The sequence below is a fragment of the Primulina tabacum genome, chromosome 13 (assembly GCF_025594145.1).
Source record: "Primulina tabacum isolate GXHZ01 chromosome 13, ASM2559414v2, whole genome shotgun sequence".
Lineage (NCBI taxonomy): Eukaryota > Viridiplantae > Streptophyta > Magnoliopsida > Lamiales > Gesneriaceae > Primulina > Primulina tabacum.
In genome coordinates, this window is record NC_134562.1 from 15,205,493 (window position 1) to 15,277,581 (window position 72,089).

The following is a 72,089-nucleotide window of genomic DNA, read 5'->3' on the forward strand; positions in this document are numbered from 1 at the left end:
ATTGTTGGAGAAAACACTTACTTCTCAACGAAAAACCCTCCTATTTTTCTAGTGCAAAATATGAGAGGATCTTCCTAGTTGGTGGTGGGCTTGATTTTTGAACAAGGAGTATTCAAAGGGAGGCTTGTAGATTGTCATCCTTGAAGAGCTTAGTTGTTTATCAACTAAGTTGGAGCCATCATCAATCTTGAGAGATTGATAGGTAAAATTTCTAAACACCCTATGTATGACATATTGTGTTTTTGTATTTGCTACACACCTAGTAAATGTGGTGCTCGAATTTCTCTTGCAAAAACCGAAATTTTGAGCTTCCCTTGCCTTTTGAGCACTTAAAACCGATCCCCTTTCAAGTGGTATCCGAGCTATGGTTACTATTTTGGAGCAGACCCTTGAGGAGTTGGTGAATATGCTTGTGACTTTTGAGTCCCCTATCAAGAAAGAGAAGCCGGTTCTTTTTGTGGGCTCTTCATCTGGTACGAAAACCGGTCCACCTGGGAAGGGAAAGAAGCGTTCTTTCCAATATCCCAAGAGAACGTGCCCTTGAAGAGGCAGACTCCGGGTCCCGTTGTGGCAGCCACACCAGTGAAGGCTGACAAGACTATTGACATCTGTCATCACTGCAAGAAGCCTGGACATTGGAGGCTTAACTGCAGGGAATATCTTGCCCAGAAGAGTTCTGGAAACGGTATGTTCTATATTGAAGTAAACATTTCAATTAACTCTACTTCTTGGGTATTGGATACCGGCTGTGGCTCACATCTCTGTAATGATTTGCAGGTGATGGGAAGAAGTAGGAGGCTCAGGGAAGGTGAGACCTTCTTGAGGATGGGCAATGGAGCAAGGGTTGCTGCCAAGGCCGTAGGAGATGTTTATTTGCATTTGAACAATAATTTTAAGTTTGTTTTGAGAGATGTTTTGTTTGTACCAGACTTGGTGAAAAACATTATTTCCATTTCTATGCTTGATAAAGATGGATTTTCTTGTTTATTTAGCAAAGGTGTTTGCAACATTTACAAGAACGAATGTTTAATTGGTACCGGAGAACTTGAAAACGATCTCTACACCTTAAAATTGAAAGATATTCCACTAAACAATGTCCAAGCTATAACAACAACAAACAAGCGCAAACAAGATACTCTAAATTCGGCACAGTTATGGCATGCTCGATTAGGACATATTTCCCTAAGAAGGATGAACAAGCTAGTGGGAGTAGGCATTTTGATATGTCTGATATTAATGCTCTCACGACTTGTGAATCCTGTCTAAAAGGAAAGATGAACAAAATTCCCTTTAAGGGCCATGTGGAGCGAGCCAAAGGGTTATTGGATTTGATCCATACCGATGTGTGCGGTCCGCTTAGCATCACCACTAAGCATGGATATGCTTACTTCATCACCTTTACCGATGACTTTTCGAGGTATGGGTATGTGTATTTGATGAAATACAAGTCTGAAGCCTTTGAAAGGTTCAAAGAATTCAGAAGTGAAGTAGAGAAACAGTTGGGACGAAGCATCAAGACACTTCGATCGGATCGAAGTGGTGAGTACTTGAGTGCCGAGTTCCAAGAGTATCTTAAGGAGAATGGGATTCTCTCGCAGTGGACTCCGCCAGCTACACCACAGTTGAATGGTGTTTCAGAGCGTCGTAACCGGACTTTGATGGACATGGTTCGGTCTATGATGGGGTTCACGTAGTTGCCGCCATCCTTTTGGGGATATGCGCTTGATACTGCGGCACTGTTGTTGAACAATGTCCATTCAAAGGCAGTTGATAAGACACCATATGAGATATGGATGGGTAAACCACCCAAATATTCTTATCTTAGAATATGGGGGTGCCCTGCTTATGTGAAGCAGGTAGTGGGAGATAAATTGGATAGTCGATCCATTTTATGTTACTTTGTGGGATATCCAAAGAATTTGGTTGGAAGTACTTCTATCATCCCCAAGAAACAAAAGTGTTTGTTTCTAGGAATGCAACTTTTTTGGAAAAGGAATTTTTATTGGATAGAAAAGGGGAGATGATAGAACTCGAAGAGGTTCGAGAGATACCCACAATTATAGAACCCACACCCGAAGAGCCAAGAGAGGAGATACAAGCTCCTAGAAGATCCAAGAGAGTCTCGAGACCACTTATGAGGTATGGTCTGCTTCTTGAAGAGGGCCATGATGAGCCTAACCATGGATGTGATCCAAGGACCTTCAAGAAAGCATTATCTGATGCCGATTCATCCAAGTGGCTTGAAGCAATGGAATCTGAGATGAATTCCATGCATTCGAACCAAGTGTGAAATCTCGTGGATCCACCTGAGGGAATTGTTCCTATAGGGTGTAAATTGATTTACAAGAGGAAACTTGGGGCGGATGGGAAGGTATTGACCTTCAAAGCGCGATTGGTAGCAAAAAGATATACTCAAAGACAAGGAGTTGACTTTGAGGAAACCTTTTCTCCAGTTGCAATGTTCAAGTCCATAAGGATATTGCTAGCCATAGCTGCATGGTATGACTATGAGATACGGCAGATGGATGTCAAGACAGCCTTTCTTAATGGGGATATTAAGGAAGGGATTTACATGTCTCAACCTGAAGGGTTTACATCTATCGGAAGTGAGCATATGGTATGCAAAATTCAAAGATCTATTTATGGTCTAAAGCAGGCATCTAGGAGTTGGAACCTTAGATTCGACAGTACAATCAAAGAGTTTGGTTTTACTAAGAATCCTGAGGATCCCTGTGTGTATAAGAAGGTCAGTGGGAGTGCTGTGACATTCCTGGTGCTTTATGTTGATGACATTCTACTCATTGAAAATGATGTAGGAATGTTGCAATCAACTAAGATATGGTTAGCGAGTAAGTTCTCGATGCAGGACTTGGGTGAAGCATCTTTTGTATTGGGAATACAGATCTATAGAGATAGATCAAGAAGATTGCTTGGTTTCACCCAGTCCACATACATTGATATCATCATGAAGAGGTTCTCGATGGATGAGTCCAAGAGAGGACATCTACCAATGTGTCATGGCGTGTCCCTATCCAAGTCTATGTCTCCCAAGACTGATGCAGAGATAGAGGCGATGACACGCATTCCGTATACATCTGCGATTGGTAGCATCATGTATGGGATGATATCTACACGTCCTGACGTGTCTTTCGCGCTAAGTGTAGTGAGTAGATATCAATCGAACCCCGGTCTTCCCCATTGGAAAGCTGTTAAAGACATCCTCAAGTATTTGACAAGGACCAATAAGTTGTTCTTGGTCTATGGGGGTGGGGAACTGAAATTAAAAGGCTATACCGACTCTAGCTTCCAAAGCGATATCGATGACTCGAAGTCAACCTCTGGATTCATATTCATGCTCAATGGTGCTACTGTCTCTTGGAAGAGTTCCAAGCAAAACAGTACAGCGGATTCCACCACTGAGGCAGAATATATTGCTGCATCAGCTGCAGCAAAGGAGGCTGTTTGGATAAGAAATTTTGTCCAAGAGTTGGGCGTCATTCCTAATGGAGTTGCTCATGTCCCGATGTTTTGTGACAACACGGGAGCCATTGCTCAAGCAAAGGAGCCGAGGTCTCATCAGAAGTCCAAACACGTATTGAGAAAGTACCACATCCTCCGAGAGATCGTGGAAAGAGGAGACGTCACGATTGACAAAGTCAGCTCCGCAGATAATGTTGCTGATCCGCTAACTAAGCCTTTACTTGGACCATTATTCGAGAAGCATCGCGAATCGATGGGTTTGAAGCATATGGGTAGTTGGATCTAGTGCAAGTGGGAGATTGTTAGAGTAGGTGCTCGTCGAGCCAAGTGTTGGCCGAGTGTTCACAATGAAACTCTATGTATAAACAATCTTTATTTTAATAATATTTGAATTTATTATTTTGGCACTTCTTTATCTGTATACCCATGCTAGTTGCATAGATAAAGTTCTTGAATATACAAATAATAGAAAGAATATGAGATTCTCATATGATGAGTATCATGAAACTCATATTTGGAATACTGTATATTCTAAACAGTTCCTAGTCGATTCTGCCGCCGCTAAGAAGGATATAGGCCGCTTGAGTTCGAGACTAGTATCTGCGATGTGAGTACCATGTTTCATTAGTAGGGGACATTGTAATGTCCGAGCATGCAGATAGGTGCTCCTTGTAGATTGCACTGAACAACCCTCGATAAAGGACTTTCCAAGTGGTTCTCACTTATCGAGTGGAAAAGTCCTAGTTTATGGTTTTACACCATTAGTCCTTATGACCCAGGACAACATTGGGACTCTATGTGCTAGAATTACACTTTGACTTGTTTACCGACTCTCATGGGGTTTATCAGGTGGCAAGGTTGGGTGTTCTGTCGAAACATATAGGAGTCGATGCATTGTAGTCGGGGATTCACCGCTTACCTTCGGGTATGGATATCCTATGTGTTCTCATGTATGTGTAGTATGAAATCTCTGATCAGAATATGGTGGTAATTATGAAAGGGGTTTCATAGATTACACCATCGATGCAACTACGACATGACACATAGTATCGATTCATTGACAACTCTCGATATACCAATGGTTGTCGAATCGGTCGGGATATATGAGTTGAAGGGACCGTACTGTACGCTAACCATAATTGAATGGTTCTTGCAGGCACTATCATTTGATACCTAGGGAACCATGTAAGCGATGCTGCTAGGCGTTTAACATGATTGGTTGGGTACTATCAGACTTGAGTTCTGACGTTCTTATTATCACGGAGTTGATAATTAAGAATGGAGCAATTAGGGTATGCTCGTATAAGGATATGTTTAGTCCGAATCACATGGAGATGTGAACCCACGACTAGTTGTATCAATGAACCATTGAGGGTCACACAAGTACTAGCTTTCTAGATCCCGTTGAGAAGTAAAATATAGTTCAATGTGTTGAACGGCTTATAAATGAGTTTATAAGCGTAAGAAAAAATAGAAGTATGACTTCTATGAGGGAAATGTAAATTTTAATTTATGTGTTCCTAAATTAAATGTTGGCCAAATAAATAATGTATTTGGAAATTGTGATTTTCATAAACATTATTATGGACTAAATTAAATTAATTCAAGTGTTGAATTAATTTAACACTAGTGGGCCTAGTAGAGTCCAAATAATTAAATTAATTCAAGTGTTGAATTAATTAAACTACATTGGGCCTTGTAGAGCCCAATTAGAAATAATTATTAAACTAGTGGGCTTGGGTAAAATCAAGTAAACTTTAAATGGGCTCAAATATGTTTGGGACATTTAAATAAAAGTCCATGGGCCTTGTAATTGTTACAAGCCCAAGTCAAAAGCATGCTTGGGAGGTGAAGGGTTGGGGTACTTTTTATTAAAAAATTGCATGGCATGCAAAAGGTTGTCTCTACTTTTTCACACACCAAGGCAACTCATCCTTCTCTCCTCCCCACCCCTTTGGCCGAAATTTCATGTTCATTTTCTCCTAATTTTTGTTCTTCAATTGTTGGAGAAAACACTTACTTCTTAAAGAAAAATCCTCCTATTTTTCTAGTGCAAAATAGGAGGGGATCTTCCTAGTTGGTGGTGGGCTTGATTTTTGAACAAGGAGTGTTCAAAGGGAGGCTTGTAGATTGTCATCCTTGAAGAGCTTAGTTTTTTATCAACTAAGTTGGAGCCATCATCAATCTTGAGAGATTGATAGGTAAAATTTCTAAACACCCTATGTATGACATATTGTGTTTTTGTATTTGCTGCACACCTAGTACATGTTGTGCTCGAATTTCTCTTGTAAAAACCGAAATTTTTAGCTTCCGTTGCCTTTCGAGCACCTAAAACCGATCCCCTTTCAAAACCCCACCCCAAACCCCATATGTTTCACGCCACTTTCATATTTTACTCTAAAATCTCCTCAAAGTTCACGGCACACACACACTACAATTTGAAGAAAAGTTCGAAGACTTCAAGGAGCTTCAAGCTTAGGTTCTTGTCTCCGTTCTTCGCAATCGTCAACGAATAATCGTGCATTAAATACGCAAAGGCACGCATATTTCTTTCCTTCAAAACATCATCACACCATAATATGTTTTTTGCATGAAAAGTATGGAAAAAAAGTGTCACATTGAATTATTTTCGGATTTATGGTATATGTCAAACTTTTGGCTTGTATTTTCCTTCAAAAATCATGTTTTTTATGGTTTAATGACTGCCATGATTTAGGTTATGATTAAGCATGGTTTGACACATGTTATAAGACCCTAGACACACACCACACACGCTGGTAGAACAAAGGAAACAAACTGGAAGCAAGTTGTTGTCATGGTGATCATAGGTTTCGTTTTTATGGGCATGGTGGCTGGGCTTGGGTTAGGTTGGGACCAAGGCATGGCTAGGGTCTGTTATGGGTCAAGGGAAGAGTCCTAGCCATGCTAGGACTCGAAAACCAGGGGTTGGGATGAGTCGTAGCCAACAAGGACTCCACCCGAGAGAAAGCAAGGGGTTGCACAGGTTTCAGAAGCTTGTGCAGGGAGGAGGGGCTTGGCCAAGGGGCTTGGGCTGGGCTAGGTTAGGTCCTTAGGGTCCTAGAATGGTGCTAGAGGGGTTGGTTCAGGGCCTGGTTTAGTTGGATAGGTCCTAGAAACAGAAACAAGAGTCCATGTTCATATGGGTTTTCTCGGCCATGACTAGTTGCTGAGATGTGGCTTCGGTTTTGGAGCTTGAAGTTGGTTTGAGCTTGGCCTGGACGTGGTCCAGGGTTGTTAGGGTCATGAGGGGTCAAGTGGTTAAGGGCTGGAAGTGTCCTAGTTGGGCTAGGAGTCCTACTATTTCTAGGATACACACGCACACCACATGCAGATTTTTGGGTTCGGTTCCAGCAAAGGTTGAGCGAGCCAGAGCTAGGTTTAGGGGCTTGGGCTTGGTCAGTAGGGTCCCTAGATGGGTTGATTTTGGTTTGGCTCGGGCGTGGCTCGAGTATTTTGGGAGATGGCTCGGTGTGTTCGTCTAGGTGTCAAAAACGAAAATAATAAAGCTAAAATTGAATTCATGGGTCCACGGGTGTTGCTCATGACTTGAAAGGGTAGAATAAATAATAAAAATGCAATGTTTAAAATTTGGGATCAAAATAATGAGTTTTGGATTTATTCGGGATTTAATCGCATCACGAAACGTTAATTAAAGAATTAATTGAAACGCTAGATTTAAGTTTAATAAAATTACGAAAAATCATATTTAAGCTTGAATAATTATTAAAAGTCTAATTTTGTAATTTGGGAATTTTATATGAAAGTTTGGTTTAATTCGGGATTAAAACGCAGTAATACGTCTTATTTAAAGATTAAATTAAAAGTCCTCGATTTAAGCCAAATAAAAATATGGGAAAATTCGTGTAAGCTTAAATAATTATTTGGGACATACTAGAGTCAATGAAATTTTTTTAAAAAAAAGTCAAAAATGTGAAATTTTACGTCTAGGGGTAAAACGGTCATTTTATATCTAAAAATTAGTAAACGTCATGGCAGTGTCTTAAATGCTGTTTTATATGATAATATGATTATTTTCAATGATTTTGAATGTTAAGAATTTTTATATTTTAAATTATGATTTTTTTTAATTTTCTATGGAATTTTTATGATTTAATGTTGACACTTAAAAGACATGTATGCTTGGTTTAAAAGAAAAACGATATTATTATGGATGTTTTTATAAACTGATTGAAATACGAAATTTTGAAGGACGTGAAGGGAATGTGACTAAATACGATGATATGTTGGAAATATCGTGAGGGTTATGGTCCCAGTGGGAGCCCGACGATCGTGTTTTTGTTGATACGAATACGAATACGTTAATATGTTGATACGTTGTCCAAGGCTCAGTTGATCGGTGAGAGTGTTTCTCGCCGCCCATAACTGTGGTTTTATGTAGATGGATCCATCGCCCAATATGATTAAGAATACGAGTCACAATCACGATCGGAATTCAACAAACATGAATATGATTATGAATATGAATACGAATATGGATATGAATATGTTAAATGAATATGAATATGTTGATATGAATATGTTGATATGAAAATGTTTATGTTCAAGTTTATGCATTATTATGAAAATGTTATTTTAAGTACAAGTATTTTTCACTGTTGTATGTGATCTGTATATGTAGTACTAGTTATCAAGATTGTGGTGTGTTGAGTCTTTAGACTCAATAGGTGTGATTGATGCAGGTGATTATGATAATAATGTTAAAGGAGGTCTTGATGGTTGATCTAACTGGACTGAAGGTACACATAACCCGAGGACCGATGCTAGTTTTTCGCACTAGTTATGATTTATGATTTTAAGTTATGTTAAAGATATTCTATGATTTTATTTATGTTATGAGAGATTTTAGAGAGGTTATAGTATGGGTTATACTTTTCAAATAATTTTTTTAGGTTGGTAAAATGTTTGACAATTTTATGATTCAAACTATTTTCCTTTGATTTTCAAATATTAGTTGGTTGTTTTATTTTAAAAATGGTGTCAAGGTATTTTAAAGTATATATATGTATATTTTAAATTAAAGAGATTAAGGAGGAAAAAAAAAATTTCTAGCACGATTTAAGAAAACGAATAGCAGACGTTTCACAATGCTAGCATACAGAGTCTCAATGTTGTCTCGGGTCATAGGGACTAATGGTGTACAACCATAAACTAGGACGTTTCCACTCGATAAGTGAGAACCACTTGGAAAGTCTTTTATGGAGGGTTGTTCAGTGCACTCTACAAGGAGCACCTATCTGCATGCTCGAACATCACAATTTCCACTACCAATGAAACATTGTACTCACATCGCAGATACTAGTCTCAAACTCGAGCGGCCTTTATCATTCTTAACGGCGGCTGAATCGACTAGGAACTGTTTAGAATATATAGTATTGCAAATATGAGTTTCATGATACTCATCATATGAGCATCTCATATTCTTTCTACTATTTATATATTCAAAGACTTTATCTATGCAACAAGCATGGGTATACAGATAAAGATGTGTCAAAACAATAATTATAAATATTATTAAAATAAAAATTGTTTATACATAGAGTTTCAACATGAACCCTCGGCCAACACTTGGCTCGACGGGCACCTACTCTAACAAAACAAGTGTGTAGCCCCTAAATCTAGCAGCGAGTGGGTGGCTACACCTGAGATATATATCTTCCCTGCCACAAAAAATAACATCAAATCTAATCGTGTTGAAACTTAAGTAATTTCCTACCGGCGATTATCCCAAAATCCTCGAAAAATTACTGAATTAACCCATGGATTCCTCAAAATTTAGAAAATTGCAGTTTATCCTAAAAGTTTCAGAAATTTGCAAAAAGGCCCCTTAAAATTTTCGAATACTAACCCCAAAACAATTGTATAAGTCCCAAAAAGTTTAGAATTAAATCTCTCAAAAATCCAAAATCTTCAAAAATAGTGCTCTGAACTCTCGATTTTTGCAATTAGGTCCTCAAATTATCGGTTATTGCACTTGAGGCCATAAAATTCTCAAATCAAACAATTAAATTCTTAATTCCAAATAGGTAGAGCATGCATCCTAATTCATTCTACATTATCAATCCCAAAAATTAATCCTTATGCAAACATAAAATCCATGCAATCATGCGATAAGTAAAATCTTAAATACGAGGGTTACCAGTAATCAATGTCGAGTCTGGCTCTGCCTCGACCTCCTCGGAACACATCACATAAGCTCGGCCGGTAGTGGGGCCCATGTTCTTAGGGAATTCCGCTGCTTTGTGCCCTCCTGCCCACAAACGAAACATCTGTAGGTCCCTCATAGGCACTTGCCAATGTGAAACTTGTTGCACTGCAGGCATGGTTGCCTGTCATCTGGCGCCTGAGGGGGTCTCTACGGCCGCGGCCTCCTAAACTGACCCTGGGGCTTCTTCTGCCCCTGGTGTCTCTGTTGCCCTAAGAACTATTTCTTCTGAGGCTGGGATCTGGACTGAGTCTGATGCCGCTTCTTCTGCATCTCGAAGTCTATGTCTCGCAGCGCCTGCTCCGCCTGAAAAGCACAAGCGGTGGCCTCATCATAACCTGCCAACCTCATCAGCATGACGTCCCGACGAAGGGTGGGTCTCAGTCCATCTAAGAAATGCCTCAGCTTCTGGGCGGAATCTCTCGCTATCATGGGCACAAAATGACAGCCCATGTCGAACTTGCGGATAAACTCCGCCATAGATGAATCCCCTGGCGGAGACTCATAAACTCCCTCGTCAGGCGGCCCCTGACGTCAGCTGGAAAATATTTTCCATAGAACAACTCCTTGAACCTGTCCCAGGTGAGGGTAGCCAAGTCCACTGCATGAGCGGCTCCCTCCCTCCAAAGGGATGCATCATCTCTCAGCATATAAATGACGCACCTGGCCCGATCGTCATCTCTTACCTGAGGTTAACGAAGTTTTTAGAAGTAGTACCAGACGAGGATGAACTGGTGATAATTTCAGACAGGCATCAGGGAATCATTAATGCGGTTTCTACTGTCTATAGAAATGCGGATCATGGTCATTGTACGTGGCATTTATCCCAAAACATGAAAACTAGATGCAAAAAGAAGGGTGCAACCGAAATGTTTTTTCACATTGCAAAAATTTATAAGCCTTTCGAGTTTTATATTGCATATAATGATTTTAGGAATGGATATCCTGAGGCAGCGCAATATTTGGACGAGAGAGACTCACTTGATAGATGGACTCGAGCATATTGTCCGAAGACCCGTTGCAATATTATGACGAAAAATGGGGTTGAGTCGATCAATACTAGACTACTTGAAGAGAGGAAGCTGTCAATCATTGCACTCTTAGATTCTTTGCAGAAACTGGCCTCATCTTGGTTTGCCTGATATCGCCACGCATCAATTGCAAGTAACACTAATCTGACCCCTACCATCGAGGGGATTCTTCGCAGCAGGTTCACTGATGCCCAGGGAATGCAAGTTTTTGAATTAGGACGTTTGGAGTTTGATGTTAGGAGTCGTGGAAATTCGGCCATAGTGGACCTGGAATCAAAAAGATGCACATGTCGAGTTTTTGATATTGATAGAATCCCATGTGCTCATGCCATCGCAGTCAGTTGGTTAGCAAATATTTATTTATATGATCAATTTCATGGTGCATAGCTTACTCAGAGACTGTGTAACTCGTTCCGGAAGAAAATGAATGGCAATGCAACATTAATTTTCCATTGGTGTTGCCTCCTTTGTTAGAGAAGAGAGTTGGCAGAAGAAAACAAAACAGAATTCTTTCAATCGGTGAATTAAGCAAAAGATAGAATCATAGGCTGGAAGTTATGGTCGACTTGTAACTTCTGGGTCGACCCAAAGGTGGAACTGATGGTCGACCATTTGCTTGAGGGTAGATCAAAGTTCCAGCCTTTTGGGTCGACCCAAATGTTACAAGTACTTGTTGGGTACATAAATTTTGTTTTCGGCCCAAATTGCTAGTTTGCTAAAGTTAAATATATTCTTTTTTATTTTTAAATTGATATTATTAATTGTCGAAAAAATATAACATAATTGTGAAATTATAACGTATCAGATTAATTAATGTGAAAGTAGGATTATGTGATTATGATTCTGTGATTCAAATGTTAAAACATATAACTTAATTGTGAAATTACGTTTCATATTTTTTAAAATGTAACATAATTGTGAGATTGTGATTCTATGATTCATATGTCAATTAAAACATAAAACATAATTGTGAAATTAGGATTCAATTTTTTAAAATATAACATAATTGTGAGATTGTGATTCTATGATTCATATGTAAATTAAAACATATAACATAATTGTGAAATTACGATTCATATTTTTTAAAATGTAACATAATTGTGAGATTGTGATTCTGTTATTCACATGTTAAAACATATAACATAATTGTGAAATTACGATTCATATTTTTAAAAATATAACAAAATAGTGAGATTGTGATTCTGTTATTCATATGTAAATTAAAACATATAACATAATTGTGAAATTACGATTCATATTTTTTAAAATGTAACATAATTGTGATTCAATGATTCATTTGTAAATTAAAACATATAACATAATTGTGAAATTACGATTTATATTTTTAAAAATATAACAAAATTGTGAGGTTATGATTCTGTGATTCACATGTTAAAACATATAATATAATTGTGAAATTACGATTCATATTTTTTAAAATGTAACATAATTGTGAGATTGTGACATATGTCAATTAAAACATATAACATAATTGTGAAATTATGATTCATATTTTTTAAAAATATAACAAAATTGTGAGATTGTAATTCTTATGTATTCACATGTTAAAATATATAACATAATTGTGAATCGACCCAGAAACCTTAAACCCTAAACCCTAAACCCTAAAACATAAACCCCTAACCCCAAAGCAACATGGGTCGACCCAGAAACCTCAAAGGCACAGTGGTCAACCAAAAATCTACTAGGGAATTACATAAAAAACAATGTCCAATAATTACATAAAATTGTCCGATACATCACAACAATGACCAATCATTAAGAAATATATTACAAGCTAAAAAAAATCTAAACTCAGATACTATTCTATCATCTAAAGTTAGTGGTAATTGCTCACTCTTCCTAGACAAAGCATATCCAGCAACAGCTTTTGAAAAAGAAAAAAAATGAGAAGTTTTAAATTTACTGTACAATTAAAAAAAAGAATAATAAAGTTATTATATTTTAAATAGAAAGATGACAACTTGGTGTTTAATCTTGGCACTGAATTCATCATGTAGCTTTACATTCCATGGCCTCTCGGGGTTTGGGTTGTTCCCAACAATGGATAACAGACGAGCAGCGTTTATAAGTATAGGCTCTATTTCCCCATTCAGATCTTTGAAGTTGGGATTGTGCCTTCGCTGCAAGCCAAATATAATGCACTTATTCACCCCTGTAACGAGTTTTACCAAAAACCAGCGCCTATCTCTGTCGACAGGCACTACAAGAAAAATGATTTTCCGCAGCACGTCATCAACATCGTGCATTAAAAGCACGCTGCAAATAGTACTTTTAACGGCGTGCACCCATATGTGCGCTGTTAATATTATTGCACTTGACAGCAATAACGGCGTGCATTAAAAGCACGCTGCGGATAGTAATATCCGCAGCATGCATTTATGTGTGCTGTTAATAACCCATGCAATTTTCGCAGCGCACAATAAAGGCACGCCGTTAATAGTATTATTAACGGCGTGCATTAAAAGCATACTGCGGATAGTAATATCCGCAACATTCATTTATGTGTGCTGTTAATAATCCATGCAATTTTCGCAGCGTACAATAAAGGCACGCCGTTAATAGTATTATTAACAGCGTGCATGTTTATGTGCGCTGTTAAAAGTAAATCATTTTTTTTAAAAAAAAATCGTGTTTAGACAATAACGGCGTACATTAATTGCACGCCGTCAATAGTAATATTCACGGCACGCATATTATTAGCAGCTGCGGAAAAAGGATGCGAATTTTTAAATTAGCGACGATTTTGGTTAAACCATCGCTAATTTAAAAATTGAGACTGTTTACAATAAACCGTCGCCGATTTTAAATCGGCGATGATATAACAAAACACCGTCGCTTTTAGCGACGGGTGTATATACACCCGTCGTTAAGAGCGACGGTTTAATGGAAAACTGTCGCTAAGAGTCGCAAATTGTTAATAAATATTCGATTTCTGTTCTACTTTCCTCCACACTACTTTTCACAACACTTAAATTTTTTTTCTCTTATACGATTTTAATTTCGATTTAGGTATGTTTTTTGTTTCAATTTTTGGTTAATTTTTTAAATGTTAGTTAAGATTATAAGTTAATTTATCATAGATGTATTGTAGTTTTTTTTAAAAATTTTTAAATTATAAAAATAAATTTTTTTTTATTTTTGCGCAAAATTTAGCGACGATTTTTGGACCGCCGCAAAATTTAGCAACGGTTTTTAACCGTCGCTAAATTTAAAACCGTTGCTAATTAGCGACGAATTTTTAACTGTCGCTAATTTGACGACAGCTTTTTTTGGTTTTAAACCGTCGCCAATTAGCGACGGTATTATCAAAAATCGTCGCTAATATTTAGATATTTTATGAATATTAATGGCGTACATTGCACGCTGCGGATAGTTGTATTAACGACGTACATATGCACGCCGTTGATAATAGTATTAACAGCGTGCACATGTACGCCACGGATACTCTTGAACTTTCAACAGCTTGCAACTTCGCACCGTGCAATGTGCGCCGCGGAAAGTGAATTTGCGCGCTGCGAAAAGCCATTTTTGTTGTAGTGAGGTATGAGAATTATTCGTGCCTTTTCCCACGAGAGACACGGTCATTCTGGATCACTACCTTTCACTATCCCCACCAGATTTGTGTTGAAAACTTTATCTTTATCTTCGGCCAGTACTGACATCGAAGTGTAGAAATGTCTGTCCATCAACGACACATCTGGCGGCATCACTTCAGGATGTCAGATCTGCATCTCAAGCAATCCACAGAGAGCTTCGCCGATGTGATGAATTCAACAGAAGAAACGATTTTCAATGTTTTAAAATAAGTGCTCTACAAATTTACAAGATTTGTAAATGCTTACAGAGATAGTGACATGCGAGTTTGCGATCGCCATGGGCCCGTAGAACGACTTCTCATATTCGGCATAAAAACCTCGAATCCTACTCGGCGAACAGTCGAGCATCGATGCCCTAACTCGCGCCAGCGAGTTGTTTACCTTCAGTAGTCACGGTCTCCGCAAGTGGCCTCACACCTTCATCTATAATTGCCCCAAACTGACGGTTCGCTGCGTAAATTGATAAATTATAACAACTTTAATGCAAATATGAATATATAAGGTGTAGTGTAATAACCTCTCGACGTGGTCGCCTCGCCACCTGACATACGCGCATTCGGAGTCACTTGAATATTTAAAACCAAAATGTTTATTGTTTAATATACTATACATAAATATAAAATCAAAAAATTGCATTACCTCACCTTCTGAGGACTCCTCTGTAATGACTGGAAGGTTAGGCTCAAATATCTGTTGTGTTTGGCTATACTGTCAATTTCTCTAGCCAGATTACCATCCACGCCTAACATCGTACATTAATCAAATTAAAATAATAATGACAATTCTACAAAATCAATCTATTACATAAACATAAATATAATTAATAAAATTAACTCACCAAAATCTGCCTCGGATAATTTCCTCTTCCGCATCTGCTATAGGCTATGCTATAATCTTTGTCATGATGCACTGGCATGTTAGATCTCATCTCAGCAAAACCAGCTCTAATCTGTTCAGTCAAACTCGATCTCAACTCATCGAGACCAAGATTACAAACTCGATTTCAAGTCATCTAAAGCCAGATTTATATTCCTGATACACGCCCTGGTCTCAATAAATCATGCCGTCATCTTAACATGGATAGACGTAACGGAATCTTCCAAGGCAGTCAACCGCCTTTCGAAACGATGCTCCAAGGGTGATGGGTGACGAGAAGGATTGAGTCCAAAGTGGACTCTAGGACCCGTACGCATAGGAGAACTGTTGCTAGAGCTGGATCTTTTGAGATCACCAGAATGGGTGCCGGAAACGTCCGGAGATGAATGTGCAGAAGGCGTGCGCTGGACTGATCTATTGAGATCACCATAAACGGTGCCGGAAACATCCGGAGTTGAATGTGCAGAAGGCGTGCTGAACTGAGGGAGACTCCAAAGGGTGCTCGCTATATATGACTGTTTGACCTTGCCTCAAGAGCTCGAGTACCCGAAAGATGACCGCATCGGGCGCAGAATCAACAAAAAGCCCGGTCGTATAATACGGTGAAACTAGCTCCTCAAGAATAGGAGTAAAAAATCCAAGACAATCCTGCATATAATTAATAACAGATCAGATTAATAAAAATTAATGTCCAAAGTTATTATATCAAATCAATTCATATTCCTTACATCTATAGCACAATCACCAAATGCTGCAGTGTTAGTCACCACTGAAACATCCTGGGCAACATCAAACTGTCCATATCTCTTCTCCTTGCAAACTTTTGTGTCACGTTCGGATAACATTCATAAGCGAGGATCTGTAACATAAATTTCAAACAATGTTACTAGTAGAAATAAAGATAACAAATCCACTTTAACATTCAAAAAATAATATACCTGCAGAGGCAGAACAAACCACCGACAAGGATGCTACCGTCAACTTCTTTCCGACCATGTGCCTCGGTGAGGTAATTATATCGCCCTAAAAGGTCCTTATTCAAACATCGGACCGCATCCCGATAGGCTACTCTACCCCATGGATAATTGTTGAACCTATCCAAATCATCTACAAGCCTCAAGTATTTAGGGTCGATCTTCGTCGTCTTTTTCCTAGTCGCCTCACCGTATACGGCACAACAGAAGTATAGACTAGCCATCTTTATCTTCTCCATGTCTATATCAGTCTCATTCTGCTCTTGGAGACTAATCTTTCCTTCCAAATCACTCAAAACAATCTCAGACTTACCAGCAAAGTGTGTGGTGCCAAATACACCTCTATCTGGTAAATCTTTTGGCTCTATAGCGCAATTGAGACCCGTTATTAAACAATACTCTAACAAAGAAAATATAACCGGCCTCTTGCGCACCACCATCCACAAATCATCACTACTACTATCAACTATCTGATTACTCATTAAATACCATAGAATTTGACTATAAATGTTAAAATCTCTATAATACCTAACCAAATTACCAAAAGGCGACTGCTCGAAAAAAGGGTTCTCTCATCGTTGTTCAAATAACGATGAATCTTCTTAGCAATCTCTTTATATCTCGATTGAATTGTCAATTTGCATTGAAAAATTGCATCTCTGCCTAGTTTTCTCGGCAAATAGACATGTGATAAAAAATAAATACGTTAGTAAAGTTAGGAAAATCAATGGAGAATTTCGAAGCTTGAGTTTAGTCGACCAAAAAAAGTGATCGACCAAAAAGATTGTGGTCGACCAAATTGTTGTCGACCAAACCAAAAAAGTTGGTCGACCAACTTTTGTGGTCGACCATAGCGACCATGCTTGTGTCCACTAGGTCGACAGAAGCTTCTTCAACACGACGCACACGCAGCAAACATAAATCGACAAAAACGCAGAAGAAACAAATCGAAATAAACGTGAAAATTATCACATTTTTGTTTGTCATTCCTTCGATTGAGTTTGCGTCGCCTCGAGGGAAAGATATTTCCGGAAACGGAGGGTTTAGGGTGAGGGGGTTCTCTGTTGACAATTTTGCAAAGATTTAACTTCTCTGTTGATTTAATCGTATATTTAAAGAATTTAAATTTAAAACATAGGGACGTAAACATAAATTTACTTATGGATTTTTTTAAAAAACAATTACATTAGAGTCCCTTCTCCTTAAATTTCCGCCGTTAAGGAAGCTGCAATTCCAGCGTTCTTTTCTTTTGGTTTAAAAATAAAAATAGAATTTCAACGTTCGACCGATTAATTAGGTTTTAGCCTAGTCTGGGGGCCAGCGGAAAGTTCCGAGATAGGAAGATTGATTGAAGACGAGCCTGAATAGAAATTTTGGGCCGATAGACCCGTTCTTTTGGTCTGTAGTCACCCTTTTTCAGTTTTGCTGGCACCACCGGCATCTTTCGCCGCCGCTGCGGTTGTCGACAACCCGTTTCACCATCTTCCAATTTTCCCTGATGCTATGGACGAACAGATGGCGGTTAGTATTTCTGCTGACCTGAAAACTACAAAGATCGAATTTCTATTTTATGGGTGCATGCTTGTTCTCTAGAAATACGTCATTCAGTTTAAGATCTGGAATATTTCATAAGTTGGGTTTGTGTAGTAGGTGGATAACTGCTAAAAACAACTGCTTTTGCTATACGTTCAGTAGTGTCTCTGGAGTTTCATTGTTGGAAGACACTGATTATTCCAGTTCAAATTGTGAAAGCAATTGGGAGAATGAAAGTGATGTTCCGAGACAAAGTATTGATCATGGTAAAAGAATTAAGTTGTTTTCTCGTGTTGCTAGAATAGCTAAGTCTCTAAACTGGTCCGTTGCAAGAAAAATACGGTTTACAGGAGCTGTGAAGAAGTATGGCTTTGACAATGCGATTATGGGTTTTAAGATTATTCTACACATATATTCTCGTGCGGAAATGGAGCTGGAAGTGTGTGCCTTGCTGAGGGATCTGATTTGTTATTATCGAGAAGCTGGGCTGGATTTGTTTGGTATGTTCTACACTGTATTTAATTGTCCTCATGAAGTAGAAGGATCAGTTGTTCTAGCAGATGCGCTTATCAAAGTTTTTGCTTCAAGTATCATGCTTGAAAATGCTGTTGATGCTTTCACCCAGGCGAAGAAAATTGGGGTTCAACCAGGCATTCGTGCAAGCAATTTTTTGCTTAAATGTTTGGTGGAATCCAATGAAAAGGAGTTCATTGTGACTTTATTCGAAGAAATGAAAAACCATGGACCAGTGCCTACTGTTTACACCTACACAATTATGATGAACTTTTACTGCAATAGGCATTGTGGCCAAGATGGAGTGCGTATGGAGCAAGCAACCGATATTCTGGAAGAAATGGAGGCTGCTGGTATTAACCCTTCTATTGTGACATATGGTACATACATTCTTGGACTTTGTAGAGTTGGACTTATTGAGGATGCTTTGAACTTTATTCACGAGTTACGAAGAAATGGCCAGCCGCTCAACTGTTATTGCTACAATAGCGTTATTAGTGCTTTTGTCAATAGAGGAGAACCATATAAAGCATTGCAAGTTTTTGACGAAATGAAGACCTGTTGGATTGCACCAGATGTATATAGTTATAGTATTTTGATCGATGGTTTTTGCCGATTTGGAGATGTTGATAAAGGTCTTAGCTTGTTTGAAGAGATGGAAAAGTGTAATACAAAACCATCCCTTGTTACATATAGCTCTCTTTTAAAAGGTCTCTGTAAGAGAGGATTAATGGATATATCATTTGGTTTATTTAGAAAGGTTGGGAATTCTGGATATAAATATGATCAGCATGCCTACAATATCTTAATTGCTGGATTTTGTACTCAGGGAGACATGGAATCTGCTCATGGGCTTTTAGAGGAGATGATAAAAAATAATCTCTCTCCTAACGTTGCTAGTTATGAGAGTTTAGTCCTTGGATTCTGTAAAATTGGTTCCTTTAGGAAAGCCTTCAAGTGTTTTGATTTTATGGCAAAAGCTGGTATTTTCCCCAATACTTTTATTTGCAACCATGTAATAGATGGATACTGCAGTGAAGGGCTGATGGAGGATGCCCTAAAACTTACTGATGAAATGAAGAAACATGGAACAATCCCGAACACGATTACATATAGCATGATCATCAACATGTTGTGCAAAGATCGTAAAATGGAGAAGGCTTTAGAGCTTATTCCTGTAATGCTTAAATGTAATATGTTCCCGAATGTTGTAACTTATAGCATGCTCATCGATGGTTTTGCCAGACAAGAAAATCTGAGGAAGGTTGTTATGGTGTATTCAAGTATGTTGAAGGGTGGGGTTACTCCTGATCCTGTCACATTCACAATTTTCATTAATGTCTTGTCCACCACAGGAAGGGTGAAAGAGGCGTACAATCTATTCAAGGAAATGATCTTAAAGGGTTTAAATCCTGATAAAATCTCTTACACCTCAATGATAGCTGGATTTTGCAGGAGCAAAGATATGAGAGCGGCGTGGGAGTTGTTCCAAGAGATGGTACAGAGAGACATTTTACCTTCTGTTGTTACGTATACATGCCTAATTGATGGATTTTTCAAGGTAAATCGCATGGACATGGCTATTATGTTGGTGGAAGAAATGAGTCATAAAAAATTGTGCCCTGATCCTGTTACATATTCTGTTTTGATTCGTGGATACGGAAAACTTGGATTTGTGGACAGAGCTCAGCAGTTATACGATGAAGTGCGAAGGGAGGGAGTAGTTCTTGATACGTTTACCTTCAAAACATGAGGAACAATCCCGCAGTAAGTTCTAAGAATGCCTTGAAAAACAGAATTTTTCTCCATTTACTTTCAAACAATTCCCTAGTTCCATGTTCCTGTTGAAAAAGGGGAGACAGGAAAAGCCAAAAGAATGCTACATGCTACATTTCCTCCATTAATATTTGTCAGTCGGACACTGTTCAATTAATCATACTGTTGTCAAATAGTTACAACTTCTTCCTATATTTTGCGAATGAGACAAAAAAAGTTGCTTTTGTCAAAATTACTGAATTCTTTGAAGCAACCTACACTTTTGATGTCTAGTTTGCCATTTCTCGACACATTTTATCTCAGAATCCGGCTAAATTAGCTCTGCCGACAACTCTTGGGCCCTGGCAAGAGTTGTCAGGAAGTAACAGCGGAGGAACATGCATCTCTTCTTGTTTTCGGGTCTCCTCGGCCCCATTTCTGGTTTAAAAATAGGCGAGCTCGAGGATCTAGGCACCAAAAACCCAGTCCTCTACTCGATTTTCCCCCAGGTATGTTCTAATTGTTGTTTCGATTGTCCTGTTTTCCTCCATTTTGTCCTTTTGTTTGCCTTTTTAGCTAACTGGAACCAGGATTATTCTGGAAGTTGTCTCTGTTGTTGTTCGGTGGTGCTTCAAGTTTTGTACCTTATATTCTGTATGGAAGACTAGTAAAGTAGCTCTTGCAAATGCAATCTAGACTCGTTTTTTCACCATGAATACACTTCGAGAGGCTGATAATGAATTAGTTAGATCAAATTTAACCTTATTTAGCACATGCTCATGCTGTTCAATTCACTGAAACCTGCAGGGTCAAATGAAGTTGTTCGGTACTAATGTTTATCCTAAGAATAGGTATTTGACGCTGCAGTTTTCCAAAGGTGGCTAGAATGTAACTTTTTATGACTATTTCGACAATATGGTTGGCATTTTTTTGTCCTTTTAGTTTTCTTTTCAATTGTTGCCCATGTAGCACGGATACTCCAAATATTTTTTTAAAATATGGGACACTTGTACAAATACGACATGCAAATACTTGTGTTGGATACAACAAAATCCGTGTCGTTGACTTTTTGGAGGTTTGACCAGTCGGATAAGTTTTGGATACGACCGTTTTTCTGGATAAGTTATGGCAAAATTGCAAATTTCAAAAGCTTTTGGTGTTAATTGAAAAAAGTTGAAATTTCTGAGGGCTAAATGGAAAATAATTAATTAAATGGAATTGGACTTTGGGCATTTTAAGCATGCTGCACATCTTTGTAATCGATCTTTCTACCAATCTTTGTCAGGCCGGTGCTGCTCGCCTCTGACGCATGTAAGCCCTATTGTTTCTGACTTTCTGCTCTACTCTATATAGTTTCTGACTTTCTTCTCCTCTAAAATATTGTATCTTCTATTTTTTAAATGTACCATATCCGTATCATATTCGATACGATACCCGTTTCCGTATCCGTGCAACATAGATTGTTGCTTAACCAAATTTGATTCAGGAACTTTATATTTGCTGCTATGAGATTATTGTTGAAACTCATCCTGTGTTGTGAAGTATAACACAGATTTTTTGTTGTATATGACACTTTTTGGAGCTTATTTGTTATCAATTGATATGTTTCCTAAGAGAAGTTTCCACTCTTGAATGGCTAAAAGAAACTAACAACATTATAACATTTTGAAAACACAAGTTAGAGAAAAAGTAATACAAATTAATCATTTCAATCTATCTTGAAAGTATGAGAAAAGAAAATTGAGAGGACCTTTTGCAAACTGTTTTTAAATGAACAGGGAAAGAAGTTTACAAAAGCTCAGTTCACACGTTATTTAAAACAGTAGGCAAGGATTTTCAAGCTGTGTTTTGACTTTTGGTCCTATCAATACATTGATTAGCCTTTTCTGTTAATAAAGAACCTTATGCTGCAGTTCATAATCTGAGTTGATAAAAACGTACTTTTTTATCTCTGCAAATGTTTTTATTCTTTGGATTCTGTTTTTTTTGTTTGATGTTTAATGTCGTGTATGTAACTTCCTGCATTTTAGATAGTATTTTCAGATACATGGTGGATTGGAAAAAAAGGTGAGAATCCTGAAGAATTACTTCAGTTTTCGAATGAGCTGAATTTGGTTAGCCTGGAATTTTTCACTTGCATTTATTAGGAGAAAAAGGATCAAACAATGCATTGATGATATTTTTCGGAAAATACAATTTTTGTATATCGAGCAATGAAGTGGTAGTATGTAGCTGATGTTATTTTATGAATTTATTAGGAAGGGTTTGATTTCTTTATTCTCTTGGTAAACCCAATGTACTTGTACTTTAACTCTCTTTTTACCATTCCTGTCTTAGGCCCAAGGAAAAACATGCCAGAGTATGATTTCAAGGGTGGCATTTGTGACATGTGATAGCAAAGCATTGTCTGGAACCATGAAATTGGATCCAGAGTCCCCAAAAGTTGATTCAATAGAAACTCCAACTAATGTATAAAAGTTGGTGGAAGTGACCCCAAGTCGACGTTCAGCTAGAACTGCTGGGAAACGTTCAACTATTCCCTTTTCTTTGATTTTCATGAAGTATTTCCCTTGATTTTAAAATTACATCCTTTTAGTTTGGGTCATGCATCAGACGCCTTATTTATAATTTACATGTTCTTTTTGGACTCAACATTACCCTTATTGACAACTTATGACTCTGCTTTGCCTCCATTCGGTTTTATTTTACAATCGGACCCTCTAAGTCTGAATCAAGCCTCTAGCTTTTTGTTATAACTAGCGACTAGGGCATATGTATTGTTAGAGTAGTTGTCATGTAAGGCTAAAGAAATTATTGATTCAGTTACAATGAATAGTTTATTTTAATATAAATTTTATTTCATGTTTTTTTTTACTTTATATGTATATTAATACTGATGATACCAAATTTTCCCTGAGTCCGATCTGGTGAGATTGAGCTTCAAATCAACAATGTTTGAACTGGAATGGATGGAATACTACCGACCCATACAGATTAATGGATATTGGAAGGTGTCGAAAATTTTTCCGACGCAACCACTTTGATCTTTTGATCGGATTTTAGAATAAAGAAATGGGAAGATGCGATAAGTGAAAGTTAATCTCCTCCTTTTTTCTCCCCCCTTTTATGAAATAGACATGGGTATTTATAGTGGTTGAGAAGACTTCTTCCCAAACCGTGTCAAAGTCTATTTAGGTTAATTTCCTTACAAAATTAAATTCTTCTCCAATCACTGCATGTTCGGGCCGGATTTCTTGTCACATCTAATCATACGGCGAGATTCTAGCATATTTAAAGATTATTCACGCTTTTGACATATGACAAAGTTCTTAGGATAGGTTGACAGAACCCTGCTCCGGACGCTGGTTGGGCTCGGCCGCTAGGGTTCGGCCGAAGTAGTTAGGCCGAGCACCCGGGCTTGACCGAGGTGGCTCGGCCGAGCACCAGGGCTCTGCCACTAGGGCTCGGCCGAGCACCCGGGCTCGGCCGAACTTCGGCCGAGCACCAGTGCTGGTGCTCGACCGATGTGTTCAAGAAGAACGGCTAAAGAATTCGGACGAGTTGTGCTCGACGGGTTACGTTTAAGGTCATCGGGATGAAATAGAACTCAAGCGCGGTTGAATATTTGGGACATCAAATACAATCAACATAGATAAAGACGTTGATTATACTTTAATATAAACGAATCGTATTTCGATTTGTAAATACTATATATTTTAAATTTGTTTCTTGAAATGTCTGCTATTCGTTTTCTTAAAACGTGCTAGATTTTTTTTTTTAAAACCTCACTTAGCATCGGTCGAACCAAAAAATATTTTTGACATCATTTTAAAAATAAACATCCAACTATCATTTAAAAATCCAAAGTAAAATATTTTAAAGCATAAAATCGTCAAAGATTTTACCAACCTAAAAACATTATTTGAAAAGTATAGCCCATACTATAACATCTCAAAAATGTCTCATAACATAAATAAAAGACGTAAAAATATCTTTAACATTACTTAAAATCATAAATAATAACTAGTGCGGAAAACTAGCGTCGGTACTCGGGTTATGTGCACCTCCAGTCCAGTCAGATCAACCATCAAGACCTACATTAACATTATCATAATCACCTGCATCAATCATACCTAGTGAGTCTAAACACTCAACACGTCATATCCTTGATAACAAGTAATACGTAATACAGTTAACATATAACAGTGAAAAATACTTGTACTTAAAATATCATTTTCATGAAGATGCATAAACTTAAACTTAAACATTTTCGTAAACATTTTCATGATGCATAAAACTTTTAAATAAAAACATTTCATAATCTTATGCATAAACATTTTCATATAAACATAAACATATTCATATTCATATTCATATCAACATATTAATATTCATGTCATGTTCATATCAACATAATCATATTCATATTCGCATTCATGTTCGTGTATGTTGAATTCAGATCGTTGATTGTGACTCGTATTCTTAAACGTATTGGGCGATGGATCCATCTAAAGAAAACCACAGTACTGGGCGGCGGGGACACCAGCGACACTCTCACCCGTCAACCGGGCCTTGGCCAACGTATTAACATATTCATATTCATATTCGTATCCGTATCCAAGGAAACACGATCGTCGGGCTCCCACTGGGACCATAACCCTCACGATATTTCCAACATGTAGTAGTCACAATCCTTTCACGTCCTTCAACACGTTATCATCACTTAATAAAAACATGCATATAATATCATTTTTATTTTGAAACAAAGCATGCAACATGTCTTTTAAATGCTCATATTTAAATCATAAAATTCATAAACATTTAAAAATCATAATTTAACATATTAAAATCATAAAAAAACATAAACGTTTTAAAATAAACATTTTAACATCATAAACGTTTAAAATAAATATTTAAATCATAAACATTTAAAATAAACGTTTTAACATACTACATCATAAAACATTTAAACATATTAACATCTTAAAAATTCATAAACATTTAAAATTGACATATTAACATATAAAAATTCCATAAACATCCATAACCATTGAAAATAATCATATTATCACATAAAACAGCATTCAGGAGACTGCCATGACGTTTACTAATTTCTAGGTGTAAAAAGACCGTTTTACCCCTGGACGTATAATTTCTCGACTTTGACTTTTTCTTAAATCCATTGACTCTAAAATGTCCCAAATAATTATTTAAGCTTAGATGAATTTTCTCATATTTTTTATTTAGCTTAAATCGAGGACTTTTAAATTAATCTTTAAATGTGACGTATTAATGCATTTTAATCCCGAATTAAACCATACCTTAATATAAAATTCCCAAATTAAAAACTTAGACTTATAATAATTATTTAAGCTTAAACTTAATTTTTCATAATTTTATAAAGCTTAAAACTAGGCGTCTCAATTAACTTGTTAATTAGCGTTTCGTGCAGCGATTAAATCTCGGATAAATCCAAAACTCGTTATTTTGACCCCTAACTTTAAAAATAACCTTTTTATGATTTATTATACCCTTCCAAATCATGAGCCACACCCGTGGACCCATGGATTCAAATTTTGTTTCTTAATTTTCGTTTTTGACACACTAACAAACACATCGAGCCAACTCCCAATTTACTCGAGCCACGCCCGAGCCACCTTGAGCCAAAACCAAGCCAACCCACCTAGGGATCCTACTGACCAAGCCCAGCCCGAAAAACCAGCCCTGGCCCGCAGAAAAACCTTCTGCCCCTCAACCCAATTGCATGCATGTGTACGTGTGTTAGTGCCCTTGAACAAAGGAACTCCTATCTAGTCTAGGACTCCTCCCAACCCTTAACCATCGAGCCAACCTGACCCTAACTGACCCTAGACCACGTCCAGACCATACCCAGACCAACCGAAGCCCCTGGACGTGAGCAGCAAACCACTGAACCAGTGGCAGCATCCTCGCATATATCATGCTGTCAATGCTTCATCATGTTCCTTCGAGCCACAGCACACCCAAGCCGCACCAGCCCCTGCCCAGACCCTAGTGCACCCTCTTAAGACCCTAATGACTCGACCTAGCCCAGCCCAAAGCCCCCAGGCCGAGCCATCTCTCCCCTGCACCAGCTTCTGTACCTGCGCTATTCCCCTTTCAAATTCTCGGGTGGAGTCCTTCTCAACAAGGACTCCTCCCAACCCACTTAGCTCGAGTCCTAGCATGGCTAGGACTCTTCCCTAGGCCCCTCACGGACCATAGCCAAGCCCTGGTCCCAACCCATAAAAAAAACGAACCCCCTCAATTCCATGACAGCAAGTTGGTTGATGCTAACGTTTCTGTTTTTTTTTTGCTTTCTTGCACAGCGTTTTGGTTGCTTTTGTGTGCGATTCTAGACCTTTAAACTTGTGGAAATACATACTAATTCATGTCCTAATTCATGGCAGCCCCTAAACCACATAATAAACAAGTTTTTGGATGACAACACAAGCCTTAAAAATCACCTAAGATGCAAATCCGAAAATATAATATGATGCAACTTGTTTTCATGCAAAACACAATTAAATAAATACTATGGTGTGATGGATGAGTAAAAGGAGAATATGACGTACCTTTGCGTATTTAACGCACGAATAATCGTTGACGAATCGAAGAACGGCGACGAGAAACTTTGGGTGAATTTTCCCTTGAACCTTCAAAGCTTTTCTCTTGATTTTTTTATTGTGTGTGTCGTGTAAATTTGGGGTGTTTTGGGGGAGACAAATTCTGAAAAATTTGGGCGTGAGTTTAATAGTTTGGGGTATTTTTACATAATTTATACTAATTAAACCTTTAATTAAACTTAAGCCCATTAAGCCCTCAAATTAGGCCCACTAGTACTTGATTAGGATTTAATTAATATAAAAAAAGTTTTGTTAAAATAAGATTGTGAATTTAATAGCCGGGTTGCCAAAAAGTTTGCATTTTTGTTGAAAAACCAAAACCGATAAAAATTATGTCACGGCGTATAAAATCACCTCAAAAACCTCATATTTTCAAAAATAAGAAAAAGTATCACTCATAATTAAAATAATTAAAAATAATTATTTAATAAAAACATTTTCTATTTTTTTAGCCATCGGTCTCCGTTCCTCGATCGCAACTCGAATATTCTTTAAAAATACATTTTAATGCAATCATGTAGAAAAATATATTTTAAAATGCAAATATGCACTACATAATTAATTTATGCAATTAAAACATTTAATTAAAATATACACATAATTTAATAACTCGTAGGCATGTGATTCGTGTGGACCTTCAAATTTTTGGGGCATTACATTTCTAATCGATAAAGCCGCCTAAAAACATGGATAAAGACCGCTTGAGTTTGAGATTAGTTTATGTGATCTTGTGTATAATGTCTCTTGGTAGGGGCATAGAGATGTCCAATCATGTAAATAAGTAATCATATTATGATTATATCGAACAACCTTCCCTTAGACTTTCCAAGTGATTATCGTTCATCGAGAAAAAAGTTCATGGTTATGATTGCTCATCATTAGTCTTTACGACCCGGGACAAAAATAAAGGTCTACATACTAGGATTGTGCTCTGACTTTTTTACCGACTTCGCGAGAGTAACATGGTGGCGAGATTGAGTGTGATTGGGACATGTGTAGGAGTCGGAGCATTGTAGTCGGGAATTCACCGCTCACGTGGATATCCTATGTGATCTAACGAAGTAATAGTACATGAAATCTCTTGCCAGAGTGTAAGATGTATATTAAGGACAAGAGTTCTCCAGTTGTGCATGCGATGACACTATGCATATTTTATGAATGTATCACATAGTTATTGAATCTAATATGCAACCCTCGATGAACCAATGTGTAAGGTCCATGAATTTAATTCACATAACCTGACTGCATGCAATCTAGGATTTTATTAAATTATGTGTTTATTTATTTTTATGCATTTTATGCAAAACTATTGCATGATATGATTTATTCCTTGATATTTTAAAGGTCTATGCATTAGGATTTTTAAGTTGCATTTCGCGCTCAAACGAGGAACGGAGACCGGGGAATTATCAGGAAAATTATTTTTTATTACATGATTAATATTAATTAATTTGAGGTGCTTTAAATGTATTTTTCAATAATGATCTTTGTTGAGTATTTTTACCTACCAGAGCATATTTTTATTCGGTACGAAAATTTTATCGAAAAAGAGGACTTTTTGAGGGCTCGGGCAATATTTTCAAAAACTTACCTAAACGAAATATTTTTCGAGATTGTGTTTGGGCTTGATGTGCCTATTTTTATTTCTTTTGGGCTCATAACCTTTTTATTTTTCATGGAGCCCCATTAGTGCACTTTTAATCTACCTAAACTATAATTAAAATAAACCTAAGCATCCCCTAACCCTAACTCTAACCCTCACTCTTCAACCGACATCTCTCATTCAACAACACCTCCCCTCGTGATTTGCAACTGAAAGTCTCGTCCAAGCATTGTTCTTTCAAGAAAAATTCATCAAGTGCCTTTCTTTCGCGCGGTTCTTCTAGTTTTCGAGTACATTATCATCAAGGCACGCCATGTACTTTCAGTTCTGCATCATATACGCTGTATACATGCTGTTATGTTTTTATTTGTGTGTGAAATTCTCGATCCAGCATAATACATGGAGATCGCTCGGTTTTGTTACATGTTCTTTCAATTTTTTTGTATCAACCACTCACGCTTTCACGATTTGTGCAAGGAGACGGCTGTGCTGTGTTGTTATTGGTGTGTTAGTGTCGATAAGCATGCTATCCAGAGGCTAGAAACGAGGGGAGCTCGGGTCGTTAGTGATAAGTGCATTTTATGCACTTATATTATTCTTATACTTCATATAGATTGTTAGTCTTTTGGGCGGAATTACGCGCTTTTTGTTGTTTTCGGTGTGATTGCAGGTAGCTAGGTGCGGCCACGACATGGGCGTGAAAATGAACCAAAATGGCGCTTAGTAGAAGAGATGTGAGCCAAGCATGCGCAACTAGGACAGAAAGATTGGCGCATATGCGCCCTCAAAGCCGCGCACATGCGCGGCCCATACAGTGAGACTCGCGCATATGCGCGAGCAATGCCCCAAGAAGTGAAATACCGAGAGCAGCGCGCATATGCGCCGCTCATGGCGCGCATATGCGCGCGGCGCGTACATTCAGAAATAAATAGGCTTCGGCGTGTTCTTTTTAGGGGTTCTGAAATATTTTTAGCACAGCCGTCACACCACTCGAGAGAAAGGAGAAAAAGTGAGAGCGCACGGATCACGGGACGCGAAGAACGGAGATAGAAGATGGTGAATTCGGACACGGAGAAGCACTTTCATCTCTCGCCAACACGTTCTTAATTCGGTTTCTTACTTTTACGTTTTTAATGACCACAAACAGGTTTTGTGGTGATTTAAATTCGAGCATGAACTAATTTTATTTTCTAGAGATTGATGTAGTCGTTGTTGAACCTATGTGAACGACGATTTGAATTTTCATTGAATTATTTCATCGTGTTTATTTGTGATTTCTTGTTTTTAATGCTTTTGAATTACTGGCCAAAATTCGATTGATTACATAATTGAAATCTAACACTCGACAGAGGGGATTGAAATTAGGACAGAAGAAATCACATCGTTAGATATTTATAACGTGCAAAAGACGTATAACTCTGACGAATCCATAAAAGAACCTTGTTTACTTTATTACGTGTTACGTGATTTTGAATAGACATATTAAAATCAGTAATAGGTAGTGCATTTCTATTTAACACTCGACAGAGGGAATAGAAAATATTGTGAGTTCTTGGTCAATAAACATGGTGCAATTTAATTAAATGTTAGTCAATGTTAATTTAGCATATGGGAGACTCGACAAAATCATATCTCTAGATTTATTTTCCTCAGTCAATTTTCTGCTGCGTGCTAGAATTACATGAATTGTTATTTTATTTGAATTGATTTTAAACCAACTATTTGATTCGTTTAAATAAAGTTGAGCTATGTCAATGGTGGTAATTAATATACAGTTTTAAATATTTACTCTTCGTGGGATCGATATCTGTACTCTAACCAGTACTAAAACTTGACACCGTATACTTGCGGTAGTGAAAATACCATCAACAAGTTTTTGGCGCCGTTGCCGGGGAGTAAACTATTTAATTGCATATTGATATCATTACTAATTAGTCTTTACTTTAATTTAGACTTTATTTTATTTTATTTTAGTTACTTTGTTAATCTATAATCTTTTTGTTTTGCAGTGCATGCGAAGATTTCAAAATCCCGACTTGCTAATTTTTGATCCGGAAATCGAAAGAACTGCCAACAGATTAAGGAAAGCAAGGAGAGACGAAATTAAAGCGATGGCTGAAAACAGAGATAATCAGAATGAGCTCCCAAGAGAGGTGCCAATCCGGGAACATTTCCGCCCAGTCATAAACGCTCACTACTCTGGAATAGCTCGTGGAACTATTGCTGCTAATAATTTCGAGCTAAAGCCCGCACTCATCAACATGGTTCAACAGAACCAATTTGGAGGAGCAGCCACCGCAGATCCCCATCTTCACCTCAGAACTTTTCTGGAGATCACGGATACGGTAAAAATTAACGGTGTTTCTGATGAAATTATTCGATTGCGCCTGTTTCCGTTTCTCTCAGGGATAATGCTAGGAGCTGGCTCCAATCTCTACCGCTGGGAAGTGTTACTACTTGGGCAGATTTGGTTACGAAGTTTCTGTCAAAGTACTTCCCTCCTGCTAAATCTGCTCAGCTGAAAATAGATATCACCAACTTCAGGCAGAGAGAATTTAAAGTATTGTATGAGGCATGGGAGCGATACAAGGAATTACTCAGGAAGTGCCTGAATCATGGCTATGCAGATTGGGTGCAGATTGAGTTATTTTACAATGGTTTAGATGGGCCAACTAGAGGGAATGTGGATGCAGCCGCCGGAGGTACTATTTTTTCTAAAACACCTGATGAGGCCTATGATTTGCTTGAACAGATGACCATCAACAGTTATCAGTGGCCGAGTGAAAGATCTGGATCAAGGAAACCTGCTGGAGTGTATGCTGTAGACCCGATCACATCACTTACTGCACAGGTTTCGGCATTGACCGCACAGATTGCAGCGATGAACAAGCCAGGCCAATCTACGTCTGATGTAGCATTGGTGACTGCTGAGGAAGAGCCAGTTGTGGAGGAAGCTCAGTACATCAACAATCGTGGCTTTGGAGGTTATCGAGGTAATCCTCCCCCTAATACTTATCATCCAGGTTTGAGGAATCACGAGAATTTCTCCTATGCAAACAACAAGAACGTGTTGAATCCCCCACCGGGGTTCAATACACAAAAAGGGGAAGGAAAGCCATCTTTTGAAGATCTAGTTGGCACATTTGTGACTGAGTCTGGGAAGAGAATGGCGAGAACTGAGTCTCGTCTTGATAACATGGAGACACACATGGGCAATATGGGTGCCACGATGAAGTCCTTGGAAACACAGATTGGGCAACTAGCCAATGCTTTAAAAGATCAGAACCGAGGACAGTTTCCCAGCAATACCGAGGTGAATCCTAGGGAACAGTGCAAAGCTGTCACACTGAGGAGTGGCAAGGAAATTGGGATCACAGAGCCTACTGAAGAAAGTGAAGAGATTACAGTTGAGGAAGATGAGGAAAAGAGTGCAAGTGTTGGGGAATAGAAAGTGGAGGAACCTAAGAAAGTGATTGAGCAGCGACCCTTACCAAAGGTGAATCTTCCATACCCACAGAGGTTCAAGAAGAAAGGACTAGATGATCAGTTTGCGAAGTTCCTGGAAATTTTCAAGAAAATACACATCAACATCCCATTTGCCGATGCATTGGAGCAAATGCCCAATTATGCTAAGTTCATCAAGGATGTGATGGCCAAAAAAGGAAACTTTAAGAGTTTGAGACCGTAAAGCTGACCGAAGAGTGCAGTGCAATACTTCAAAGGAAATTACCACAGAAACTCAAAGATCCGGGGAGTTTTACTATTCCTTGTGTTATTGGTGGTTCTAGAGTAAATAGAGCTTTATGTGATTTGGGTGCTAGTATAAATTTAATGCCTTTTTCTATTTACAGGACATTGGAACTTGGCGAGGTGAAACCTAGCACTATTACTTTGCAGCTGGCGGACAGATCATTTACCTATCCACGAGGGATAGTAGAGGATGTGCTGGTAAAGGTAGATAAATTCATATTTCCTGCTGATTTTGTCATCTTAGATATGGAAGAAGACCAGGAGACGCCACTTATCTTTGGACGGCCATTCCTAGCTACTGGAAAAGCCTTGATTGATGTGCACAAGGGCGAGCTCACATTGAGAGTAGGTGGAGATGAAGTCGTGTTCAACATCTACAACACCATCAAGGGACCAAATGAGGTAAGTACTTGTAATAGCATTGATATAATTGATTCATGTGTATCTCATGTTGGTGCAGGTAGGATGACAAAGGACTCTTTGGAGAGATGCTTGTTGGAATCAGCTTCTACACTGGATGAAGATGACTGGGATGTGCGAGAGGAGTTACTTGCTCTCAATACGCTACCTAAAGAAAAGAATAATGCCCAACTTGAAGAGTTACTTGAGGATGCAAGTAAAGAGGTACCAAAAGCATCCCCTGTATTGAAGGATTTACCGAGTCACTTGTGCTATGCATTCCTACATGAGGGTTCGTCACATCCGGTAATTATATCTTCTGCTCTTACTAGTGATGAGAAAGATATGTTGTTGAGGGTGTTGAGAGAATTTAAATCTGCGTTGGGATGGACAATTGCTGACATAAAGGGGATTAGCCCTACTGTTTGTATGCATAAAATATTGATGCAGGAGTCCTATACCCCTTATGTTGATCATCAGAGGAGGCTTAATCCAGCCATGAAAGAAGTTGTGAGGGCTGAGGTATTAAAATTGTTAAATGCTGGTGTTATTTATGCTATATCTGGCAGTTCTTGGGTTTCACCAGTACAAGTAGTGCCTAAAAAGGGAGGTATAACTGTAGTTAGAAATGAGAATAACGAATTGATTTCAACTCGTCCAGTGACTGGTTGGCGAGTGTGTATAGACTACAAGAAATTGAATGATGCGACTAGGAAAGATCACTTCCCTCTTCCCTTTATTGACCAGATGCTTGATAGAGTAGGTGGTTATCATTATTATTGCTTTCTAGATGGTTATTCAGGTTACAATCAGATTGTCATTGCACCGGAGGATCAAGAGAAGACTACCTTCACTTGCCCCTACGGTACATTTGCTTTCAGGAGAATGCCATTTGGTCTCTGCAATGCACCTGCTACTTTTCAGCGGTGTATGATGGCCATATTTTCTGACATGGTCGAGGAAATAATGGAAGTTTTTATGGATGATATCTTTGTGTTTGGTTCATCTTTTGATCATTGTTTGCAGAACCTAACGCTTGTTTTGCAGAGATGCCAAGCAAAGATTCTAGTGCTGAATTGGGAAAAATGTCACTTCATGGTCTCAGAAGGTATTGTGCTTGGGCATAAAATTTCAGCTAGAGGGATAGAAGTGGACAGAGCCAAAGTTGTGGCAATTGAAAAACTCCCACCGCCGAAAAATGTGAAAGGAATCAGAAGCTTCTTGGGACATGCCGGGTTCTATCGTCGTTATATTAAAGATTTCTCTAAAATTACTAGACCTTTATGTAATTTATTAGAGAAAGATTCTACATTTATTTTTGACGATGATTGTTTACAGGCGTTTAACAGGATCAAGGCAGCACTGATCTCTGCACCCATCATGATAGTGCCTAATTGGAAGGAGCCCTTTGAGCTCATGTGCGATGCTAGCGACTATGCTGTGGGAGCAGCATTGGACAAAGGCGAGACAAGATGTTTAAAGCCATCTACTATGCAAGTCGTACACTCGATGCAGCCCAACAGAATTACACCACTACTGAGAAAGAGATGCTAGCAGTGGTGTTTGCATTCGACAAATTCAGAACATATCTCATTGGCACCAAGGTAACTGTTTTCACTGACCATGCAGCTTTTCGCTACTTGTTTGCCAAAAAGGATGCCAAGCCCAGGTTGATACGATGGATACTCCTACTTCAAGAATTTGACTTTGAATTCAAAGACAAGAAAGGTTGTGAGAACCAGGTGGCTGATCACCTGTCACGACTAGAGCTGGAAGAAAGAACTGAAGGTGGAGCTATCAACGAGTCGTTCCCAGATGAACAACTTTTCAAGGTAAGTGTTACACATCCGTGGTTTGCAGATATAGCTAATTTCCTTGCTGCAGGAGAATTACCTTCAGATTTAACGTATCATCAGAAGAAGAAATTTCTTCATGATGCCAAGTTTTATCTGTGGGACGATCCTTTCTTGTTCAAGAGATGCGCTGATCAGATAATCAGACGATGTGTAGTAGAGGAAGAAGCGGGTACGATTCTAGAGCAGTGTCATTCCTCACCCTACGGTGGACACTTTGGAGCATCTAGAACAGCAGCTAAGGTATTACAGTCAGGTTTCTATTGGCCTAATTTATTTAAAGACAGTTATACTTTGGTCAAGTCATGTGATAAATGCCAAAGAGTTTGCAATATTTCTAGGCGACATGAATTACCATTAACAAATATTTTGGAGGTGGAACTTTTTGATGTCTGGGGTATTGATTTTATGGGCCCATTCCCATCCTCTTTTGGTCAATCTTATATTTTACTTGCTGTTGATTATGTGTCAAAATGGGTGGAAGCAATCACCACCAGTACTAATGATGCTCGAGTTGTTGTTAAGTTTGTCCACAGAAACATCTTCACAAGATTCGGAACGCCTAGAGCCATTATCAGTGATGAAGGTACGCATTTCTGCAACAAAATTTTTAACTCACTATTGGCCAAATATGACGCGAAGCACAGGGTGACACTGGCATACCACCCGCAAGCTAATGGGCAAGCAGAGGTATCCAATCGGGAGATCAAGCAAATATTAGAAAAGACAGTGAAGACAAACCGGAAGGATTGGGCGATCAAGCTAGATGACTCGTTATGGGCGTACAGGACTGCATACAAGACACCTATCGGGATGTCTCCTTATAGGTTGGTCTTTGGAAAAGCTTGTCATCTCCCTGTGGAACTGGAGCACAAAGCATATTGGGCTGTGAAAAAGCTCAATTTTGATATGGGAGCATCGGGAGAGCAACGACTGTTGCAGTTGAACGAGATGGAGGAGTTTAGGAATGATGCATACGAAAATGCCAAGATATACAAGGAAAGGACCAAGAAATGGCACGACAAGCAGATTCTTCGACGAGATTTCGAACCAGGACAACAGGTGTTATTATTTAATTCTCGACTGAGATTGTTCCCTGGTAAGTTAAAATCACGATGGTCTGGACCATTCACAGTGGAAACAGTGTACCCACACGGTGCAATTGAGTTAAAATGCAACAATGGTCAGACATTTAAAGTCAATGGTCAGAGGGTCAAGCATTACTTTGGAAATGAAGTGCGACACATGGACAACATCCCACTGCGAGAACCAAAGTAGACTGAAGAAAGTAAGGCTGATGACGTTAAACCAAGCGCTGTGTGGGAGGCAACCCACATTTATTTAGTTTTGCATTCATTTTATTTATTTTATTTCGATTCTTTACTTTATTAATTTTAATTTTCTCAAGTATTAATTTGCAATTTGCTATATTTTGCAGGTATTTAAAAAAAAAAAAATCTAGAAGGTTATGGACAGTGTGCCCCGCGCACATGCGCGACGAATTTCCGCGCACATGCGCGAAAATTACAGAGAGGTCGGCGCATATGCACCAATACTTGCGCGCATATGGTCCACATTCCAGCATGCCGGCCAGTAGCAGACGCACATATGCGCCATTTCATGGCACGCATATGCGCGTGACTCAGTTTAAGAAAAAAAAAAGGGGATCGCGACTTCAGAATTCAGAAACCCACTCTCCCTCGCACATCACAGCACCTCCCTCCTTCAACACTCCACGCCGCCGCCGCTCTTCCTCAGAAACCCACGCCGCCGCCTCCCACTACCGAAAGCCGACTACCGCCTTCACAACAGCAAATTTTCCACCAACACTCCGATTTCTGGTAACTCTCTCGTGAAGTTAAAGGCTTTATTTCGAAATTTTCTCAAATCTTCAGAATAGTTGAGAATTGATGTTCGATTTTTAGAGGAACTTCTGTTATTGTGACGTGGGTACTTCGTTTTGTTCTAAATTAGTTTGTGATTGGGGCATATATCGTATTGCTAACCGGATTAAGTGGTTTGGTGAAATTATAATCGTTACCTATATTGGGGTGTGATTACCAGATTTTTCTTTTGGCTCTTCAATTGTTAAATTTAGTCGGTGTTGAGTGTGATATTGGATTATTGAGTTGATATGGCGCCGAAAAAGAGGTCAAAAAAGGGTGCCTCTTCCTCTTCAAGCTTCGATTCTCACCGATTCTGGAATGAGGAGGCCCAGCAGATATATGACAGTACTATGACACGGCCCATAATACCGGAACGGGGGTTCAATTTGTCCATTGCACGTGGTGTGATTATAAATGAACTGGAACGAAGGCAATGGGTGGAGTTCGCTCAACACCCGTCGGACGCCGTTATTTCCATTGTGCGAGAATTTTATGCCAACCTCCGGATTCGCCATGAGGAATCTAAAGTATTGGTCCGAGGGAAATTGGTGTCGTTAGATTCTCGAACGATCAACACGCTTTATCAGATGCCCAGTTTCGATCAAGACGAGTACAGTGAGTTCCTCGAAGAAGGAGTTAATTACACGGAGGTCATCCGGACCATTTGTGAGGCCGGTGCCGTATGGAAAATGAGCTCGAGCGGGCCTACATCTTTAAAGAAAACCGACATGGGTCCTAACGCTAGTGCATGGACATCTTTTGTACTAGCCCACATCCTCCCGTCCTCTCACTACTACGATGTCACCAAGGACAAAGCCGCATTGGTTTATGCCATCCTGAAGGGCAAATCAATTGACGTGGGAAAAATAATTTATGGCTCGATTATGAGAGCCGGCGCAGGGTTAGCCACGGTTGCCCTCCCTTGTCCCCACACTGTTACCGAGCTATGCCGCCAGGCCGGCGTCTCATGGGCCCCTGATGAACCAGTTCTCAAGCCAAAGGCCCCCATTGTTGCTTTCTTTGGAGGTGCATCCTATGTTCCCTATGAGTTGCCGGACGAAGAGGAGCCCCCACAAACACAGATTCCACCACCACATGCAGCAGCCAGAGAGCGCAGGGGAGACAGATTGAGATGACTAGAGATTGAGATGCAGGATCAGAGGCAGTTACTAGTCGAGCAGCGCCAGGTGCCAAATTCACTTCAGTACCGCACGGACCACTTTATGGGATTCATGATGGATTTCACCTCCGTGCTCGCTCAGCGGTTCCCGCCTTTAGGTCCAGAAGATCCCATGTTTCCCCAGCCACCTGCATGGCCACCACAGTATCCAGGACCTCTTCCACAGGCCCCACCCCAGCACATGGCTGAGGATGTCGATGATGATGAGGGCGAGCACTGACGCTCGTCGTGTGAGGTATGCGTGTCCCATTTCTTTCTTGTTTATACATTGAGGACAATGCATATTTTAAGTTTGGGGGGTGATTTGATTATTTGATCTGAGTTGATTTGATCTGAGTTGATTTGTTGCTTTGATGTTATTTTTTTTTTTTTATGTTTAATTAAAAAAAAATGTTTCATTTAATCTTTATGTTTTTCTTTTCGTAGTCGTTAATTGATTTTTTTTTTTTGGAATTGTGGAATTAAGGTAATATCCAAACAATGATGAGAGTTGACCCGAAATTCATGTTGTTCCTTGATTACGAATTTGAATGCATGTCATCCTTACTTAACCGTTTACACATTAATTCACGATTGCTATGATTGTTGATACACCCGATGTCGAGAGAGTGTTCATGTGTTTTGTGAGTTGAAATAAATGAATGGACTCCAAAACCTGCATGTCGAGTACTTGTTATTGAGTGACATGTTCACTAACACAAAAATGATTCAGGCAGTCTTTGATTTATGTTGGGCCTGTTTTTCCTTGAATAATTTGCCAATTGTTAGCCCTTTGAGCCTAAATGAGAATGAGATGTGGAAATTCTTTCTGTTTGAATACCCGAAAGCATGATCATTCTGTGTCTGTTGATTGGTAAATTGAAAGTAGTCTAGAACTTAGTTTGGCACTCTTCGAGGCGAGATACGGGTATTGTGTGACTTAGGGATGATTTAGGCGATTTTTGGAACGTTTGAGCCTTTCAAGCCTACCCATAACATCATATACACCCTAGTGTCCCACATTTGAGCTTAATGAAAATCGAATGGAGTGTGCCAAGGCACACAAAAGCCCCCATTCGTATCAATTCTAAACTCCTACGTCAACTACCAACTTTTGAGCATATACACTAGTACCTACCGAAAACTGAGAGAAAACGAACCTGTGTATCACTACAAAAGTTCCTCTCCCTTGTGTGCATATAAGAATATCATGAAAAGGTGAAAAGAAAGAAAGAAATGTCCAAAAAAAAAAAGTTGAATAAAGAGGGAAAGAGTATGACATGTGATGTAAAAAGGAGGACAAAATGGTGAAAATGTTGTGGCAAGGCAAGTGGAAGTGAAACAAAAGGAAGGAGACGCGTGTTGAAAAATAAATTAGTTTGTTTTCTCTCACTTTTGACTCCCGACCTTCATTTGAAGCCATTAGCCATAGCCTAACGTTATAAGCTTAAAAGACCTATTAACCAAGTCACACGTACCCAATATACTAGTGGAGAAGAGATGTCAAAGTTAAGCCTATGGACACTTGAAAAATACCGTCGATAAACACAGAATTTGATTGTGTACATGTGCGCATCTCATGATATTGGATTTTATTTGGTTAATTGTTGCCTTCATAATACCACTTTGTTTAGCCAAATGTTACCCTATAAGTCCTGTTGATTTGTGAAGGTGAATGTGTACTTCAATGGTTTTGCTAATTACGTGTGTGTTGAGGGGTCCAGAATTTTATGAAAAAGAAAAAGTTATGAACTTATTTTGGCATTTGGTTTGGGTAAACGAGAATAGCAAAACACACACGCACGTGAACTGTGAGTAATGTGGCATGTGTTTGATTCAAAATCATGGAAGCTGTAATCTCTGAGGCTAGTGGTTATCCTTTTATTCCACAATTCTTGTTCGTTTAGTTATTTATTTTTTTAGGATTTGTTAAGTCGAGTCTAGTTAATGTTTTATTTATTTTCATTTTGATTTTGCTCGGGACTAGAAAAAGTTTAAGTTTGGGGGGATTTGATAAGTGCATTTTATGCACTTATATTATTCTTATACTTCATATAGATTGTTAGTCTTTTGGGCGGAATTACGCGCTTTTTGTTGTTTTTGGTGTGATTGCAGGTAGCTAGGTGCAGCCACGACATGGGCGTGAAAATGAACCAAAATGGCGCTTAGTAGAAGAGATGTGAGCCAAGCATGCGCAACTAGGACAGAAAGATTGGCGCATATGCGCCCTCAAAGCCACGCACATGCGCGGCCCATACAATGAGACTCGCGCATATGCGCGAGTAAGATCGCGCATATGCGCGAGCAATGCCCCAAGAAGTGAAATACCGAGAGCAGCGCGCATTCAGAAATAAATAGGCTTCGGCGTGTTCTTTTTAGGGGTTCCGAAATAGTTTTAGCATAGCCGTCACACCACTCGAGAGAAAGGAGAAAAAGTGAGAGCGCACGGTGAATCCGGACACGGAGAAGACGGTGAATCCAGACACGGAGAAGCACTTTCATCTCTCACCAACACGTTCTTAATTCGGTTTCTTACTTTTACGTTTTTAATGACCACAAACAGGTTTTGTGATGATTTAAATTCGAGCATGAACTAATTTTATTTTCTAGAGATTGATGTAGTCGTGGTTGAACCTATGTGAACGACGATTTGAATTTTCATTGAATTATTTCATCGTGTTTATTTGTGATTTCTTGTTTTTAATGCTTTTGAATTATTGGCCATAATTCGATTGATTACATAATTGAAATCTAACACTCGACAGAGGGGATTTAAATTAGGACAGAAAAAATCACATCGTTAGATATTTATAACGTGCAAAAGACGTATAACTCTGACGAATCCATAAAAGAACCTTGTTTACTTTTATTACGTGTTATGTGATTTTGAATAGACATATTAAAATCAGTAATAGGTAGTGCATTTCTATTTAACACTCGACAGAGGAAATAGAAAATATTGTGAGTTCTTGGTCAATAAACATGGTGCAATTTAATTAAATGTTAGTCAATGTTAATTTAGCATAGGGGAGACTCGACGAAATCATATCTCTAGATTTATTTTCCTCAGTGAATTTTCTGCTGCGTGCTAGAATTATAGGAATTGTTATTTTATTTGAATTGATTTTAAACCAACTATTTGATTCGTTTAAATAAAGTTGAGCTATGTCAATGGTGGTAATTAATATACAGTTTTAAATATTTACTCTTCGTGGGATCGATAACTGTACTCTAACCAGTATTAAAACTTGACACCGTATACTTGCGGTAGTGAAAATACCATCAACAGTTAGCGTCGATCTTAGGGTGTTCCTTGAGTGGCCGAGAGTGAATGAGGTTTGGATCGGGAGATGTGAATGAACCAGCAGTGCGATAAACTTCCCTAACCTTGGACTAGACTCTGGTGGGGCTGAGCTAGGGTCTGGAATGGTGCGAATACAGCTGGGCTTGGACATATACCCGATCGAGTGAGGGAGATGACTTTGGGTGTGTTGTAAAGGCCCGTATTTCGTATTCGTAATTTAAAGGCCCGTATTTCGTATTCGTAATTTTGCAGAATTATTTAAAATTTTCTCTTTAAATAAATAACTTGCATCATTCATAAAATAAACTGATAAATAGATTTAACTTTAAAATAACAGCGGAAGAAAATAATTTGTTCAAAACCACAACTTAAAAATAATTCAACATATTAGAAACTGAGTTTGAACATAAAAAAATAAATGATGAAATGTGAGGTCCTCGGGTTCCTACTACTGCTGACCCAAGCTAGCTCACTGGTTCCCGCCCTCGGTCTCGACCTCATCAGCACCTACGACAATCAAGTTTAGTGAGTCTAAAGACTCAACATGCATATATCGTGAATAGCAAGTAAATATATCATAAAATCACGTGCAACGTAAGAATATCGTATCGTAACGCGTAAGGTGAAAATCGTGTCATGAGTAATTATAAATACGCACATATCTGAAAATCGTACGTAAAAGATTTGCTCGATAGAGCCCTGTCATAAAATACCATATCGAGATTTTTCTAGTAGAGATAATGCTTCAATGCAAGTGGCCCGTAACATAACATGAACGTCTGATAAGACTAAACCATAGTATAGGGGCGGTATAGATCACCACTGCCCTTGGACTGGATGTCCGTACCCATACATGAACATAAACCGGTCGTAAGTCACCGGGTGGAGAGATCTCATAAGCGTGAGGTGGCCACAAGACATATCACATATATCTCAAAAATAAACCTTTTATTTATTTATGCACGTAATATAATTATAGCCATGTTTTTACCGAATGAGTTGGATCGTTCCCAGGCTTGCTGTGACTTAATCCTAACATGTGAAAACATGCAAATAATCTCAACTTGACAAAAACTTCATATCCGAACCAAAAACGAGATGACTCCGTGAATCAAGCCTTGAGAGACTGACTTGGTAACGTTCTAGACATGATAAGGGGAGGTTATAACCATGGCTAACGTCCCTAGAACAGCCATGGCTCGAGCACTCACCTTAACCACCAATGTATTCAAAAATCGTGGCCCCTTTTCTGCACCAACAAAGTTTCTTGTTGTTTAATCTTAAACCTTAGTGAATGGCATTAAATAATTGAACAAATAACACTCTAACACACTCTAAATCATCCCTAGATGCAGTCTTGAGTGCCTGGAGCCAACCAACTCCTTGGAATCAACAAAAACAGCCCCAACGTGAGTCACAAGCCCATGGCCGAGAGGGGTCTGCACAGGATTTCTTGCAAGTTGCTCTCATATCTATGTTTGTTTCATGAGTCACGGATATATAGTGGTTTAAAAATATGTATATGACTTGATTGAAGAGAAAAAAAACAATATGTAAATGCTTGGAAATTGGTTTTGAAAGAACAAACCAATACGACGAACACGGCGTGGCGGAGTCGGAGTTCCTTTTCTTTCTTGTTTTTTTGTTGAAAGTTCTCGATTTTTGCTGCTGTTTTTTCTGAAATTTCGAAGCTTAAGGATGGAGGAAATGCTAGACAATGAAGGGGAAGGTAGGAAGGTGATAAATGAGTCAAGAATGCTTTAAGATGGAATTTTCATGTGAGGGGTTGAATGGCAATAGGAAATATATCTTTTCCCTTTCTAGTTGAACGAAATGGGGGGGATTGGCATTCTAGATTAGTGGGTTGGGGAAAGTTAAGGGAATAATGGTTCTAGTATTATCACTAATTTGTGAGTTAAAAAGGGAGGGAATTATTATACCAAGAAGAGCTAATGAAGGGTGACTAGAAGGGAGGGTTACCAAACTTAATTAAATTGGTTGAAGGGGTGCCCGAAACTTGCTATGAATTTGCAAGGAAATTTGTTGATTAGACCTACTAAACTTTAATTCTTAAGGTTTTAAACACCATTACACATTTTAGTGTATTAATAAATTAAATTAGGGTAACAATTTCTTGCATGGCATGGCTTGGGCTAACAATATATTATTAAAATGTTAGGTTTTAATTTTTGAATATATTAGGCTTAGATTAATTTATCCCAATTGGCTGCACATTCTAATTTAGGTTTTTAATTTAATATTGGACATGAGAGAACTTAATTAATAACTTAACTCCAATCAACTTAATAAATCTTAAAACATTCTTTAACATTAAAATAAATTATTCCTTGGCTTAAATTAAATTTAGAAGTATTTTCTTATTATTAATTTTTATCTCAATACTCCAACTCCAGTCCGGCCTCGCTTATTTAACCGAAAAGATAAAACTAAAACTCTGCGTTAAAATAAATCATGACTTAACAAATTTTAAAATGAATTAAACACTCCATAAATATATATATAAAAAATTATTTTTAATTTAAATAATAGCAATTATGCATGGCTTATACGTAATCTGATTTTTCGGGTTCTACAACTCTCCACCCCTGAAAAGAAATTTCGTCCTCGAAATTAAAACTTACCGAATAATTCGGGGTATCGACTCTTTATCTCTGGCTCCGATTCCCACGTAGCCTTCTCCTCCGAATGATTGAGCCATTTGACCTTCACTAGCTTCACTAGTTTGTTCTGAAGGTTTTTCTCCTGTCTGTCTAAGATTTGCACTGGTCTTTCTTCATAAGACAGGTTCGGAGTGAGCTGCAACGGTTCGAAGTTCAAGACATGCGAAGGATTCACCATATACTTCCTCAGCATAGAGACGTGGAACACATTGTGTACTCCGGTCAGATTCTGCGGAAGAGCAACACGATAAGCTAACGTCCCAACCCTGTCGAGGATCTCAAATGGTCCGATGAATCTCGGACTAAGCTTTCCTTTCTTCCCGAACCGCATGGCACCTAGGTGCTATCTTCACGAAAACATGGTCGCCAACGGCAAACTCTAGATCTCTCCTCCTCTGATCCGCATAACTCTTCTGTCCACTCTGAGCAGTCCTCATTCTATCACGGATCTTGACTACTACGTCGGCAGTCTGCTGAATAATCTCCGGGCCCAATTCTGATCTTTCCTCTACTTCATCCCAATGAATAGGCGATCTACACTTACGACCGTACAGTGCTTCATATGGAGCCATACCTATAGACGGCTGAAAACTGTTGTTATAGGTAAAACCACCAATGGCAACTTCGACTCACAACTCCCTGAGAAATCGATGACACATGCATGGAGAAGATCCTCCAAAATCTATATAACTCTCTCTGACTGACCATCCGTCTGAGGGTGGAAAGCTGTGCTAAACAACAACTTTTTACCCATAGCTGAATGCAAACTCTTCCAAAAGGAGGAAGTGAATCTAGGATCTCGGTCAGACACTATAGAAACGGGAATACCATGAAGTCTGACTATCTCCCGGATATACAACTCTGCATACTGAATCATGGTGAAAGTCGTCTTAATAGGCAAGAAGTGCGCTGATTTGGTAAGACGATCAACAATCACCCATATAGCATTTGACCCTCTGGCTGATTTCGGCAAACCGACCACGAAGTCCATGGTATTATTCTCCCACTTCCACTCGGGAATAGGAAGAGGCTTGAGCGTGTCAGCCGGTCTCTGATGTTCTGCTTTCACTAGCTGACACGTCAGACAATCGGATACGAAACATCTGATATCCTTCTTCATCCCGGGCCACCAATACAATAACTGCAGATCTTTGTACATCTTCGTACTCCCAGGGTGAATAGAGTACGACGACAAATGGGCCTCAGATAAAATATCCGCTCGAATAGAATCGCTGCTAGGAACCCACATTCTGTCTCGATATCTCACAATACCTTCGCTAATTGTATACAAGATACTGCCCTTGACCTCATCTCTCTGCCTCCACTTCGCCAACTGCTCATCTGCTGGTTGTCCACTCCAAATACGGTCTAGAAGAGAAGACTGAATCGTCAGAGCAGATAGACGGGAAACTCTACCTCGAGGATATGTCTCTAGATCAAACCTCTGCATCTCAAACTGAAGGGGTTTCGGAATCGGCATATGAGCCATCACTGCGACTTTCTTACTCAACGCCTCCGTAACTACATTAGCTTTGCCATGGTGGTAGCTAATGTCATAGTCATAGTCCTTCACTAGCTCCAACCAACGCCTCTGACGCATATTCAACTTTTTCTGCGTAAAGAAGTACTTGAGGCTCTTATGGTCGGTAAAGATCTGGCACTTCTATCCATACAAATAATGCCTCCAAATCATCAAGGCAAATACTACGGCGGCCAACTCTAGATCGTGGGTAGAGTAATTCTTCTCATGGATTTTCAACTGTCGAGAAGCATAAGCTATCACCTTCCCAAGCTGCATCAACACTGCGCCTAGACCGAGCTTCGAGGCATCGGTATACAAAACAAAATCTCCGGGCCCTGACGGCATGACCAACACTGGCGCTGAAATAAGAGCTTGCTTCAAAGAATCAAAGCTCTTCTGACACTCATCGCTCCACACGTACTTCGCATTCTTTTTGTCAACGACGTAAGTGGAACTGCGATAGAGGAGAATCCCTGAATAAACTTCCGATAATATCCTGCTAGCCTAAGGAAGCTACGGATCTCTGATGCATTTTGCGGCACAACCCAATCTCTAACTGTTGCAACTTTTGTTGGGTCTACCTCAATACCGCTGCTAGAAACGACGTGTCCTAAGAACGCCACCTTCTCTAACCAGAAGTCGCACTTAATGAACTTTGCGAATAGTTTATGCTTTTGCAAGGTCTGCAATACTGCAGTCAGATGTCTGTTGTGATCCTCTAGATTCTTTGAGTAGACGAGGATGTCGTCTATGAATACTATCACGAACTGATCAAGATACGGCTGAAATACGCGATTCATGAGATTAATGAAGATCGATGGCGCATTCGTCAAACCGAACGACATCACAAGGAACTCGAAGTGACCATAACAAGTCCTAAAAGCAGTCTTGAGAACATCGATATCTTTCACCCTCAACTGGTGATAACCAGAACGCAGATCAATCTTTAAGAATACTGAAGCTCCTTGCAACTGATCAAATAAATCTTCAATCCTCAGAAGTTGGTATTTGTTCTTAACTGTAACTCTATTCAATTCCCGGAAATCAATGCAGAGCCTCATCGAACCATCCTTCTTCTTCACAAATAAGACAGGCGCGCCCCATGGTGAAAAACTCGAGCGAATGAACTCCTTGTCAAGAAGTTCTTGAATTTGCTTCTTGAGTTCTGCCATCTCTGTCGGTGCTAATCGGTACGATGCCTTTGAGATCGGTGTGGTACCTGGCATAAGCTCAATAGAAAACTCCACCTCTCGCACATGTGGCATACCAGAGACGTCATCATGAAAAACTTCTAGAAAGTCCCTGACAATTGGGACATCGGAGGCCGATTGACTGGGTGTATCGGGAACAGATACAAAAGTTGCTAAAAATGCTCAACACCCTCTACGCATGAGCTTCCTAGCCTGGACACAAGGTATTATACGCGGTAAAAGAAAATACATGTCTGGTTCAAACAAGAACTGCTCTCTCCCAAGAGGTCAGATTAGAACAGATCTCCGCTGGAAGTCAATCAAAACCCTGTTCCTTAATAGCCAATCCATACCCAGAATGATGTCAAACTCTGGCATCGGCAATACGATAAGATCCGCATAAACAAGGTTACCATGAATTTTGAGGTCTATGTCTCGGATCACATTAGTAGCTGTCAGCTCCTCTCCAGAATGCAGTACTACTGAATACGCTATATCTAACTCAATGGTCTTGACCTTGAGGAAGTTTGCAAAGGTCTCCGAAATGAACGAGTGAGTAGCCCTTGAATCTATGAAGGAATTTGTAGCTGAACCAGCTATAAAAATTCTCCTTGAAAGGTTGAAACATCATGCTGAACCCAATAATTTTGAAAGTTATAGACCTGCGAAGGTCAAAGTTCTTCTACTCTAAATTCCCGAAAGTAAAAATGATTAGAACATGCAATCCTATCACCAATTCTAAGTTCAAGATCTTAACCCAGACTCCCAAAATATTAAATCTCAAATATAAACTTAAAGCTTTAAGATACCTGTCAAGAGCATCGTCTCCGGGCTTGTTTCCGTTGCGTGAAGAGAAAAAACTCTGCCTTGGGTAGTCAGACTCCCCTGAGGGCAATTCTTCAGTAAGTGGTCAGGACTACCACACTTGTAGCACATCCCAGAACCATACCTACAAACTCCAGTATGGCGGCATGTGCACTTGGCACAGACTGGGTACTCCGAGGTCCTCGGGACTATCTGTCCCTGCTGCTGCTGTCCTTTGTTCCTAGATGGGCCGTGGAAAGGCTTCTTACTCTGATGCTGCTGATGAGGAGGGCGGTGCAGCGCTTGAACTGGTCGCTTGCCCTGGCGATCTCTCTCAATATCATTCTGATCCTGCTCTGCAGCTAGAGCTCTGGAGACAGCGACATCATAGGTAGTAGGGTCAGCCACCCTAATATCACGGCGCAAGATCGGTCGTAGACCATCCAGAAAATTTTTCAACTTGGCTCCAGCATCATTGGAAATCAGGGGCACAAAATAGCAACCCCTCTCAAACTTACGGATAAACTCCGTAACAGTCATGTCTCCCTGCCTCAGGGTCATAAATTCCCTGGTCAACATGGAACGCACCTCGTTAGTAAAATACTTAGAGTAGAATACCTCTGTAAAGTGCGTCAAGCTGAGAGTGGCCAAATCCAAGGCTACAGATGCTCCTTCCCACCACAAGCGAGCGTCTCCTCCAAACAGATAGGTCGCACAACGAACCCTATCCTCATCTCCAAGCCCCATGAATTCGAAGAGAACCTCAAGGGACTTAATCCAGCCCTCGGCAATCATAGGATTTGTCGTCTCAGAGAACTCCTTCAGTCACATATTCATGTACCGCTCATAGGTAGCCTCAGGCCCCGTCTGCCTGGCTACCCCAGCATTGTTCCCCGCAAACTGTGCGAAGAACTGAGTCATTCCGGCTAACATTTGGGCGTTGATGTCTGGTGGAGGGGGTGGCGGTAAATCTCTCTCCAGCCTATGATCCTCACCGTCCTCATGACGATGCTCCTCATCTTTCGTGCGATAATTTATGCGTCTAGGAGGCTACTGTTCCATGCATAACCCACACGTAACCAACATACATAATTCTATTATTTCTTTAAATTCAATTAAATACTGCTTAATCAAAATCTGAACATAAAATATTTCTTGAAAACATGCCGTTAAAATATTTCATGATTTAAACGAAATTCGTAAACGTAAAACTTACAGACCGAAGACGTGACTTCATGAATTTCTCGAGATCAGTAGTAGTACAACCTTTTACAAGAACATAGGCTCTGATATCAATTGTAAAGGCCTGTATTTCGTATTCGTAATTTAAAGGCCCATGTTTTGTATTCGTAATTTTGCGGAATTATTTAAAATTTTTCTCTTTAAATAAATAACTTGCATCATTCATAAAATAAACTGATAAATAGATTTAACTTTAAAATAACAGTGAAAGTAAATATTGTGTTCAAAACCACAACTTAAAAATAATTCAACATATTAAAAACTGAGTTTGAACATAAAAAAATAAATGATGAAATGTGAGGTCCTCGGGTTCCTACTTCTGCTGACCCAAGCTAGCTCACTGGTCCCCGCCCTCGATCTCGACCTCATCAGCACCTACAACAATCAAGTCTAGTGAGTTTAAAGACTCAGCATGCATATATCGTGAATAGCAAGTAAATATATCATAAAATCACGTGGAACGTAAGAATATCGTATCGTAACGCGTAAGGTGAAAATCGTGTCATGAGTAATTATAAATACGCGCATATCTGAAAATCGTACGTAAAATATTTTCTCGATAGAGCCCTTTCATAAAATACCATATCGAGATTTTCTAGTAGAGATAATGCTTCAACGCAAGTGGCTCGTAACATAACATGAACGTCTGATCAGACTAAACCACAGTATACTGGGCGGTATAGATCACCACAGCCCTTGGACTGGATGTCCGTACCCATACATGAACATAAACCGGTCGTAAGTCACCGGGTGGAGAGATCCCATAAGCGTGAGGTGGCCACAAGACATATCACTTATATCTCAAAAATAAACCTTTTATTTATTTATGCGTGTAATATAATTATAACTCTGTTTTTACCGAATGAGTTGGATCGTTACAAGGATTTCTGCGACATAATACTAACATGAGAAAACATGCAAATAATCTCAACTTGACAAAAACTTCATATCCGAACCAAAAACGAGACAACCGAGACCAACAATCTAATTTCCAACCATAACTCCGTACCAACCCGAACCAACGTCGAACCATCGTTTAGTCATGATCCAAATACACCTAACATAATGAAATAATGTTCCTAAAAACTGTAATACACGAAAATAGTGAATGGAGGCCAAAATCGTAAAACACTCTTTCGAGAGTCACTTTGGCACATTGCACCGTAAATTATCGTACAACCTCTAAACTTAACCAAATCACAAACAGCCAAAAACATGGCCTTTCTAACTCATTGAGGTACTCTCCAGTCCAAGGCCATATGCTAAAAGCCAACCAAGAACTCGAACCAACCTCTTGAACCGAAACATTGCTGCTGTCCAGAAGCACGGTGGCAGCAGCTGCGTTTTTGCTATGGTTTATGAAACTAATGGCCATTGGGGCTTGAACCACCGACCAAGGTCTCTTACCAACATTCTAAGGGGTGGCTTGGACCATGGCTAAGGGATAAATGCCAACCACAATCCAAGCAAACACCTATGATAGCTCAAAGCTCCAACCGAGAGCATCACTTTCTGCATAGTGTGATGTGTTGAATCGTTTTACTGTCTTGTGTCATTCCAGTGGCCATATGATTGACCATGGCTTGATCTATACATGATGAGGTATTGTGTGAACCATGGCAAAGGGCTTAAAGACAACCACGATCCACCCAAAACCCCAAAAGCCGAAGCGTCACTCACACAGGAAATGAAAAAAAAAATCGAAGAGCACTTGTGTTGTTGTTTTAAAATTTTGATGACTTCGTGAATCAAGCCTTGAGAGACTGACTTGGTCACGTTCTAGACATGCTAAGGGGAGGTTCTAACCATGGCTAACGTCCCTAGAACAGCCATGGCTCGAGCACTCACCTTAACCACCAATGTATTCAAAAATCGTGGCCCCTTTTCTGCACCAACAAAGTTTCTTGTTGTTTAATCTTAAACCTTAGTGCATGGCATTAAATAATTGAACAAATAACACTCTAACACACTCTAAATCATCCCTAGATGCAGTCTTGAGTGCCTGGAGCCAACCAACTCCTTGGAATCAACAAAAACAGCCCCAACGTGAGTCACAAGCCCATGGCCGAGAGGGGTCTGCACAGGATTTCTTGCAAGTTGCTCTCATATCTATGTTTGTTTCATGAGTCACGGATATATAGTGGTTTAAAAATATGTATATGACTTGATTGAAGAGAAAAAAAACAATATGTAAATGCCTGGAAATTGGTTTTGAAAGAACAAACCAATACGACGAACACGGCGTGGCGGAGTCGGAGTTCCTTTTCTTTCTTGTTTTATTGTTGAAAGTTCTCGATTTTTGCTGCTGTTTTGTCTGAAATTTCGAAGCTTAAGGATGGAGGAAATGCTAGACAATGAAGGGGAAGGTAACAAGGTGATAAATGAGTCAAGAATGCTTTAAGATGGAAGTTTCATGTGAGGGGTTGAATGGCAATAGGAAATATATCTTTTCCCTTTCTAGTTGAACGAAATGGGGGGATTGGCATTCTAGATTAGTGAGTTGGGGAAAGTTAAGGGAATAATGGTGCTAGTATTATTACTAATTGGTGAGTTAAAAAGGGAGGGAATTATTATACCAAGAAGTGCTAATGAAGGGTGACTAGAAAGGAGGGTTATCAAGCTTAATTAAATTGGTTGAGGGGGTGGCCAAAACTTGATATGAATTTAGGAGTATTTTCTTATTATTAATTTTTATCTCAATACTCCAACTCCAGTCCGGCCTCGCTTATTTAACCGAAAAGATAAAACTAAACCTCTGCGTTAAAATAAATCATGACTTAACAAATTTTAAAATGAATTAAACACTCCATAAATATATATAAAAAAATTATTTTTAATTTAAATAATAGCAATTATGTATGGATTATACGTAATCTGATTTTTAGGGTTCTACATGTGTATGCTCGCATCTCAAGTGTGTTCGTGGGTAGGCTGTATGGGGCTGGGGCCGTGAGTTCATTGGATCCAGAAGGGTCCTAGGGTGATCTAGGATAGGCTGGCTCGTGACTGGGTCTATCGGCTGTAGGCTAGCATCGTGATTTTTTGAAAGGTGAGTGCATTAGTGTGCGATTTAGAAAGGGCGAGATTCCAGCAGCATGTTCGGGGCTGATCAAAGGCTTAAGAGATCTGGTTTTGATTGGTTAAGGGCGGTTAGTGTGTGTTTTAGGTATGGTAAAAGTTGGGAAAAATTTGGTTAAGTTTCGAGGCGATTCGGGTTAAAATCGTGACCCTGGTCCAGATTTTAAAACGAATCTATTAAATCTTGTATCATGCTTGAGTTTAATTCTAGGAATGCTTAAAAATTTGTTTTGGGATATTTTAAAGAGTTTGGTAAGCTTCGGGTCAAATTTTAGAGGTCCAGGGTTAAAATGATCATTTTGGGTTTCCAGGGACAAAATGGTCATTTTGAACCCGGGGTGAAATTTTGGTCCTGGCAGCACCAAGCACAATATTATCATGTTTTAAAATGTTTATGCAACATGATCACGATTTTATGAATTTATGAAATATAATTTGCATGCTTGATTTGAAGAAAAATTTATGCACGTGCATGATTTTGATAAGTGATGAAAATTATGATGTTTTGAAGGATGAGAATTAGTTGTGGCTATCATAGTATATGTAAATTCTTAATACGTATATGTAAGTGATGATAATGAGGCCTAGGCATAGTGGATGGGCAATACTGTCACTGATGTCCCACAACCTTGGGGTACCGCGGTTCTATGTATGATGGATCCATTGTAAATAATGAATGATATACGATAGTCACAACTAATGAACTGAATTCACTATATGAACGATTTATGATGAATGATAAATGATGAATGACGAACAATGAATAATGATGAGTTGTTTTGACATGTAATGCTTTCATGCGACACATTTGCATTACGCTTTTAAAGTTCATGAAAGGTATGTTGAGTATTGTATTTTTCACTGATGTGTGCGATGTATATGTACTTGTTATTTCTGGTACAGTTGTGTTGAGTCTCTAGACTCAGTTGGCGTGTGTGATGCAGGTGAGCTTGATATCGATGGGACTGGAGGTGGCGAACTCTGAGCCGACAGGCCTGGTGGGGGGACACGACCCGAGGACCGCATGTTTTCCGCACATTTACGATTTTATGATGTTGAGAGGATATGATTATTTTTATACGGTGATTTATTTCACTGTTGGAGGTTAAGATTTTTACTCGATTATGTTCCGTTAAATTTTTATTGGCAATTACTTATGATTATTTTTTAAAGATATTTTAAGTAGGACTGCATGCATGCAATTCAATCAAATGCTTATTTTCAAAATGTGACTTTTATAAATAAAAAAATATATATTTCATCACTTTTAACTTAGTAGACGTTGTAGTTGGTATCAGGGCAAGGGTCCTGTATAGAGTTGTGCCACCGTCAGCTTCTGTAGCTCAATCTTCAAACCTCAAGTATGTAAGCTTTTATGTTTTAAATGTTTTAAATGATTTACTGTTATCACCTGAATGTTTATATGATTGATGCTTTATGATGATTTACGGTACATGTTCAACTACTTTTACGATTTAAGGATTTACTATTTTAAAAAAACTATATTTATTGAATGATGAGTTACGTTTATAAATAGGACTGTATTCAGATATGCATGCCTCCCAGAGTGGTCCCAGCGTAGAAAGACAAGATGATATTCCTGCAGGTGGCAGAGGCCCTCCACCCCCACCACCGCCTTTGGATGCATCCACCCGAGTTCTGGAGGGTATGGCTAGGATTCTAGAGCAGGTACAGCAGGCTCCTAGGCCTCAGGTGGACGTTTTTGAGCAATTCAGGAGACAACCCGAAGGAGTTCGTGGGCACTACTGATCCATTCCTGGCAGAGGGATGGATTTGTTCGCTAGAGCTGCATTTTTAGTACACTTACACTTTTTGGCTACTTTTAACCATCTCAAATTCAAATTAAGCTTCCAAACTTATTCTAATTAGCTCTTTTTTCACCGCTTCTCGGTTTGGAAACTCTTGACCAACAAACAAGTTTGAACCATCCGTGAATGAAAATGTGTCATTATCAATATCCACATCCGCAACCAAATGTGCTTCATTACTTGCAACCACATTTGCCTTGACCTCATTTGCGTCATTACGTGCTTCATCATATAATTCGTCTGTGTTACTACGATACATATGCATGGCATCCATATTATGTGCTTCGTTGAAAAATTCACTGCTATTATTACGATCCACAGAAACAATATTCAAGTGAAAATAATCATCAAAATGTCTCTGTTCGTTATAATTGCAATTGTTTTCATCAATACCATATCCGTGCACATTATTAAAAACATCAAAAGAAGCAACACGTTCAATTTCAACTTGAAGCACTGGCCTACTTCTCGGACAACCAAGATACAAATATGCTTTCAAATCATGGTCATTCTCTATATAAATCGGTTGAATGTTGCGCGGCAAATCTAGAAGATAACTCAACCTCAAGTTAACAGTATCTTCTACTTTCTCAGCTCTATATATTTCACTTTTTATATTTTCAAAATAACAAATATCATCCTCCACTGGAATAACAACAAACTTTGCATTGGGCCCTGTATTCCATTTATATACCAGGTCCTCCATCACTTCCCATTTCCCATCGAAATGAACAACAATAACTGTTGGTATATCTACAAAATTCACCAAAAAAATAAAAATTATGATAATTAGAATGGGAAATTTTTTTTAATAATAATAAAAAAACCGTGGCCACACAAGGTCGGCAAAAAATTTGTTGGTCAACCGAGAAAAATTTCTTGGTTGACCGAAGTTAAGTCGGTCGACCAAGAAGAATTCTTCTTGATCGACCGACTTAATTTTGGTCGAAAAATTCTTGATCAACCAAGTTAATTTTGGTCGATCGCTGCATGAAAAAACAATGAACGAGGTTCAAGGAAAGTGGAGAAAACTTACTGTGATTTTTCTTCAAATACAGACGAATTGGTCTTCAAATACAGAAGAATCGGGCAAGATATGCGGGAGTAGATTTAGATCTAGATCCGAGGAATGAGCAACAACAAGTGAGCAACAACAGCTGGTCAATTTCGATTTAACGTAATGCAGAAGCAGTAGATGTGGTAGATGAGGTCTTTAAATTTTAGAAGCTGGTAACCCAATCGCTTTTTTAATTGGGGAATATGTGTGTCGAATTAGAAGAAAGAGAAGAGAATAATTAATTTATTAAGTTAGAAGTTTAATTAAGATTTAATGTAATAATCAAGAGTAAACTTCTTTTTTTTTTTTTTTTAAAAAGTTAGTCCCTGTTTTAAAATCCTTTATGTCTTAATCCTAATTTTTTAATTGGCCTTCCTTAATTGCTGGCAGCGGATTCGGCAGATCTGCCACCAGCTTATTTTTATTTTTAAATTATTATTATTATTATTATTTTTATTTTTTAGAACATGAACATGCTTTATTTATATTTTTCTAAGATTTTTTTTCCATTTGATTATTTGAACATGTAAAAAGAAAAGAGAAAAATAAAATCTTGGGATCCGAGGATTGAATTTGGTAGACTTTATATTAAATTCATGTAAAAGATTATTTTCATTGTTAATCACCCATTATTATTCGGTATATGCAAACATTTGGTACTTATATATATATATATATATATATATATATATATGTATATGTGTGTGTGTGTGTGTGTGTGTCTAATATAAATTATGTTAATTTTGTAAATTAGTGCGACCAATTAATTAGTTCAAATCCAAATACCCAATAGACTGAAATTTGATCAGATTCTAAATCGTCTCAAATGAAAAGATCAATGATTTTTTCAATAATTGCATACTATAAAACTAAATGATGATATACTTAAATTTTAGTCAAAATACAAGCAGATTTTATGTTTTTTATTCCATATTTAAGTAGTTCAATCCATTATGGTTCCATTTTCAGTAATTCTTTTGTAATATGTTAATATTTATAAACTTAGTTTATTTTTAAAGATAAATCATATTGGGAGTTTATCCTTCAATTTCCAATAGTTTCTACTTTGTTTTTAGAACTTGTTAGTTTAGGATATTAGAAATAATCATCGAATATAGAGTTCACTTTCGTTTGATGTTTAAAAGTTAGTTTTTTACATTTTTACTCAATTTGGTGCTTTTAGCACTAACAGGACTACAACCGAAAAATTGTGCAATCAAAATTTACAATCTCAGTGGGACCCGAAATATGCCTGTAAATACGAAGAAATTCTGAAAAAAGAAAGGACAGTTCTTACACAACGGGTGAAGAGGCTTTAGTAATACTAGGTATAGTCACCTCAATTTTTGAGGTGTTTACCCACTCATGCAGTGCAGAATATTACTATTTTTCCTTTTTTTCAAGTAATGAAACATGCATTCTGATACCCCATGGATGAGCCCATTATCCCTGGCCCATCCCTAGCCCAAATGGAAGACAGGCTCATCAAGGGCCCATGTATTCTCTTATAAATACCAGGTTTGAGCGTATGATATTTCATTCACTATATTGTTTTCAGCAGCACCCTTAGCTGCTCCCCCTATATATCCTCAGTCACTGACTTGAGCGTCGGAGGGGCTACGCAAGGACAGCCTCTTGGCCCCCTTTAACGGTCTTTTTCGTGATTTCAGGCTCAGGACAATTTCAAAACCCTGCGTCTGCACTAGTGACACTTGCTGGGAGCGGACCCTAAATTTTCCGTGAGTATCACTTGGCGCCGTCTGTGGGAAAACTTGAGTTGAGACGTAGAGATGGTAGGCAGGAAAGGAAGTAGAAGAGCTACCTCAGCATCATCGCGTCCTCAAAGGGGACCCGAACAGTCTCATGGTGAGACAAGACAGGAACAACCGCGTCTCGAGACGAGATAGGAACAACCTCGTCCAGAGACAAGAACCGAGCAGCCCCATCAGGATACAAGGGTCGAGCAAACCCATCCCAATGAGAATGTTGGGAACTTGACTTTGGAACAGTTGGGCCAATTTATCACCCGGACAGTGGATGAGGCAATGAAGAGGAATAAAGAGTCTATGTTTGTAGAAGAGCAAGCCGCTCGCCAGGAGCAAGAGGAGAATGTGGAGGGCAGTCAGAGTAGGGGGGAGGAGACGCGACCCCTCCCAAGTGAAGAGAATCCGGAGATAGAGGAGATGTGGAAAGAAATACAAATGTTGAGGCAGCAGTTGGGGAGCAGAGCGCCGACACCCAAGAGAGGAAGTCCTTTTTCACTAACCATTTTAGAAGAAGGGCTTCCTCCAAATTTTCGACAGTCGAATGTGGGAGAGTACGATGGACATACTGACCCCGAGGAACACTTGGGGAGGTTTGAGAATGCGTCTCTGTTGCACCAATATTCGGATGGAGTCAGGTGCAGGGTGTTTCAGGGCACGTTGGTGAGGTCAGCCCAGCAGTGGTTTAACACTTTGCAGCCCAGCTCTATACGTTCTTTTCAGGACTTCTCAGTTGCCTTCTTGCACCGATTTGCTAGCAGCAAGAGGCACCAGAAAAATTATTTGTGCCTGTTCGTGATGAAACAGCAAGAGAATGAAACTTTGCAAGAATTTGTCCAGCGTTTCAACAGTGCAGCGCTGGAAATACCAGCGGCTACCCCTGACATCATGATAAGTGCCTTCACACAAGGACTGAGGGGAGGGGAGTTTTTCAAGTCGCTGGTCAAGAAGCCTCCGTTGAACTATGATGATCTGTTGGCTCGAGCTGAGAAATATGTAAACTTGGAAGATGCCCAACGGTACAGAAGGATGGAGAAATGGCCCGGAGGAAGTAGAGTTGAGGGAGCGGAGAAAGGAGGAAGGAAGAGGGGTGTGGGGGAAAGAGAGGAAGACAGAACTAGTAGTAGAAGACAATTCTCATCCCATGTTCCCCTGGATAGGAGTCGGGACGAGGTGATGGAGGTGAGGGAGCCCGCGGGGAGGTGGGAGAAGTCGCGAAGGGTTGGGTGCAGTGCTAGATTGCCTTCACGGGATAGACGAGAAGGATCCTCATTCAGGAGTCGACAAAGGTCTCGCTCGCCCCCTAGGCGTGGTCAAGACCCTCCATGGATAAATCATAGGATCGGGGAGCAGAGAGGGGAAGGTCGATGTCAAGATGTCTCTCAGGAGCTCGTCGAACCGAGGAGGGGAATGAATGAGGATAACCACCCTACGAGAGGAATGATTCATATGATCTCGGGGGGTGCTACTGATGGAGACTCTGGGCGAGCTCGGAAGGCACATGGGAGAAGGTTGGAGAACTTTGAGATATCTAGGGGTGCAGACTTACCACAAGACCCCATCATCAGCTTTGGGCTGGAAGACCTCTGAGGCGTTGTGAGTCCACATAACGATGCCTTGGTGGTAACGACCACCATTGCCAATTATGATGTGACGAGAATATTTATTGATAATGGAAGCTCTGTGAACGTCTTGTTAAAGAGCACGTTGGATCAAATGAAGATGGGAGGATTTGAGTTTGAGCCGATATCCACCCCGCTGTATGGGTTTGCAAAACGCGTCATCTTGCCTTTGGGTCAGATTGTTCTTCCCCTATCCTTGGGGACTGATTTTCGGCGGGTACCAAAGATGATAGCCTTCACTGTAGTAGATAGCCCGTCAGCGTATAATGGAATTCTAGGACGACCAGCCCTGAAGGATTTTAGAGCAGTGGCTTCCAGTTATCATCAAAAGCTTAAGTTTCCTGTGGGAAAAGGAGTTGGAGTCCTATGCGGGGACCAAAAAGTCGAACGTCTTTGTTATGAAAGAATCGTGAAGGAAGAAGAAAAGAGAGGTCGCGAGCATTCGCATGGAAGCTTGAGCTCAGTCTTGCAGTTGTAGAGTCATTCGAAGAAGCTTCTAAGTGGGTAACTTTGTTCTGTGAAGGTATAAGAGGAGCATAAAAGTTGGAGAAAGCGCAGGGCAAGGCTTCAAAGAGACCCTGAAGTGCTTACCACCTCAGAAAATATTACTCTTGAATTTATTGTTGATGTATTTCATCTTTGCATTTTCCCATGTAATCAGTTGAAATTCAATAAAACCAAGTTCTTATATTAAGTTCATGGATGTTGTTGTATTGTGAGGATGAAATAAATTTTATTTTCCTGCTAAGGCATCGCCTAGCAGAGGAGCAGAGTTAGGGTGGAAGAAAGATTTTATTTTCCTGCTAAGGCATCGCCTAGCAGAGGAGCAGAGTTGGGGTGGAAGAGAGAGGAGCAGAGTTGGGGTGGAAGAGAGATTTTATTTTCCTGCTAAGTCATCGCCTAGCAGAGGAGCAGAGTTGGGGTAAAAGAGAACTTTTATTTTCCTACTAAGGCATCGCCTAGTAGAGGAGCAGCGTGTAGAAGAAAAATTTTATTTTCCTACTAAGGCATCGCCTAGTAGAGGAGCAGCGTGTAGAAGAAAATTTTTATTTTCCTGCTAAGATATCACCTAGCAGAGGAGTTAGAGGGTGGGGGCGTTGAATTTTCATTCTCCTGCTAAGGTGTCACCTAGCTGAGGAGTTAGAGGGTGGATGCGTTGAATTTTTATTTTCCTGCTAAGGTATCACCTAGCAGAGGAGTTAGAGGGTGGGGGCTTTGAATTTTCATTCTCCTGCTAAGGTATCACCTAGCAGAGGAGTTAGAGGGTGGAGGAGTTAGAGGGTGGAGACGTTGAATCTTTATTTTCCTGCTAAGACTCGGCTTAGCAGAGGAGTTAGAGGATGAAGGTGTTGAATTTTTATTCTCCTGCTAAGGTATCACCCAGCAGAGGAGTTAGAGTGTGGAGGTGTTGAATTTTTATTTTCCTACTAAGGCCCGGCTTAGTAGAGGAGTTAGAGTGTGGAGGTGTTGAATTTTTATTTTCCTGCTAAGGCCCGGCTTAGCAGAGGAGTTAGAGTGTGGAGGTGTTGAATTTTTATTTTCCTGGTAAGGCCCGGCTTAGCAGAGGAGTTAGAGTGTGGAGGTGTTGAATTTTTATTTTCCTGCTAAGGCCCGGCTTAGCAGAGGAGTTAGAGTGTTGAGGTGTTGATTTTATTTTCCTGCTAAGGCCCGGCTTAGCAGAGAAGTTATGAGATGATGAGGTGAGAGTTTGATTTTTCCTGCTAAGGCCCGGCTTAGCAGAGGAGTTAGAGGGTGGAGGTGTTGATTTTATTTTCCTACTGAGGCATCGCCTAGCAGAGGAGTTAGAGGGTGAGCGCGTTGAATTTTATTTTTCTGCTAAGGCTTGGCTTAGCAGAGGAGTTAGAGGATGGATGTGTTGATTTTATTTTCCTGCTAAGGTATCACCTAGCAGAGGAGTTAGATGGAGGAGTTGAATTTTATTTTCCTGCTAAGGCATCGCCTATAGAGGGTGGGGGCGTTGAATTTTATTTTCCTGCTAAGGCATCGCCTAGCAGAGGAGTTAGAGGGTGAGTGCGTTGAATTTTATTTTTCTGCTAAGACATCGCCTAGCAGAGGAGTTAGAGGGTGGAGGTGTTGAATTTTATTTTAATGCTATGGCGTCACCTAGCAGAGGAGTTAGAGGGTGGAGGTGTTGAATTTTATTTTCCTGCTATGAACTATGTTAGCAGAGGAGTCAAGGGCACGGGGAATTGGAAACTATTTCCCTTCAAAAGCTTAGTAGAGGACCTTGAAGATGGGGGCGACGAGGGCATATTGTGTTAGAAAAATTTATTTCGTTTGTCATTAACGAACAATGTTTGCCGCTGCGAAAATTACGGGGTTCGACCTGCCCGGTCAGGTCGCGGGGATCGACCTGCCCGGTCTGGTCGTGGGGGCAACGCCCCCATAAAAATTTTTCAGAAATCACACAACCAATCGCAAGGCAATGTATCAAAATTCTCAACGTACTGGACGAGTGCTCAGGCGAGCGTGCGTTCGGCAGGTCGACTTGACAAGGGGATGGGGCGAGAAGGTCAAGGGAGCGGGGCGAGCACGCAGCAGGTGTGATGGGCGAGCGTGCGCTGGTTGGGCGAGCGTGCGAGAGCGAAGAAGGTGCTTGGGCGTGAATGCGGCGTGATGGCAGACGAGCATCGAGAGGGCGAGGGTGAAGCGCGGCAGGCGATGGCGAGAGTAGAAGGCGGGCGAGCGTGGCGCTTGGGCGAGCAGGAGGTGCACCGGGCGAGCTGGGGTGAAGCTCGGGCGAGCAGGATGCGCGGCGCGGGGCGAGCTTGGGCGAGCTTGGGCGAGCATGGAGCAGGTCGAGCGTCTGCGCGCGGTGCTGGGCGACCGCTGCGCCGAGAGCGGGCGAGCTGGGGTGAAGCTTGGGCGAGCGTGGCGCTTGGGCGAGCAGGAGGTGCGCCGGGCGAGCTGGGGCGAAGCTTGGGCGAGCAGGAGGTGCGCCGGGCGAGCTGGGGTGAAGCTTGGGCGAGCGTGGCGCTTGGGCAAGCATGAGGTGCGCCGGGCGAGCTGGGGAGAAGCTTGGGCGAGCGTGGCTCTTGGGCGAGCAGGAGGTGCGCCGGGCAAGCGGGGGTGAAGCTTTGGGCGAGCAGGAGGTGCGCCGGGTGAGGCGATGGTGGAGCGGTAGCTTGGGCGAGGCAGGGCCGGCGCGCGGGGTGAAGCGGTAGCTCGGGTGATGGCGAGGTGATGATGAAGCGGTGCTAGGATTACGATTTGATTTGTTTCCAAATTTTTGGGGACTGACGAAAGGCTGGAAGATAATGCACAACTCGCACCCGGTAACCCGAGGACAACACGACTAATTGAACATCGAACCTGCGATTCAGTTCGACTCGGGAGGGGGAGACTGGTGATACCCCATAGATGAGCCCATTATCCCTGGCCCATCCCTAGCCCAAATGGAAGACAGGCCCATCAAGGGCCCAGGTATTCTCTTATAAATACCAGGTTTGAGCGTATGATATTTCATTCACTATATTGTTTTCAGCAGCACCCTTAGCTGCTCCCCCTATATATCCTCAGTCACTGACTTGAGCGTCGGAGGGGCTACGCAAGGACACCCTCCTGGCCCCCTTTAACGGTCTTTTCTTTAACGGTCTTTTTCGTGATTTCAAGCTCAGGACAATTTCAAAACCCTGCGTCTGCACTAGTGACACTTGCTGGGAGCGGACCCTAAATTTTCCCTGAGTATCACATTCATTTGTATATGTATTTCTTTTACACTTTATTTATTGTTAAATACATAAAAATAATTAAATCTAAACCAAAATAAAACAATAATCGATTCCTTTTAATTTAATTGACATAGTTAACAACATATATTGTTAGTTTTAACTTTTAAAGGTATCAATCAGTTCAAGTACAAATGTAAAGAAATAAAAAACGAGAAACAAATTTTATCAATGTTAAGTATGAAAAAAGTCATTATCATAATTAAAAAATTGAACAAAAACGAATTTATAATTTTTAAAAAATTAGTAATGCAATTAAAGTTTTTAATTAGATCTGAATCAATTTCTTCCTTGCTGAAAGAGATATATGCCATAGGTAGGCGTGAAAATAAGTGATTGACATAAAAGATTTATAGAATCTAACTTGCTAGAGGCCTAAAATATAAATATATATAGCAATTAGCAAAGTGCAGATGCAGAGATCGACCTCGATTTGTATATGTAAATATGTGTCTGGTCGGGTTGGGTCTTTTAGATGGGCCAGACATGGGTTTTCCCTATTTCGTATCTTTTGGGTTGTTCTTTGATGGGAGACCAAATTAGAGAACGAGTTGGGGTGAGGACTGATACAAATTCTAGTTGGGTTTGGCACATGCGTGCAAGTCAGTTCCATAAAAATTATACATTGAAGGTCGAATAGCCGATAGTGTGAGGATATTCTTAAGAATAAGTTGGACTCCAATATTGTGGGATTTGAGTTTGAGTTTGATTTCATCATCATACTTCAAAGTTTCACCAGGAATATAAAACCCGGATTCTAACAATTTAGTCCACTCATTGTTCACACTCTTCCTACCATATCTAGACAATACTTTCACGATTTCAATGGCATGGTAACTGAATCGCATGCATATTGTGCCCACTAAAGCATGCAGCAGTTATTGAAATAATAGAAAATACGCTGAACGCTTTTGGGGTTAGTAGCACGGAATTGACATACACTTTTCAGGACAGACTCAATGCGGGCAGGTTGCTTGGCTTGTCAAAAAAAATGCGAAGCAAAACACGTTGAAAAGCTTCTATTAGAGGCTTTAAAACAATCTTTTGCAAGAGCGTCTCTTCAGATTCTTCTGTTGCATCATTGACACCACCAAATTGTCCTGCAGTGTTTAACAATACAACCCCCTTTAACTTGATCTTGCATTGAGGCCGCTGATACCAAGGCTGTAAATCATCCTAGACTGTTGTGGCCAAGTTCAACTGCCCCAAAAAAAGGAAGCGCAAAACTAAAATTTAAGCATAAAAATAGACCAATCAATTCAGAAACTAAATAAGAATGTCCAAATGCATTAATTTTAATGGTAGGAAGAAATTGGTACAACCACTTCTCTACTTGTATGCGTCCATAAATGGATTAAAAGCTCATTACAAATAATATTCAAATCTATAGGGTAGAAAACAGCATATACCTCAAATTAAATAATGTTGGATTAACCTCAACGATTCTCCTGAATGAAATGCATCGACAACATCCTTCGTACAGCCATTAAAAGCAGCAAGAAAGAAAAAGGAGCACACACTTGCCTGTTCCCAACTAATACAGCAGGTTCTTTTACTACCTCCTTTAAGAAATCCACCACCCGGTCTCTCTCCATACCAAAGCATCATAATCAATAATTGCCTTCTCGCTCCACTCGAATCCTAGCAAATCTAGTGCATAGACCTTATGATTTTTTGCCTATTCAGGTATGTTGTACCAAAAGAAAATAAAAGATTAAGAAGAAAATAAACAAATTTTCCTAATTTGATAGGAGCAATTGTTAAACTGTGTACCAACATCAATATGGCATGGCACCATATTAGAAGCTAGAATCCATTTGCGTTCAGAACCTTCAAATCGCAAAGAAGGTTGTTATTATTTAAATCATTTTTGTTTCTGTAGATAACATGAAGAGCACATAAGTTACTGTTGCACAAGGCAAAATTAGCTAACGCATGCGAGATTTCGATTGTTTCTCTAGATGTATTATAGATGCATTACGAAGTTAAATAAAGGGGGGAGAACATTGATGATACTCACGGGAAATTTAGGGTCCGATCCACGGAAGCGTCACTAATCCAGACACGGGCTTCAAAATTACACTGGGCCTGAAATCACAAAAAAGACCGTTAGAAGGGGGCCAGGAGAGTATCCTGGCGTAGCCCCTCCGACGCTCAAGTCAGAGACTGAGGATATATGGGGGGAGCAGCTAAGGGCGCTGCTGAAAACAATATAGTGAATAGCTTAACTGAACAATCAAACCTGGTATTTATAGGAGAATACCTGGGCCCTTGTTGGGCTTATTTTCCACTTGGGCTAGGGATGAGCCAACAGTAGTGGGCCCATCCAAGTCTTCCACCTGGGCTAGACCCATCTATGGGGTATCACCAGTCTCCCCCTCCCGAGTCGAACTGAATCGTAGCTTCAAAGTTCGATTAGTTGTGTTGTCCTAGGTTTATCGGCGACGAGGACGTACCGTAACAGAAAAATTTATTTCGTTTGTCGTTAACGAACGATGCTTGCCGCTGCGAAAATTACGGGGATCGACCTGCCCGGTCAGGTCGTGGGGGTGTGGGGGCAACGCACCCATAATTTTTTCAGAAATAAGCACTCGCAAGGGTGATGCCGTGCATTTTTCCTGCCATTCTCCAGTCTCCCAAGATTTGGAAAATCGCAATCCTGCTCTGAAAGGAAAAGATATCAAATCAAATCACAATCTTGGTAAGATTTGTGCTCCCCCTATAAATATAGGCTCCTTCCGCACTCCAATCCTCACTTCTCCCTGCAAAATTTTCTCTGCCCTCGCACCCACACCGGCTCGCGCCCCAGCACACACGCCGGCTCGCCACGCTGTCCTCGTCGAGCCGCAAGCCATTGCCTCGCTTGCGCGCCTCGCCAAGCCAGCCCTCACCATCTACGCGCTCGCCCCAACGCGAGCTCGCCCTGCCCCTGCGGGTCTGCTCGCCCAAGCGCGCCACGTCACGCCACGCCCCAGCGTCCGAGTACCTGAGCATCCCTGTGCTCGCCCGCGCACCGCCACGCTCGCCCGAGCGTCCAAGCATCCACGCTCGCCCGAGCATCGCCACGCCCGCCCCCGCGTTTGAGCACCCGAGCACCGACGCTCGCCCGTACACCACCACATTCGCCCCAACGTCCGAGCACCCACGGTCGCCCGATCGCCCACGCTCGCCCGAGCGCCCCCGCACAGCCCGATCGCCCACGCTCGCCCAGCGCCCCCAGCTCGCCCAACGCCTGCTCGCCCGAGCGTCCAAGCATCTACGCTCGCCCGAGCATCCCTACGCTCGCCCGCGCATCGCCACGCCAGCCCCCGCGTCTGAGTACCCGAGCACCGAAGCTCGCCCGTACACCGCCACGTTCGCCCCAACGTCCGAGCACCCACGGTCGCCCGATCGCCCACGCTCGCCCGAGCGCCCCCGCACAGCCCGATCGCCCACGCTCGCCCAGCGCCCCCAGCTCGCCGAACGCCTGCTCGCCCGAGCGTCCAAGCATCCACGCTCGCCCGAGCATCCCTACGCTCGCCCGCGCATCGCCACGCCCGCCCCCGCGTCTGAGCACCCGAGCACCGACGCTCGCCCGTACACCGCCACGTTCGCCCGAGCGTCCGAGCACCCACGTTCGCTCGATCGCCCACGCTCGCCCGAGCGCCCCCGCACAGCCCGATCGCCCACGCTCGCCCGGCGCCCCCAGCTCGCCCAACGCCTGCTCGCCCGAGCCCTCAGCACGCCTCACCATCGCGCCCCCGCCGCGCATCGCCTTCGTCGAGCGCCCAGCGCGCATGCTCGCCAGCGCGCACGCTCGCCCAGCGACAGCGCCATGCTCACCCTCGCCCTCCGCCGCGTGCTCGCCCACGCCTTGCCACGCTCGCCCGAGCGTCATACATTCGCCCATCACCCGAGCACCAGCTCGCCCGTCGCCCTTGCGCGCCAACCCTCACGTGCCGTAACGCACCTCGCTCGGCCATCCTTGCGATTCTATTGCTTTGAGTATTTTCCCCTGCCTCATCCGGGTCAGTTCCCTCCTCTTCCTGTTTGATTATCCTTAGCACTTATGTCTTCTTCCGATTCCGATTCCGAGTCTAGTTCTTCGAGTGGTTCTGAGAGGTTTAGTGAGTCCAGCGAGTCCAGCAAGTCTAGCAGGTCTAGCAGGTCCAGCGAGTCTAGCCAGGGTAGGACTTCCTTAGCTGATCCTGATTTTACCCTGATCCTCTTGAGGAGGAAGTCACCGCTCATAGTCGTCCGGGTAAGGAAGTTCGTCACGTGACCCAACAAATGAACATATCTGAGGCAGATAACTTATGGTATGGTCACTTGTCATCCTACATTCCTCCTGGTAGTGAGTCGAAAATTAGGACTCTGTGGCACATTCCTTCCTCCCACCAGATCATCATTCCTGGCCCAAAGGACCGACCTTATCTAGCCCCCAAGGGCTATTATACCTTTTTTCAGCATCATTTTGATGCCGGCCTTCGTTTCCCCCTGTGTGATTTCTTTCAAGAATTAAGCAAGTACTATTAGGTGCACTTAGGTTTACTCACACCTAATGCCTTCCGTTTGATAAGCTGTTTCGCTGTGTTATTCAGAGCTTTAGGCCTCCCTTTGAATTGCACCACTTTTTCCTACTTCTTAGTTTTGTCCAGGTCAAAAGATGGACCTTTCTATGTAACCTCCCGGTCTAGCCACAAACTGTTCGATGGGGCCCCCAGTCATGTGAAGGACTGGAAAAAATATTTCTTCTTTGTACAGCCACCCAAAGAATTGACTTGCTTTACCGATTGGTACCCTGTCTTCACTAAACCCAAACTTTCCAAGAGTTATAAGAAAGATGAGGAGTACCTGCAGATAATGAGTGTACTAGGAGATCGATGCTTTAACATTCCCAAACTTCTATCTGAGGATCTCCTATGTCATGCCGGGTTAAGTCCCGCTAAAATTAAGCTGAAGGAGAATGCTGGTAGATATTCTCATCTGTCCATACTTCTTGTTTTTCTTTTATTTATTATGTTACTTGATAACATTCTCATTTGGTTCCTTGTCTCTGCTTGCAGGTATTAGAGTCATGAATGCCCTATTTCTCCGTGAACTTTCCAAGACAAAGGCCGGGGGTTCTTCATCAGCTTCCCAGAAATCCATTACCCCGGCAGTCACGATGGGCCCAAAGGGAGATTGTTCTGCTGCTGAGAAAAAGAAAACAGGTTCTTGTTCTACTACCGCGAAAAAGCCTGCTAGCTCCCCTAGCTCCCCTACTGCTGCGAAGAAGAAGAAAGCAGGCTCCTCCTCCTCCACCTCAGAGCGAGCCTCCTCGCCACCTCCTCGCGCCAAGTCCCCTCCTCCGTCTGGTAAGCAAAATGCATCCACTGATCTTAGCCCGTCAGCCCCACAGCATGGCAAGCGCAAGATTTCTGAGATTTCTGTCGCATCGGTCTCTTCTCCAGAGGGGTCCGAGCCCGATGAGGGGCCTCCCCTCGCATCGGCGGTGCATCCTCTATACACTTCGGATTCGGCCATCGTGGGGCGGGGTCCTACTCCTCTGAATCAGAAGATAATGTATCGGCTTCCTTCCAACGCCGATGCAGCGTTCATGGGTTCACTGGGGTGGTCAGACCTCCTCCGCCGGACATGCAGCAGTGTCATCGAGGTATACTTCTCCTTATAACCTTTAGATTGATGTTTAATATACATTTGATCTTCTTATCGTCTTTTCACCCTTGTCTACTTATGCAGGGCATGATGTACGTCGGGGAGTTGGCTGAGCGCGCTCACGTCGCTCGATCTGACTCTTGTCAAGAATTACGCGAGGTTCAGGCTCTCCGCGAACATCTCCAGGCTACTATTGATGAGATGAAAGTGTCGCATGCCGAGGAGCTTTCGGAGTCCCAAGCTCAATTGTCGGAGTCACAAGCTCAATTGTCGGAGTCCCAGATCCAGTGCGGCGAGCTCTCAAAACAGAAGCAGGAGTCTCAGCGGCTGATAGAGGATCAAGCTAAAGAGATCAAGAAGCTGAAGAAAGAATTAAAGAACTCACAGGCTGATCTTTAAGACGCCAAGGCACGACATGTTGCAGAAGCCTCCTCCTTCAAAAATGAATTTCTCAAATCCGAAGAATTTGTCGAGATCTGTGGCCCGAAAGCTTTTCACTACCTGGGGGTGGGTTTCGAGGGTGCAGTCGGCCTTTTCCATGCTGAGGGCTATCCTCCGCCAGGCGCCCCTACTGACTTTATCGACTTCGAGGGCTTCATATCGAGTCTCACCCCCGATTCCTAGATTGAGCCCCTTTATTTATGTTATTTTCTGCATTGTTTTATTTTCCATAGGATTATGCGAATTTTGGGACGTTTACATTTGGTTATTTCCTTTTGCGCACTTTTGACATGTACGAACTCGTTTTATTTATGCAACCTTGAGTATTTTGCATTTGAATTTACTGCTTCTCACGAGTTTGTCTCTGATACTATTAACCTGTTAGGGCAAATAAAATCATCGCCCTCTAACTCCTCTGCTAGATCATACCTTAGCAGGAAAATAAAAATCAGTCATCTTCCCCTGCTAACTCCTCTGCTCGGTGACAGGAAAATAGAAATTCACCATCTCCACCCTCTAACTCCTCTGCTAGGCGATGCCTTAGCAGGAAAATATAAATCAACACCATCACCCTCTAACTCCTCTGATAGGTGACACCTTAGCAGAAAAATAGAAATCAACCACCTCTCCCCTCTAACTCCTCTGCTAGGTGACACCTTAGCAGGAAAATAGAAGTTCACCATCTCCACCCTCTAACTCCTCTGCTAGGTGAAACCTTAGCAGAAAAATAGAAATCAACACCATCACCCTCTAACTCCTCTACTAGGCGATGCCTTAGCAGGAAAATAGAAATGAACACCATCACCCTCTACTCCTCTACTAGGCGATGCCTTAGCAGGAAAATATAAATCAACACCATCACCCTCTAACTCCTCTGCTAGGTGACACCTTAGCAGGAAAATAAAAATCAACACCATCACCCTCTACTCCTCTACTAGGCGATGCCTTAGCAGGAAAATAGAAATGAACACCATCACCCTCTATTCCTCTACTAGGCGATGCCTTAGCAGGAAAATAGAAATCAACACCATCACCCTCTAACTCCTCTGCTAGGTGACACCTTAGCAAGAAAATAGAAGTTCACCATCTCCACCCTCTAACTCCTCTGCTAGGTGACACCTTAGCAGGAAAATAGAAATCAACACCATCACCCTCTAACTCATCTGCTAGGTGACACCTTAGCAGGAAAATAAAAATCAACACCATCACCCTCTAACTCCTATGCTAGGTCATACCTTAGCAGGAAAATAGAAATGTACCACCTCCACCCTCTGCTCCTCTACTAGGCGATGCCTTAGTAGGAAAATAGAAATTTTTTCTTCCTCACTCTGCTCCTCTACTAGGCGATGCCTTAGTAGGAAAATAAAATTTTTCACGTTGCTCCTCTACTAAGCGATGCCTTAGTAGGAAAATAAAATCATGTTATCACTCTCACGATACCACAACATTCATGAAATAAAAGGAAGAACTTGATTTTATTGAATTTCGATGGATTACACAAGAAAATTCAGGAAATAAAATACATCAATGACAGAATCAAGAATAATACTTCCTAAGGTGATAAGCATTCCAAGGCCTCTTCAAAGCTTTGCCTTGCGCATTCTCTAAGTAATAGGCTCCAGAGCTCAACCTCTCGACCACCTTGAAGGGATCCTCCCACTTTTGGTCCAATTTTCCCCTCTGCTCTTCTGGCACCTTCCTCAGGACCAAATCACCCACCTGAAAGTTTTTTTGCACGACTCTCCGATTATAAGACTGTGCAATGCGGTTCTTATAAGCTTCCAATTGAATGCTGGCAGCCTCCCTCTTTCCTTCCAAAAGATCAAGGTCAGTAGCGCGTCTCGCCCCATTGTCCTCGTCATAAAACATCACCCTTGCCGATTCCAACCCGATCTCAGCCGGGAGCACTGCTTCATTACCGTAGACCAAACTGAAAGGAGTTTCTTTGGTTCCCTCTCTCGGAGTGGTTCGGTATGCCCATAAGACACTTGGTAGCTCATCCACCCAATTGCCTTTGGCCTTGCCCAGTCGAACTTTCAAACCCTGTACCAGCGTCCGATTAGTCACCTCCACCTGACCATTACTCTGCGGGTAAGCTACAGAGGTAAAGACTTGTTGGATCTTCATCTCTTTACACCAAGCTTCGATTTTGGCCCCTTGGAACTGTCTCCCATTATCGGATATCAGCCTCCTAGGTACCCCGTACCTGCATACTATACTCTTCCACAAGAATTTCAGGACGTCGTTCTCAGTGATTCTGGCCAAAGGCTCTGCTTCCACCCACTTTGAAAAATAATCAACTGCTACCAGTAGGAATTTTTTCTGAGCAGGAGCTATAGGAAAAGGTCCCACGATATCCATTCCCCACTGGTCAAAGGGACAGGCGGCCGTGACAGCCTTCATCATCGCGGCCGGCCGGTGATTCAACCGCGCATGACGTTGACAACTATCACAAGTCATTACCAACTCTTGAGCATCATGCAGCACTGAGGGCCAAGTATAACCGGCGAGCAGTACTTTTCTTGCTAATGCATAAGCCCCTAAATGATTTCCACAACACCCCTCGTGAACTTCTCGGAGCACATAATCAGCCTCTTTGTAACTTAAGCACCGAAGAAGTGGCCCTGCAAGAGACGTTCTAAACAACACGTCCCCAACCATTACATAGCGTGAACATTTTATCTTCAACTTACGAGCTTCGCGAGGGTTATCAGGAAGCTTTCCCTCTTTCAGGTAATCAATTATGTCAGTCCTCCAATCCTCTTCTTCTTGCTCAACTGCAGGTGAACTCGTGTGAGGTGTGAGTTCGATTTGAAATACCACATCTCTATTCTTCCAACTTCCCATCGTTCCAGCCATTTTGGCTAGAGTGTCTGCCTTTTCATTTTCTTTCATGGGAATCTGTTCAAATGTAATCTCTGTGAATTTCTCTCTGATTCTGTTCACTTCTCGAGCATACTCAATAAGCTTCTCATCTTTCACATCATACATCCCCTTCATCTGTTGCGCTACCAACTGTGAGTCAGAAAAAATAAGTACCCGGGTAGCTCCCACATTTATGGCTGCTCGAAGTCCTGCCAACACAGCCTCATACTCTGCCTCATTATTGGATGCTCGAAAGTCCAACCTTACAGCCAACTTCACTTCTTCCCCAGCTGGTGAAATCAGTACTACTCCCACCCCACTTCCGTCCTTCGACGAGGAACCATCCACATACACCTTCCAAGGGTCCTCATTCTCCTGATGTACAGTCTCAGCCAGAAAATCGGCTAACGCTTGTGCTTTAATAGCTGTTCTCGGCTCATACTGGATGTCATATTCTCCCAACTCCGTAGTCCACTTAACCAGGCGGCCGGACATATCAGAATGTGTGAGAATTCTGCCTAATGGACTGTTAGTGAGCACCACAATCGGATGAGATAAGAAGTAAGGCCTCAAGCGTCTGGCTGTCATTACCAACGCCAAAGCCAACTTTTCCAACCCCGAGTATCGGATCTCTGCCCCCTTGAGTGCATGCGAAACATAGTACACCGGCTGTTGAACTGATCCATCAAGCTTGACAAGGACCGAACTCACGGCCCCTTCAGTGGCAGATAAATATACCCACAAAGGCTCCCCCGCTGCCGGTTTGGCTAGAACAGGAAGCTCGGCAAGGTAGTCCTTCAGTTCTGTGAAAGCCTTCTCGCAATCCGGCCCCCACTCAAATTTTTTCGCCTTTCGCAGGGTCCGGAAAAAAGGTAAACTTCTATGGGCGGATCTCGAGATAAAATGTGCCAGCGCAGCAATCCTCCCTGCCAACTGCTGAACATCTTTGGGCCCCTGAGGAGAGACCATATTTTGGATAGCTTGAACTTTCTCAGGGTTAGCCTCAATTCCCCTCTCCGTCACCATATAACCCAGAAACTTCCCACTCTTCACCCCAAATATACACTTCTGAGGGTTCAACTTCAGCCCATAGGACCTGAGGGTGGAAAAGGTCTCCACTAAGTCAGGTATGAGCAGGGCTGAATCCTTAGACTTTACCATGATGTCATCCACATACACTTCCACATTCCTCCCCACCTGCTTAGAAAAGACTTTATCCATCAACCGCTGATACGTGGCTCCAGCATTTTTTAGTCCGAAGGGCATGACCACGTAACAGAAAGTTCCTTCAGAGGTGATGAAACTTACTTTATCTTGATCCTCCACGGCCAAGAGGATTTGATGGTACCCCTGATAAGCGTCCAGCATGCACAAATACTGGTGTCCGGCTGTGGAGTCCACCAACTGATCTATCCGCGGCAAGGGATAACAATCTTTAGGACATGCCTTGTTGAGATCTCTGAAGTCCACACACATCCTCCATTTTCCCGAACTTTTCGGAACAAGAACGACATTTGAGAGCCAAGTAGGAAATTGTACCTCTCGAATGTGCCCAGCACTGAGCAACTCTCCCACCTCCTTTTTTATAACTATATCTTTCTCGGGCCCGAAGTGTCTTTTCTTCTACTTCACGGGACGAGAATTCGGCAAGATGTTTAACCGATGTTCTGCTACATCTGGACTCGTCCCTGTGAGCTCTTGGGGTGACCAAGCGAACCTGTTGAGATTAGCTTGTAAACAAGTAATAAGTTTTTCCCTTACCTCTGGGTCAAGGTCAGGGGCTATTCTTAGAGTTTTCTTGTCAGGCCCCAATGTCACGATCTCCGGCTTCTCATCCATCACCTCATGAACCTCTCTCCTTACCACGGGCAACCCGCTTCGCCCCCTTCTAATCATATTGACCTCCACACGTGCCCTCTTCCCCTCTTCTTTCACTATCCCCTCATAACACAGACGAGCGACTTTCTGGTCCCCACATAAGACTC

General features: G+C 41.0%; 3 protein-coding genes and 1 non-coding gene across 18 annotated transcripts; 3 read left to right on the top strand and 1 right to left on the bottom strand.

Annotated features, from left to right (window-relative positions):
- Positions 1–17,424: 17,424 nt before the first annotated feature.
- On the top strand, positions 17,425–22,414 carry LOC142521682 (uncharacterized). Of its 15 annotated transcripts, none has more exons than XR_012814355.1 (4): positions 17,425–20,535; positions 20,834–20,903; positions 21,312–21,337; positions 22,364–22,414. XR_012814355.1 is itself a non-coding variant. In XM_075624811.1 (3 exons), the coding sequence occupies exon 1, from the start codon at positions 17,796–17,798 to the stop codon at positions 20,022–20,024; it is 2,229 nt and encodes a 742-aa protein (XP_075480926.1). In that variant the 5' UTR covers positions 17,425–17,795; the 3' UTR covers positions 20,025–20,038; positions 21,312–21,337; positions 22,364–22,414. The 15 variants fall into 15 exon arrangements, 2 of the variants coding, with proteins under 2 accessions (XP_075480926.1, XP_075480925.1); XR_012814356.1 differs by having other exon boundaries at positions 20,834–20,877; XR_012814349.1 differs by having other exon boundaries at positions 17,425–20,944; positions 21,312–22,093.
- Positions 22,415–30,027: 7,613 nt separating this feature from the next.
- On the top strand, positions 30,028–31,721 carry LOC142521873 (uncharacterized). Its single transcript, XM_075625047.1, has 3 exons — positions 30,028–30,033; positions 30,283–30,631; positions 30,739–31,721. The coding sequence occupies exons 1-3, from the start codon at positions 30,028–30,030 to the stop codon at positions 31,719–31,721; spliced, it is 1,338 nt and encodes a 445-aa protein (XP_075481162.1).
- On the bottom strand, positions 30,789–30,895 carry LOC142523546 (small nucleolar RNA R71). The gene has a single exon (XR_012814738.1). It is a non-coding gene; the product is annotated as a small nucleolar RNA R71 (small nucleolar RNA).
- A 168-nt stretch (positions 31,722–31,889) lies between the features above and the next one.
- On the top strand, positions 31,890–35,553 carry LOC142521874 (uncharacterized). Its single transcript, XM_075625048.1, has 5 exons — positions 31,890–31,957; positions 32,125–33,181; positions 33,449–33,884; positions 33,938–34,518; positions 34,918–35,553. The coding sequence occupies exons 1-5, from the start codon at positions 31,890–31,892 to the stop codon at positions 35,551–35,553; spliced, it is 2,778 nt and encodes a 925-aa protein (XP_075481163.1).
- Positions 35,554–72,089: the final 36,536 nt, after the last annotated feature.

What these genes read in the sequence shown, in the direction of transcription:
- LOC142521682 (XM_075624810.1), top strand. Translation starts at nt 17,796, where the DNA reads ATGGGTGCATGCTTGTTCTCTAGAAATACGTCATTCAGTTTAAGATCT.
- LOC142521873 (XM_075625047.1), top strand. An exon ending in GGATACGGTAAAAATTAACG is followed by an intron (nt 30,632 to 30,738) that starts GTGTTTCTGATG and finishes CTACTTGGGCAG; the next exon opens with ATTTGGTTACGAAGTTTCTG.
- LOC142521874 (XM_075625048.1), top strand. Translation starts at nt 31,890, where the DNA reads ATGCCCAATTATGCTAAGTTCATCAAGGATGTGATGGCCAAAAAAGGA. An exon ending in TTGACCAGATGCTTGATAGA is followed by an intron (nt 33,182 to 33,448) that starts GTAGGTGGTTAT and finishes CATTGTTTGCAG; the next exon opens with AACCTAACGCTTGTTTTGCA. An exon ending in GGGAGCAGCATTGGACAAAG is followed by an intron (nt 33,885 to 33,937) that starts GCGAGACAAGAT and finishes CACTCGATGCAG; the next exon opens with CCCAACAGAATTACACCACT.